Source organism: Lethenteron reissneri, chromosome 29 (assembly GCF_015708825.2).
Source record: "Lethenteron reissneri isolate LAM-NWPU_2019-01 chromosome 29, ASM1570882v1, whole genome shotgun sequence".
Taxonomy (NCBI): domain Eukaryota; kingdom Metazoa; phylum Chordata; class Hyperoartia; order Petromyzontiformes; family Petromyzontidae; genus Lethenteron; species Lethenteron reissneri.
This window is the reverse complement of record NC_083807.1, coordinates 1899964-1972052: the sequence shown is the minus strand read 5'-3', so window position 1 is coordinate 1972052 and position 72089 is coordinate 1899964. Positions and strand designations below refer to the sequence as shown.

The following is a 72089-nucleotide window of genomic DNA, read 5'->3' as shown; positions in this document are numbered from 1 at the left end:
GAGCCTGCAGTATTTTTCAGATCAGAGCCGGTGCCTTGGCAGGTTGAGCTGCTGGGGCTCAGTGCTATCTTAAGTCGATCAACCATCGCCACTGCTCTCATTTAGAAAGGTCAGGAATCCCTCCCCTCTCCCGTCCCCTGCTCTCCTTTCTTCTACCCACCCCCTACCTCTCTCTCTCTCTCTCTCGCTTCTCTTAGTCCAGGAGCCCAGGCCAGAAATCTCACTCGTGCAGATCCCGGTGATAAAACATTCGCGGTTTCAATGTCTCGATGTGGACAATGATTGTAATAATAACAACAACAACGGTACATTTATGGGAGAAGCACTCGAAGTTCGTGGGGTTATTGAGTAATCCACTCTCACTGGCCATGTCAATAAATCTGTACGGATAAAGTTTAGCTACCTTACGTGGTAGCGATTTCTGCTCTGACCCATGGACTATCATTACCATCTCACTCTACTCTCCTCCACACATATTCCTACCTATCCCCACTCTCTCTCTGCACTATCTCTCTCGCCCTTCTCTCGCCTTCCTCTCTATTCCATCTATTCTCTATCCCCCCCCCCCCCCCGTCTCTCTCTCTGGGTTCAGAAGATTCCTTTGAGGGAGAAGGTGGGACAGACCCCAAAGTTGCAATTTCACAGTGAAATTCCCTGCAACGATGAGCTTCACGGCCGTGCGAACATCTGCCCAGTAACAATCTGCAGCGAAGCATGATGATGATGATAGTAAACACGGTAAACACGGAGCAACGTCGCATATCCGCTCTGACCAGTTAACCGCCCTCACCACCCAGTGTTGGAATCAGTGCCTGGCATGGCGTGCCTCTCTCTGCAGAAGTACACTCAACCCTCCTCCTCTATGCGAGCAGCGATGCCATCTCGGGCACATTCGTTTGCTCTTCCAGGTGTGGGAACCTTTGTTCTGCCAAGGGCCAATTGGATATTTATAACATCATTCGCGGGCCATACAAAATTACCAACTTAAAAATTTGCCTGTTTATATTTGCTCAAACATTTAATTAACTCACCCGTAATGTGATGGCTGGAACTGCTTCTCTTTGGTGTAGCGTGTAATGCTAGCTGGTATTGATGATGTTGCTACTCGCAACTGCTTTTCCAGGTTTGCTCCGAGATTTATTGAATTTCGAGTCCCGCCTGTGGTTGCCTTGGCAGGGCCAGAGACAAAATGATTTCGCGAGGCCTCACACGGCCCGCGGGCCGGACATTCCCCACCCCTGTCCTATACCATGAACGTGCGCGTGCGAAGGTGGGGGAGCGGTGGCACGGTGGTTAGCGCGCCAAGCCGCCAACCCGGCGACTCCAGTTCGATGACGGCTCACGACCAAAAATATGACGTTGACAGCGGATATCCGAACCCGGTCCTGGGCCTCCGCTAGGTCGACTCAGCCTCAAATGTGTTACTTGGGTGCGGCGCGGTGGTTGTAAAGCATCAGCCGGGCGTGGTGCCGGTCACCCGAACCTCTCGTGTGCCGTGCCCGCTAACACCACTTGCCCCAGCAGCCTGCTAAAGGGGGGGGGGGAGAAACGTTGTCTCACGTGATCCACCAACCCCCGTTTTTGCCCCCCTATCGGCCCCTTGCCCCCCCCCCCCCCCAATGCTCCCACTACCCCACCCCACCCCGCACCCCCCCTCCCAACGTAGTTAAAGATAATAAGGCGGCGTTATTAATCGAGCACGGGGTCGGGGTGGCAGACGCGACGGTCGAAGGATCATTTCCTGGTAGCGGCGCTGTGGCTGTCGCCAGGACAATAGCGGAGGACAGGAAGGCGCGCGCGTGGGGGGGGGCGAGTGGGGGGGGCGAGAGGGGGGGGCGAGAGGGGGGGGCGAGAGGGGGGGCGAGAGGGGGGGCGAGGGGGGGGGCGAGAGGGGGGGGCGAGTGGGGGGCATGGGGGGGGCGAGGGGGGGGGCGCCCGTGTCTCCGTGCGATGGGGCGGGTGGGAATGGGTGGGGGCGAGGATCGGGGGGGGGGATCCTGGGGGGGGGGGAGGAGGAGACGTCTCGACTCTCTGTCCCTGCGCCCTTCAGAGCCATGAGCGAGATCACTCGGCACCAATAACAGCTGAGAAGGCAGCGACTTCAGTAGTAGTAGCACGGATGTAGTCGTGGTAGCACTCTCCTACCTCTCATCTCACTCTACTCCCCTCCACGCCCTCTCCTACATCTCCCCTCTCATCTCACTCTACTCCCCTCCACGCACTCTCCTACCTCTCCCCTTTCAACTCACTCTACTCCCATCCACGCACTCTCCTACCTCTCAACTCACTCTACTCCCCTCCACACACTCTCCTACCTCTCCCCTCTCATCTCACTCTACTCCCCTCCACACACTCTCCTACCTCTCCCCTCTCATCTCACTCTACTCCCCTCCACATACTCTCCTACCTCTCCCCTCCCATCTCACTCTACTCCCCTCCACACACTCTCCTACCTCTCCCCTCTCATCTCACTCTACTCCTCTCCACGCACTCTCCTACCTCTCCCCTCTCATTTCACTCTACTCCCCTCCACACACTCTCCTACCTCTCCCCTCTCAACTCACTCTACTCCCATCCACGCACTCTCCTACCTCTCAACTCACTCTACTCCCCTCCACACACTCTCCTACCTCTCCCCTCTCATCTCACTCTACTCCCCTCCACACACTCTCCTACCTCTCCCCTCTCATCTCACTCTACTCCCCTCCACGCACTCTCCTACCTCTCCCATCTCAACTCACTCTACTCCCATCCACTCACTCTCCTACCTATCCCCTCTCATCTCACTCCACTCCCCTCCACGCACTCTCCTACCTCTCCCCTTTCATCTCACTCTACTCCCCTCCACGCACTCTCCTACCTCTCTCCTTTCATCTCACTCTACTCCCCTCCACACACTCTCCTACCTCTCCCCTCTCATCTCACACCACTCCCCTCCACGCACTCTCCTACCTCTCCCCTCTCAACTCACTCTACTCCCCTCCACGCACTCTCCTGTTTCTCCCCTCTCATCTCACTCTACTCCCCTCCACGCACTCTCCTGTTTCGCCCCTCTCATCTCACTCTACTCCCCTCCACGCGATGTGTCTATTGCCCATGCATTGTTACGTCTCCATTATATGGGAACCTCATGTGAGACTAGGCTGTGGACCAATCAACTTCAAGGACAGTGCACATTATCAGAATTATGTCTTTTGTTTGTATTATGACTGCAGGTATTGCGGTCTATGCAAACATGACTCCTTGTAAAAAGGTGTCAGTTTTGTTGCCAGATAGAAGGGTAAAAAAACAATTATCATATGTCTCCATTGTTCAGTCTCGTGCGTTCCATGCAGCCCAAGTGTAACCGCGCGATTCGTCCCCAGCACAGGGGACGCAGAATGTGACTGAGCAGAGTGCAGTGCCCCCTGACTTCGTTCAGAAGCTGGGCTCGGAACCGTGTCCATATGAATGAACATTAAACCCCCCACGCATTTGCCACCAACACGATGTGTGGTACTTAAAATAAATAAACAAAAATAGCCGACGTTTCGGGGAAACGGCGTGTCTTCGTAGCAACAGCATACGCTCGCGACAATTACCTACCCAGACGATATCTCCACGCAAATTAACATTCAGATGAAATCGACATGTAAAACAAAGAATGAAAGTCCGTTCTTATTGTGCACATCGCGTCGGCTCCGCGTCCTTCGGAGAGAGCATCGCCGGTGCAGAGCTGTGCTTGCGTTGCACCAACGCTGTTGTCAATTGTGATGCTCTCCCAGAAGGCCGTGCGGCTGCTTGTACGTGTAACACACGATTGTCTGAGTTTGTGTGGAGGCGCATGTCCTTGCATTGGGAAGCGGAGCAACGGATCAAGCCCGTGTTGGAAAACGTCCCGCGGAAGCGGATATGACAGAGCTACCTCTGGTACTCCTCCACGTGACACCCCAGTAGGGGGCAGCACTTTCCCACCCGCCCAGCTGCAGGTGAGTAATGTTCATCGCATGGCAATTAAAGCGGCATTGTTAATTCTTACTCCTGCAAATAGCACACATATATAGTTTGTGCAATCATTGGTGAACGAATTGGTTTGTGCATTCATTACCATCAACTCACTGCGATTGAGAACCCGGTGTCATCACAACTCAGACCACGTGAGTTTATAGTTCTCTGTGTAAGTATATGGGTCTCTATGCATTACTATGAGTCTATTAATATATGGGATTATTTATTCATTCATGGGTCTCTGTGCATGAGCCACTCGTGATCGGGCTGAGACCATCAACTTATACTATACTTTTTGTATTTGACCAGGTAAGGCTCACTGAGCTTTATAGCTCTTTTTCAGAAGCGACCTGGCCACAAATGATAGCTCAAGGAAGTGGCATGTCACTTGGAAATTTATAGCAGCAAAATACTTGAAACGCGTGATGTTGATTCTAAACGCGGAGGGAAAACCCTGAGAACCCGGATACAAATCCAATCTACCACGGGTAGAGAGACACGCAAACTCCAAATACAAAAGCATCAGGTCGTGATCGAACCCATGACCTCCTGTATACCAGGCGAGGTAGTTAACATCTCGCCACAGCGGCCAACCCACGACGTTTGCGAACCCGGTTTCATGACAACTCACTCTCGATGCGAGTGTGTAGGTCTCATGAACTCCGCCACGGCAAACGACAAAAAAACGAGACGGCTCTTAGAACGACGTCCTTAAAATCCCCCTTGAAAGAACAACAACAAAAAAACCGAATCCAACATTGACACCCAGACACGGGAAGGGAGCCGTGGTCTGAAGACCTGGCCACTGGCTGGAGGAGTCGGTGTTGCGCTCTCCGAGTCTCTCCGGCGAGGCGAGCACGAGGAAGCCAAACGCCACGTGGATTATCACGGAGCGAGCTGCAGCTCTTCCAGGGCCCTAGCCCGCTCGGCTCGCACAGCCGTGCCACCTGTGCGTCTTGCGTTGGGCTTTTCGGTCACCTTAGAAAAACACGGAACCATCGTGGAAGCAACTGCATCCATGGCCATGCGAGATACTACCTGAAGAAGAAGAGGGAGGGTGGGTGAGTGGGTAGATGGGTGTTTGAGTGCGTGGGTGGGTAGGTGGGTGAGTGGGTAGATGGGTGAGTGGGTAGATGGGTGTTTGAGTGCGTGGGTGGGTATGTGGGTGAGTGGGTGAGCAGGTGAGTGGGTGGGTGAGTGAGTAAGTGAGTGGATGAGCGATAGGAAGGAGCTGTCACTCAACCGGCCCTCACGCACTCGCCCCGCCAGGAACACCACCAGCCCCACCAACGGTGTTCTGTCGCTTTCAAATTGGGCTTTTCGGTCAACTTACAAGACACGGGACCATAGTGGGAGCACTGCATCACTGACCCACGAGGGACTACGAAGGCGAAGATGGGTCGCGATGAAGGGTCTGTGCATCCCTGTGTATGTCTATCCCTCTCTATGTATGATTATGGACAACTCGCTAGAGAACTCGGATCGCTTCGCTAGAGAACTACTCGACATCTGTGGGAAAAATAGCTTCATAGCTCATCGGATTCCTCCAGTATTAGTAAATATTCTGATTCTGATCGGCTTAATCGCTGCGGTTCGGCGGCTGGGACCCGGAGTCGAACCCAGGCACGGCCTGGTTGCCGGCTCGGCCCTGTAACCTCTGAGCCACCGGGCTGGCCTCTCTATCTTAATTTGAGTTCGAGTGCTCCATTGGGGTGGGGCCAGGGGGGAGGAGGAGAAGGGGGGTTAGATGGTGCGCGCGCAAAGGGGTTTGACACAGGAGGACCCCCTTAAGGGACCCCCCACACACGCGGTGTAAATCACGGTAATGGGACGTGAGTTAGGGGCACATTGCCACGTGAAGAATTCTGCGTTGCCTTCTCTCTCCACCCCCCCCCCCCCCCCACTTGGACCCCCATATCTACATCCACCTTCTCCCTCCCTCCCTCCACTCCCCCCCCCCCCCACCCGCCCACTGGGACTCCCATATCCCCATCCACCCTTCTCCCTCCACTCACCCCACTGGGACTCCCATATCCCCATCCACCTTCTCCCCCCACTCACCCCACTGGGACTCCCATATCCCCATCCACGCTTCTCCCTCCACTCACCCCACTGGGACTCCCATATCCCCATCCACCTTCTCCCCCCACTCACCCCACTGGGACTCCCATATCCCCATCCACCTTCTCCCTCCACTCACCCCACTGGGACTCCCATATCCCCATCCACGCTTCTCCCTCCCTCCCTGTACCCCCCGCCCCCACCCACCACCCCATCAGCCAAGTAGTCCTATTAGAGAAAATTATATTTTGCCTTTAAGAAGCTTCATTTGTTCCTCGGATTCCTCCAGTATAAATACATATTTTGATTCTGAAAACGTCTCATAGACCACCAATATCTCCTTCACATGTCTCACTCTACGCGTTAAAACATAATGATGTTGTATCATTAATTGTTTACACATCCAATCGTAATTTCAGCAGCATTGATTCAGTACAATAAAAAAAAAGTCCGGACCGGTTTCGATATTCAGTGTCTCATCAGCAGTACACTCAAGCTTGTGTGAACCATTGGTTCGATACGAACGAATCTCTGGACTGGTTTTGAACTCATAGTTGCTGCTCGTTAACACCACTTGCTCCAACAGCCTATTAAAAGACGATACAGGGCATCTGTGTCTTTGTGTACCTATGTGCGTGCGTGCATATGTCTGTGAATGCGCATTTTTAGGCTGAGGCGACCTAGGAGAGGCCCATGTTTGGTGCTGATATCGCTCGCTACGAATATTACCCATGGCCGGGAATCGAACTCAGGATGCACTAACCCACTGCTACGTCGCTCCCACTCCATGAAAACAAAGACAAAGATCCCCCATGCGGTATAGCCTTCAGAGTTTGTTGGGACAAGTGCTGTTAACGGGCATGGTACGGGTGGCCAGCAGCACGCTCGACCGCCTTGATCCTCCCGGTGCTAATGCTTTCACACAACACCACGTACTCATTTAAGGCTGAGTCAACCTAGGTGGGGGGGGGAGTACCCGTCAACGATGTTGCCGCACACAGACAAACACCCGCCGTTGTACGAGGCACTAAACAGCACCGAGACCTCGTAAGATTTATGATGGGGTAGTAAACAAACCTACACACAGACAAACACGCACATACACAAGCACACTAAAAAAAAGACAAACATCCCCCGTATAGCCTGTAACAGACTGTTGGGGCAAGTGCTGTTAGCGAGTAGCACCTGTGAAGGCACACGATGGGGTGGGTGGCCAGCACCACGCCCGGCCGCTATTGTCTCCCTAGTGGTGATGTTTACACATCGCACCAGGTACTCATTTGAGGCTGAGTCAACCTAGGGGAGGGCCCAAGATCCGATTCAGATAATCGTGTTGGCCGTGAGCGGGAATCGAACTCGGAGTCGCCAGGTTCGTAACGCAGTGCACTAACCACTATACCACCACTCCACACCATGCACACAACATCACGCCCTGTTACTGATGACTATCTTTTAAATAAATGTTTATGAAAATGCTATGGTGGCCGTTATCGTTATTAAATGTAAGAGTTATGATTCCTATTGCGGACAATTACAACAGTCCATTGCCATCATACAGCTCATTATGTGTCGAGTGGTGGCGCAGCGGTTAGCACACCGCAGCAGGAGAAGGAGGGAAGACGACCACGACACGAACTCTCTCTCTCTGCTGAAGCCCTCTCGTCGTGCCAGCAGCAGCAGCAAGACCTCGACACCGGCATCGACATCCTCAACAAGATCGCAGCTGCTGCTGCCATCACGAGCAGGAATTGTGTGCTTATCAACGTTGTCATTGCGCTACCAATATTCCCCAAGTATTAAACGAGACTGCCAACGCAGCCTCTCTCACCGAATGTATTTGTTTGATTTGCAGGCGAGGCGGGAGTTGTTGCGGGGTGGATGGGTAAATTGTTCCACCCCAGGTAATCACCTGCACGCAGCTTGCCCAAGACACAATCGGTCACCTATTCACCGCGGCGCTCCGCACCACCGTTTGCAGACTGCGCTTAAGCGGATAAAGCCGCAGTCACTGCGTCTTGCTGCGTGCACGTCTCGGATGTTAAAGTCTCACCCCCCCCCCATCTCTCCCTCCCCCTCTCTCTCTACCCGCTGTCTCCCTCCCCCTCTTCCCTCCCTCCCTCCCTCCCCCCTATTCCCATCTCCCTCCCGAGACCCAGCACGCAACTTTAGTAAATTTATTTAATTTAATAAATGTAATAACTTTAATGATAATTGTTGGCTATGTTCAGTCCCTGTATGAGGCTGTGTGTCTCTGCATGGGTTTGTGGGTCTCTGTATGAGTACATGGGTTTATGTGTGGGTCTGTAGGTTTCTGTGTGAGTTTGTGTGCCTCTGTGTAGGCCTGTGGGTGTATATGTATGGATTTGGGTCTCTGTGTGGGGCTGTAGGTTTCTGTGTGGGTCTATGGGTTTTTGTGTGCATATGTGGGTCTCTGAGTCCGTTGGACTGTGTGCGTGAGCTGATGACGATGCCAATGATAATGTTACTGATGGAAAATAAAGGAACATTGTTAGATATATATCACGACCCAGATGATGATGATGTGTATGTCAAATTCCGTAAGTAACGAGAAATTCCCATCATCACAACAGAATGATCGTGCAGGCCGGGAAACCATCAGCAGTTCCGACAGAACTGCATTGTGCAGTTCCGGTAGAACTGCATTGTGGTCCCCTTGTGTTAGGTCACCACGTGACAACCGCATCAAGTGATGCAGCGACAGACAAAGTGCGAACTGGTTTCACCCTCATTGGGTGTCATCAGCACAGTGATGGTCACCAAGCCTAGCGACGGAAACTGAGGACCAGGCCGCGTTCTGAAAACGATTGAGACTTTCCCGAGTGGTTCGGTCCCGAGTGCTGAGGCTAAACAATGAGTTGAAACATTGCAACGAAGTTGAGAATGGCCGAATGTGTCGGCGTGTTGCGGGAGATCGATCCAATATGAAGAAACTAAAAAGACTAAGCAAAGACAAAAAAAACATCACCCCTCAACGGATTCGTCAATAACACTGGGTGGCTTTACGAGGGAAAAAAACATGATGGGCGATGTTTCAGGCAATGGTCCTTGTTCAGTAGCGCATAAGGAGAGAGAGAGGCCAGTAGAAAGATAGAGTGGATGATAAGAGTTGGACACTGCACTCTTTGACATAATGGGGCCCTGATCAGAATCATTTTAAAAACAAAGTTTTCTGATGAATAGTTATGACAATGGCGTGAACAATGGTTAAAATAACAAAGCAAACTAGACGCGTGCTTGCACATAGCCGGCCCTCCACATTCGCATGTGAAGAATTCAAGTTAACTTTTTTGCATTTCCCGTCAACCACCCAGGCTTCTGCGAGATGACAAATACAGCAGCGTCGGTTCAACACGGAGAAGAAGAAAAAAAACCCCGCGGATCCGTTTCGACACTCAGTGACTCACCGGCAGCAGAATCAACGTGTTTGCTCGAACAATGCAGCTGAACTCTTGAAGATACTAGTTCAACGCAGATTTGTGGAAAGTACACAACTCAGGAGGGTACCCCTGAGCGTGATTGTGGAGATTGTAGCCGTGAGCAGCTACAACTCGAGATACAGTGGGGAACGGTAGTGTAGTGGTGTTGGGGGCAGGTGTTGTCAGCGAGCAGCACCTATGAAGGCCGGCAAGGCACACGAGGGGGTGGGTGGCTAGTACCACGCCCGACCGCCTTTGTCTCCCCAGTGGCGATGTTTACAAACCGCACCAGCTACTCATTTGAGGCTGCGTCGACCTAGGGGAGACCCAGGGCCGGTTCAGTTAATCGTCCTGGTGGTGTTGGTGGCCGTGAGCGGGAATCGAACCTGGGTCGCCGGGTTCGTAGCGCAGCGTAGCGCTAACCACTACACCACCGCTCCCCACACACTCAGGCGCATGAAATAAAAATACCCCGTATAGCCTGTAACGGGCTGCTGGGGCAAGTGCTGTTAGCGAGCACCTATGAAAGCGGGCACGGCACACAAGAGGGTGGGGTGGTCAACACCACCACCACTCCCGGCCGCTTTTGTCTCCCTAATGGAAATGTTTACACATCGCACCAGATATTTAGTTGAGGCTGAGTCGACCGAGGGGAGGCCCAGGACCGGTTTAGATAATTGTCACTGGGTGTTGGCCGTGAGCGGGAATCGAACCTGGGTCGCCGGGTTCATAGCGCTAACCGCTGCACCACCGCTCCCGTCTCCCTCCTACAACCCACCACACCGTCTGTGTGGTGGTGGTAGTGGTAGTTGTGGTGTAGCTGTTACAGTCGGAATGAGCTCAACCCGACTCGTGGCGACACGGGAAGTCCGTGTTTATTCAGAGGGAAAGCATTCATTCCCTCCTCCACGTCCTCCTCGTCTGCCCACTGAGCAATTCCACCCTGCAGACCCACAAGCCCGGCCACTTCACGAGAGAATCATCATCATCATCAGCAGCGTCGTCGTCATCACTATCACGATACGTGCGGCCCAAATACGTATGGGATTATCGGCGGGTCTGAAGTTGTTTCTACGTAAGTTGACGTTTTATTTTTTCTTGAAACATTCACCGCGTACACAAATGTTCTTATTTCATGTGCTCACACACGCGCGCGTGCGCTTGCCGTGTGTTCACAAGGCGGCCGGCCGGCCGTGGTGCTGGCCACACCACCCAACCTCGTGTGCCCTGCTACTCGCTAACAGCACTTGCCCCCACGGTCTGTGAAAGGCTGCGAGCGGGGGGGGGGTATCTTTGTTTAATGAGAGAGTGCGGAGCGCTCGCGTAGTGAGTGGCTAACGCGTTGCGTTACGAAGCGTGCAGAGCACCCGAGAGTTCTATTCCGGCTCACGGTCAACATCGGTGGCGAAAGTCTGAACCGGTCCTGAGCCTCCGCTGTGCCAACGCAGCCTCAAATGAGTGCCTGGTGCGGTGTGTGAACATCGGCATTGGGAAGACAAAGGCGGCCGGGTGTGGTGTCGGCCAACAATCCTCTCGTGTGCCGTGCCCGCCTTCATATGTGCCGCGACTCGCTAACAGCACTTTCCCCAACACTCTGTTAAGGCAACACGGGGGATCTTTGCTTTTGTGTCTCCGTGTGTGCGTGTTAAGTATTAAAACGATTATATCACCCACCACCTCGATGTAAAACCTCCATCAGCATCGACCACACAGCGAGGAAGATATTTCTTAGTTCGCTTTGCTACTCGCTTCAAAGGGCTTCAGACATCCCGCGTGTTCTCGCGGTGAACTCAGACAAAGAGAGACAAAGACGGAGGTGGGCAGGTAACACGCGGTGAGACAAGCGACTGTTTCTCGGCACGGCTCTGCACACAGCAGCCTCCACACTGTCGGCTTTGCTCCGGAGTCGACAACCTCCATTTCTGGAGCCCCATGCTGCACTTCAAGGACCGCTTCGAGACGTAATTGATGTCTTGTATCTTCATAATACGGGGGGGGGGGCGTTGGAGTTAGATCGCGTAAATAAATATATATATAAATGTGTCGATTTAAAGCTTTCGTAACTGCAGGGATTCATATTCTTGGTTCTTTCGGTAAAGTCACGTAGAAGAGAATAAAATAATATTAATATAAAACAATAAAAATGCTCACGACGTTTCGACTGCAACACAAGCAATCATCATCAGGTGTGACATCCACAGAAATCTATGTCGATTTCACACCTGACGTCGTGAGAATTTTTATTGTTTTACTATTTATGTTATTTTGTTATTTCCCTTCTACGTGACTTTACCGAAATAACCAAGAATATATAAATGTGTCGTTAAACCCGCCACCACCCGACACACAGTCAATTAGTAAGGGTTGTCACGTAAACAGAACGTGACCAATTCGTCACTAGTACAGCACTAACCGGTGTGTTGGAGAGCCAAGCCACACCATTCACAATGTGAGTACGACGTTTCGCCAGTAATTACAACTAGCTTCACCAGGCGACAGCTAGATTTGCTGTACTCAGATTGCAAATGTTGTGGCTTGGCTCTCCGACACACCGGTGTGCTGTACTAGTGATGAATTGGCCACGTTCTGTTTACGTGACAACCCTTACTAGTTGGCTGTGTCGGGTGGTGGCGGGTTTAACGACACAACATTTATATATTTACGCGATCTAACCCCCAAAAAAACCTGTATTATGGATGATATTGGTCGCGAAAGCCGACTGCGTGTTAAACTGTGTGTATGTTATCGCAAGGACATTGGGGTTCCTGAAATCTTGATAACTTTTTTTTTACCGAATTCTACAAAATGTCTCTTATTGATATTTCGGTTGGCTACCCTGGGCTAGATAAAACATGCGACGGGCGTCCAAACAGTCTGTGTCGGTTACACGAGAGGGCTTTGTCTGTGTAGAGGCTATGACAACCCCATGCTCCGTTCACGATGTGTGCGTGCCCGTTACATAATACATTCAATCTAGGTGTGAAGTTTTCGTGACTGCAGGGATCCATACTCTTTGGTTCTTTCGGTAAAGTCACGGAGGTATAAAATAAAATTAAAATAAATTCACGACGTTTAGATTCATATTCTTAGGTTTTTTCGGTAAAGTCACGTAGGTAAAACATTAAAATTAATAAAAATAAAAAATAAAAATCACGACGTTTCGGAGGCAACACAAGCTTCCGTCTTCAGGTGAAAAAACCTAAGAAAAAATAAAAATCACGACGTTTCGGAGGCAACACAAGCTGCCGTCTTCAGGTGAAGACGGAAGCTTGTGTTGCCTCCGAAACGTTGTGATTTTTTTATTTATTAATTTTAATGTTTTACCTACGTGACTTTACCGAAAAAACCTAAGAATATGAATCCTTGCAGTTACGAAAGCTTCAAATCTAGACGTTTAGATTGCAACACAAGTAATCATCATCGGGTGGAAAACGACAGCGAGAACATTTTCTCTCTCCCACTTCAGTAAAAAAGATATTTGCTGTGGTTTACCCGCCTGATGATGCCTGTGTTGCAATCGAAACGTCGTCATTTAATTTTATTTATTTTATACCTACGTGAGTTTACCGAAAGAACCAAAGAGTATGCATAATACATTGTTAATCGTCATTGTTGTTGTTATTATTTCGCTAAATGTTGCGTTAATTTTTACATGCGTTGACTGGAGAATGAAATTACGCTTAATGTTGACGTGTAGATGCGAAAATTAAAGTTATCATTGTTTATTAATTTCGTCAACACTTTTGTCTGCAACACTGTGGCAATGAAAGAAAAACAACAATGTAAACCTAAAGATATATAATAGACAACGTTTCGGTCAACAGTCCTCAGGACCGTCCATAGGGGGGTGCGGGCCCCCCAATCGCCTTCAAACTAACCAAGAGGTACTTCATCTGACAACGCAAATTCGAAGCGCGCCCCCTCCCCCCCAAAAAAAATTGCGGGGCCCGGGGCGGTCCTCCCGATTCGCCGAACTCGAGGGGACGCCTCTGATGGTCCTCCTCGTTGTTGTGAGCGTCGCTCCTCCGCCCGCCACTATTGCGCTTGTGCCAGGCTAGGTGCACATTGAGGCCACGTGAAGTGTCGCGGGCTGGCTGCTGACAAGAGGTCACGTGACAGACTCAGGTGTCATGGGTTGACTGCCGTGCCAGACTAGGTGCAGGAGGTCACGGAACAGACCCAGGTGCTATGCGTTGACGACTTAGATGTACTGGAACATGCATCACCTGTGCTCCCCACTGTGCCAACTCGCTGCGTTTCATGCACCCGGCGCTCCGCTCGTTGTTGTGAGCGCCACTCCTCCGCCCTCCGCTGCTGCTGGAGGGCGACTGCCTCCGTCTGCCCCAGTAGCAGCGTACTTCACGAGCCTCCTCCTCCACAGAGGCCGATCTTGACACCGCTGTTACCGGTCATCGGCACGTCCACTCAGCCGCACACGCGGCCAGGTGTTCTCAGCGGTAGAGCAAGCGGATCGCAAATCGGAAAGTTGCCAGTTCAAATCCCGGTTGGGGGGGGGGGGTTGCCTGCAGCGTGACTCAGCCCATCATCCCCCTCTGCGGGGTCGATAAACGAAGTACTATTTAGTGGGGTAAGTCAACAGTGGTTGTTCTTTAGTTCGACTCGTCCCCACCATGGGAATGTGGAATTTCCATAACTGGCTCTGGTCTGTAAACTGAAGATGCTAATTTGAGGAATGCATCAGAAGTCACCTTTAGGAATGCAGCTGCCCACCCGCACAGCCCAGGTGTGTTGCCTTGCTCGTTAATAATCAGCAGGCAAGGACAGGTACCACGCGTATCACGTGGCGTCTTGCACAGTTGAGAGCTGGAGCCAGTCGCCGTTACTCCAAGAAAACAATTACGATGCTAATTACTGCACAGGTGTGCATGTCAATTTGCATAATCTCACTGCTGGATCTATGTATGTGAAACCCCTTTCGCACCGTACGTAGCCAACCGTGCTAATCGGAGGTGCGCTGGAAGGAAAACAAACTAAACACAAATATCAGTTGGAAAGAAATGAGTTTGTCAATCAAGATGATGATTTAAAAGTGCACGGGTCCAGTGGCTTCGTAATATCGGAAGGACGAGAGCGTTCCAGACGGCCGCATCAGCGCATCCGAAAGAGCCGCGCGATGCGTTTACCAGCCGCCTGTGTTCGATTGCTGAGTCCAAAATCCGTGCGGGTCGTGGTTGGGGGTTGTTTGACCATACTTCACCACGCTAGGTGAAGACGTGAGAGCACAGCAGTATTGTACAACAACGGAGGAGGGAAAGGCAACATTCTACACAAGCTCTCTCTCCTGAAGCCCTTTCGTCGAGATGGAAACCACAGCAGTATTGTACAACAACGGAGGAGAGAAAGGCAGCACTCTACACAAGCTCTCTTTCTCTCTTCTGAAGCCCTTTCGTCGAGATGGAAACAGATGGCGATCCGTGACACTTGCTAGCCGAGGCAGGGGGTAAGGCACCTCCTCCTCGACCACCATCTGTGCGGTGATCCACCAGCCCTCGCTGCTTGCCTCAGTTCGATTGCCGCTCACGGACAACATCGGGGACGATTATCTGAACCGGTCGTGGGCCTCCCCTAGGTCGACTCAGCCTTAAACGAGTCCCTCACGTGGCGTGTCAAGAACGCCACTGGGGAGACAAAGGCGGCAGAGTATGGATGGTGTTTGACACCCAGCCCTTCGTGTGCCGTGCCGGCCTTCGCAGGTGCTACTCGCTAACAGCACTTGCCCCAAAAGCATGTTAAGGCTACACGGGGCATCTTTGTCTTTTGTTGTACGTGCCCGTATCGTGGAGCTGCGGTGTAGTGGTTGGCGCACTGCGCAACGAAGACCGGCCACCCGAGTTCGATTCACGCTCACTGACTGGATGTGGCGCGTGTAAGCTTCGGCACTGGGGAGACAAAGGCGGCCGGGTGTGGGGTGCCGTGCCACCCACCACCGCCTTGTGTACCGTGGCGGCCTTCACAGGTGCTCGTCTTGTGCTTCGTTTGGCGTCCTATCCGATTAAAGGCTGTACGGGGGATCCTTCGTATCTTCATAGGTGCTCGCAAAACAGCACTTGCCCCGGTAGCCAGTGCAGGCTATACTGGGGGTGGCGAGGGTCGGGGTCTTTGTCTTTGTGTGGCGAGCGGTCGGTGCAATAACAAGCGGGGCGCTCACGCTGCAGTCAAAGGGGGGGGGGGGGGGGAGCCCTTTGACGCCAACTCAAACAGCACCACGCCTGCGGTGCCACGGCGCTGCCACACGATTCATAACAAACACGACGACCAATACACAATAACAATAATAACGTGAGGTTCTTTGATTCATCCACTGCTGGATGAAACGCCTCAACTCTCCCCCCCCGCCACGCTCCGCGACCACCGCCGCCATGCTGTGTGGGATCATTGTTTTGACCATACTTCACCAGTCTGGCCAGTGAGCCTTGGTCATCAGATGGAATGAGGGAGGGCAATAATCGGCCCAGATAATGAAATGACCGGATTGGGATCACCCGCGACAGCAGCAGCAGGAGGCAGCGTCGCCCGCTGCCGGTAAGAGTCATGCTCGCTCTAGTGCGGCACAGTGGGCAGCTGCCACTGGGGGTGCCCCTTGAAAGGTGGCGAGATGACGAGACGCTCCGAGACACCTCGGGCATATTGGAGGGCGGATTGATCAAAACACAAATCATTCCCACCATCACTCGCCACTGATGTTAGCCGTGGCCGGGCTGGGTTCGTAGAGGCACACGAGGGGGTGGATGGGCAGCACCACGCCCGGCCGTCTTTGTCTCCCCGGTGGCGACGTTTTTATACACTGCACCAGGTACTCATTTGAGGCTGAGTCGACCTAGGGGAGGCCCAGGATCGGTTCAGATAATCGTTGCTGGTCGTAACCGCGCGCACACACACAGACACAGAGACATGCGCAGACACAGAGACACCCACACAGACACAGAGACACGCACAGACACAGAGACATACACACAGACACAGAGACACGCACAGACACAGAGACACGCACAGACACAGAGACACGCACAGACACAGAGACACACACAGACACAGAGACACACGCACAGACACAGAGACACACACACAAACACAGAGACACGCACAGACACATAGACATACACACAGACACAGAGACACGCGCACAGACAAAGACACGCGCACAGACAGAGACACGCACAGACACAGAGACACTCACAGACACAGAGACACACACAGACACAGAGACACAGAGACACAGAGCCACACACACAGACACAGAGACATACACAGACAGAGACACAGAGCCACACACACAGACACAGAGACACACACAGACAGAGACACAGAGCCACACGCACAGACACAGAGACGCACACAGAGACACAGACACACGCACACAGACACAGAGACACGCACAGACACAGAGACACGCACAGACACAGAGACACACACAGACACAGAGACACACGCACAGACACAGAGACACACACACAGACACAGAGACACGCACAGACACATAGACATACACACAAACACAGAGACACGCGCACAGACAAAGACACGCGCACAGACAGAGACACGCACAGACACAGAGACACTCACAGACACAGAGACACACACAGACACAGAGACACAGAGACACAGAGACACACACACAGACACAGAGACACAGAGCCACACACACAGACACAGAGACACACACAGACAGAGACACAGAGCCACACGCACAGACACAGAGACGCACACAGAGACACAGACACACGCACACAGACACAGAGACACGCACATACACAGAGATGCGCACAGACACAGGGACACGCGCAGACACAGAGACACACACAGACACAGAGATACGCACACAGACACAGAGACACACACAGACACAGAGACACGCACACAGACACAAAGACACGCACAGACAGAGGCACGCGCACAGACACAGAGACACACACACAGACACAGAGATACGCACACATACACAGAGACACGCACAGACACAGAGACACGCACAAAGACACAGAGACACGCACACAGACACAGAGACACGCACAAAGACACAGAGACACGCACACAGACACAGAGACACGCAACACAGACACAGAGACACACACAGACACAGAGACACACACACAGACACAGAGACACACACAGACACAGAGACACGCGCACAGACACACAGACACGCACAGATACAGAGACACAGAGCCAACCACACAGACACAGAGACACACACAGACACAGAGACACACACAGACACAGAGACACACACAGACACAGAGACACACACAGACACAGAGACACGCACACAGACATACAGACACAGAGACACAGAGTCACGCACAGACACAGAGACACAGACACACACACGCACAGACACAGAGACACACACAGACACAGAGACACAGAGCCACACACACAGACACAGACACACGCACACAGAGACACACACAGACACAGACACACAGACACACACACGCACAGACACAGAGACACACACAGACACAAAGACACACAGAGACACACACACACGCACAGACACATAGACACGCACAGACACAGAGACACACACAGACACGCACACAGAGACACGCACAGACACAGAGATACACACAGACACAGAGACACGCACAGAGAGACACACACAGACACAGACACACAGACGCACACAGACACAGAGACACACAGAGACACACCCACACGCACAGACACAGAGATACGCACAGACACAGAGACACGCGCGCGCGCACCTCGACGACACGGGGAGTCTCGGCGAGTTCATTAGCAGGCCGCGTGCGCGTGGATGATTGTTGTGCTAATTAGGCGCTCAGACAAAACAGGACGCTGCGACGAGGAGTTGGGGGCTGTGAGGGGGCGGGGTGGGGGGGGTTACTTCGGGGGGGGGAGGGACAATAATGAAACCGTGGGGGAGGGCAGTGGGGTTCGTAGAGGAAGCGGCGCTCTCAGCGACGCGGGCCAAATAGTCCGCGAGACGGGACGTGGCGCGTTTCCTCTCCGCTTCGCCTCCAGCGCGTGGTGCCTGCCCCGTGTGCCTGGCCCTATGAAGGGCGCCACGGTGCCCAGGAGATGTTGACTACCTCGCCTTGTGCACAGGTGGTCGTGGGTTCGATCCCGACCCTGACGCCTGCTGTGTATTTGGAGTTTGCGTGTCTCTCTCTCATCATAATCAGAGCAGCTAGCAGATGTTGATTACCTCGCCTGGTGCACAGGTGGTCGTGGGTTCGATCCCGACCCTGACGCCTGCTGTGTATTTGGAGTTGGCGTGTCTCTCTCTCTCCCCGTTGTCGCGTGTAATTTTCTCCAGGCCCTCCGGTTTTACCCTCCACATTTAGAGTATCTGGCTGTGATAGATTCCCACGTGACAAGCCACTCTTCGTTGAGCTGTTTGTTGTGGCCAGGTCGCTTCTGAAAAAAAGCTGCATAGCTGAGTGGACCTTACCTGGTAAAATAAAAAGTTTAGTTTAATAGTTTAGTCGATTGAGTTCTACGAGATCTGACCAGTTTTGGTGAAGTGTGGTCAGTCCAATCAACATCAATGTTCCTCCTTACACGGCATAGCGGAGCAAGACATTTTTCCTGTAATTATAATTAGGATTTTTTTTATTACATCCGGCAAAGCCTCGCTTGAGTCTCAATATAACAAAAATGCTCGTGTGTAACCAGGAGTGTCACACCGAGTCGTTTGACTCTTTTCTCAAGGAGGGGGGCTTGCTAGTGCTCCGTTGGGTTTGTCGTCGTTCTAAACACGTTTTCAGACAATTAATGATGCATCTTTATACTTATTATCACACGTGTGGGAGGAAATCGGAGCATCCGGATGAAAAAACAAACCACGCCTCGCGCGAGGGAGCAACACGCTACCCCTTACCCCCGTACAGATGGAGACAGATGGCGATTGATCCACTTGCTGTACTGCCTTCTCCTCGTCTCCTCGACGCCCAGTAGTTGGGTTGACAGAAGTGGCTGCTCTACCCGTGATTATATTCTGTACGCCACGTATGTATCGATGGTGTGTAGCTGGATATATATATCCGGGAGCGGTGGCGCAGTGGTTAGCGCACTACCGCGATGAACCCGGTGAACTCAACTCAATGACGAATGCCTGAACGCTTCCTTGGTTCTACCTCCTAGGTCGTCTCAGCCTTAAATGAGTACCTAAGGTGCGTTGTGTCAAAATTAAAAAGCAGCCATCAGCGTAGGGAAGACAAAGGCGACTGAGCGGCGTGGTTACAGTGCCACGTGGTTACAGGGCCACGCCACTCTCCCTCGTGACGCCGTAACCGTCGACCCTTAACAACAACGCCTGCCCCCCCCCCTCGCGAGCTACACGGGGGACCTTTGTCTTTGTGTGCGTGTGGGGAGGGTGCGCGTGTGTGTGGCAAGACTCACGGAGCCCGGCGGCGCCTCGCAGTCTGCCCGCGCCTGATGATGTATGCCGAATCGGGCTGGGCAGGGTTGGTGGAAGGAGGAGGAGGTTGGGGTGTTGGGGGTCAAGGGGGAGGAGGAGGTGGTGGGTGGGAAAGCGTGGGGAAGGGGGGGCAGGAGATCGGAGGTGGGTAGCCGTGACGTGTTGGTTGGTTGGTGGTGGTCAAAATGATTGCTAAGGAGCGGTGGCGGAGCGGTGAGCGCGCTGCGCTACGAACTCCATCTAGCCGGGTTCGATTCCCGCTCACGACCAACAACACTCGTGACGGTTATGTGAGCTGTACCTGGTGCGGTGTGTAACATCGCCCCTGGGGAGACAAAGGCGGTCGGGCGTGGTGCTGGCCACCCACCCCCTCGTGTGCCGTGCCGGCCTTCATAGGTGCTCACTAACAGCACTTGCCCCAACAGTTTGCTACAGGCTACACGGGGGATCTTTGTATTTGTTTGTGGTGATACGGTGAAAGTGATGGTGGTGGCGGTGCTATTGGTGGTCGTGTGGTGGTGGTAAATACGTTGTTTTAATAAGCATGGTGTAATTAGTAATTTGTTATCAATATGACATTATTACCGCATCAATTAACGATGAAATCAGCTCGCGTGCAACAAGCAGCATGGCCGCGAGCGATGGGGACGACACGGGAAGGCCTTCATCCAGCAGTGGATAGGGCACGGCTGATGTTGGTGATGACGCAATGTACCCCACCCACGCACGGAAGCCAATGTAATTAACCACGCCACCCCTGTAGGAGCTGTATTTGCCCGTGAGCTAAGCCGGCAGAGTCGTGTACACACAGAGTCGTGTACACACAGAGTCGTGTACACACAGAGTCGCGGACACACAGAGTCGTGTGCACACAGGCATTAGCCCGCCGATTAAACATGCCACGCGATAATCATTAGCGTCGTTCGGAGGAATATTAGCCACGGGATAAACAGACAGACAGCTCGTCTGCCCTTCGTTAAAATCTGTCCTCGATACGAGCACGCGTTTCCCTCGATGTACGCCGGTTCGGTTTGTGCGATTTCTCGAAGTATGTGCCGCTAACCCAAAATTCGTTATATGCGGTTTGAATGCGTGGGACATCACCGTCTACTCGACAGGGAGCTGTCTCCTCGTGCTGTCCACGCTTCGCGGTGTCTCTCTGTGTGCCCTTTATTTGGAACGCATCAACGACCGCATAAAGCGAGGGAAACATCATTTTATTTGACGCGTCCCATCAGCTAATGTGGTTCTCTGGGAGCGCACCATTTTTCAGCAGCGTTGTGTTGAGCAAAGCCAAAACTCTGGACCGGTTTCGACATATCGCGTCTCATCAGCAAACATCTGACTATGCCTGCTTGCCTGAAACAATAGTTGGTTTTGATTCTGAAAACGTCTCATAGATCACAAATGTCTCCTTCACATGTCTAACTCCCCCCCCCCCCGTAATTTTTTTCATCATTATTGCTATTTTTTCACACATCCCATCAGCCACACGACCTTCTGGAAGCGCCTAATTTCAGCAGCATTGATTCAGTGCAAGCTAAACACTCTGCACCGGGTTCGACATTAAGTGTCTCATCAGCAGAATCAGACTTTGCTTGCTTGCCTGAACCAATGATGGTGAGCTGACAGGTCCGTCTCGATAGATACGGGTGATTAATCATGATGACAAATAGGCTGATGTTAATGGTAATGATGATGATGGTAATGATGATGGCGATGATGATAATAGGCTGATGTTAATGGTAATGAGGGTAATGATGATGGTGATGATGATAAATAGGCTGATGTTAATTGTAATGATGATGGTAATGATAGTGATGGTGATGATAAATAGGCTGCTGATGATGATGGTAATGATGATGATAAATAGGCTGATGATGATGGTAATGGTGATGATGAAAGTGTCCGTGCCATCATCACACTCCCCCTACCCTGGCGACTCTCGCTAGATCGCCTCCCCGTGTGTGTTCTCCAGTCTCGTTTTTGCTGTTCTTCTCACACCCCTCCACCCCCCGCCGAAAAAACAATAAGCTCAATGTCTAATTAGCATTATCATAAACGTATAAATTGCATGCATCGTTAAAAGATGTAAGCTTGCACTCAGCGGAGCCTGCGTGCAAACATCGTGAGCGTTCAGGTTGGATCGATATTTCGTCGATAAATCGAAATGATGTTGGCGAGCGCTGCTGCGTTGGCAGGGGCTGCACAAGCAGCGTGAACAATCGACAACGAAAGACCTCAGGCCCGTCGGCCCGTAACGTCGCCCATTATGTATTAAATTAGGGGGCGGATCATTCGGCGGGTCGGCAGACAAGATAAGTAGCCTGAGACAGTGGAAAACAGGTAGGCAGGTGTGTGGATATATGGTATGCAAGTATGCAGATAGGCATTCGAGGTTTCAGGGATACAGCTAGTTAGGTATATTAAGTGGTAGGCATGCAGATCATTAGGTATGCGAGAGGGAGGGAATTCAGATAGTTAAATATGATAAGTGGTGGGTATGCAGATGGTTAGGCATGCGAGGTAGTATGTAGAGGGGTGTCAGAGGGGGGGCGAGTCGCCCGCGCGAGGCGCAGCCGCCACGCTGCCGCGGTCCAAAGGGCGAACTTCACTCCGCCGATGATTGTTCAATTCCCTCCAGCGATAGCTACCCCCGAACGACAAAGATCCCCCGTATAGCCTTTGACAGACTGCTGGGGCAAGTGCTGTATGAAGGCCGACACGGCGCACGAGGGGGTGGTCAGCGCCACGACCGCCCGCCTTTGTCTCCGCAGTGGCGATGTTTACGCATAATCATTTAAAGCTGAGTCAACCTAGAGGAGGGCCCAGGTATCGGTTCAAGTATTCGCCACTGTTGTTGGCCGCGAGCGGCAAGCGAAACTCTGGCCGCTGTGTTTCGTAGCGCAGTGCGCTAACCACCAACACAAACCCACGTGCAGACCCCAGTCCCAACTCAGGTACCAGCTCTCCTCTCTAGGACATGCCACAAAACCAATAATCCGCTGCGGTCGTTGTGATTACTGTGCAGGTATGAGACGAGATGCTCTGACAGTGTCTCCCCTGTTAACGCCCTCCACCCACCTCGCCCCTCCACCCCTTTACCGGCCGTCCCCTACAGCCCTGTCATGATTCTCAAGCGCCCCTCGATCACAGTTGTCACTCATCCTTGATTCCCTGTAGCAACGACGACGTCGTTCCGTTCCGTGTCACCGTTGTCGCAAGCTCTGGTCAAGTGCCTTAAGCGAAGCTCTGGTCAAGTGCCTTAAGCGAAGTAGGACGATATAAATATTCATGAAATTGGATTATATATTTCGATTTAAAGCTTTCGTGACTGCAGGGATTCATCTTCTTGGTTCTTTCGGTAAAGTCACGTAGAAGGGAAATAATAAAATAATAAAAATAAAACATAATCAAATACAATTCTCACGACGTTTCGGCCACAACGCAAGCAGCCGTCCTCAGGTGAAGAACAGGGCTGTTGATATGCAAATTCCTTTGTCAAGGCGCTCTTCCTCCTTTAACCCAGCTTAAATATACGCTGCCAAGCTTGGTGGTGTTTCATTCAGACGCTGTCTTTCCGACAGACCTGTTCTTCACCTGAGGACGGCTGCTTGAGTTGTGGCGGAAACGTCGTGAGAATTGTATTTTATTATGTTTTATTTTAATTATTTTATTATTTACCTTCTACGTGACTTTACCGAAAGAACCTAGAGATGGGTTATATATTTTTTATTTATCTTAGCACTGCAATTTGAAGCATTTTAATTGGTTATTCTTGAAGTTAACGTTTTATTTATTATCATTATATACATTTATAAATCTTACCTCCGATCCGTCGTTGAGATAATTTGACGACGAACCCTGCATGAACGGAGATGAAAGACAATTGACGAATGTTCGAAGGTGACACCTGGTAATCTTGCTAACAAAGAGTCCTACATTGATTTCAAAAGAAAATTCGTGCAGGCACTAATGTTAATAATGGCAGTGAGTTTAAACATTTGTTTAATATATATGTCAAACAACAGCATGTGTTTCGTTAAAATGAATACAATAACCATAGGTATCCTGACTTTTGGGCAACCCTCTGCATTGCCCTCCGCATGAAGAAAAACAACAACGCACAATTGCACACATCCCATCAGCCGCGCGGCCGTCTGGGAAGTCAATTAATTCAGCAAGGTCTGCAACATTTCAGCAATAGTTCAAGCAGGCCTGGCTCAGCAGTTCTATGTGGGGTGCGCTTGCCAATAACATCCGTTAATCCAGCAGCGGTTGTTCTCACACGCCCGACTCTGCTGCTGCTGATGATGAAACGCTGCTTCGATGACGTTCTCGATATTCAATCAGCTTTTGGGAATGGTGCGAGGCTCCACAGCCCCTCCCTCCCCCCTCCAGTGGGGGTGCCCCTCCCCATCACCCCCACCCACCGTTTGGGACCCTAAACAACAACAAAAAATAAGTAATATATTTTTAAACTTTTTTAAAAACACGCTTTAATGAAATGACTCCAGGAATTGGCCCCGACTTTTGCCATAACGTCAGTTGAGCGTGGACAATTAGACCCAAGCCGAAACATAACATATAAAAAATAATGTTTGAAAAATATATATTTTAAATTTGTAATGATATAATATAGTATTGTCATCAGTATGACATAAGTATACCAAGTTTGCAGTCGATACCACATTGGGAAGTGGGTTAAAATTGAGTTACAAGATTTGAGGATACAACAACGACAACAACAACAACAGAGCGAGTTAAATAAAAGCGTGTAATAGCAACTGTGTGCGTCACGTGACGCCAAAATATGAAATTCTGCACAAGATGCAAAGCTTAATAACAAGACAGCCGTGTTCGGGAACTAAGTTTATCGACTAATTGCAATTAAATGCGACACGAGTTCGATTCCCGTTCACGGCCAACACCAGTGAACCGCTCCCGGTGGCTCCTCTAGGTTGACTCAGCCTAAAATGAGTACTGTAGCTAGTAAGATGTGTATATGTCGCCACTGGGAAGACAAAGGCGGCCGGGCGTGGTGTTGGCCACCTGACCCATCGTGTGCCGTGCCAGCCTTCATAGGTGCTCGCAAACAGCACTTGCTCCAACAATCTGTTAAGGCTATACGGTGATCTTTGTATTTGTAGTAGTATTAGAATCATTATACATAAGGATATGAAATCGATCTGAATTTTTGTGTACCCCGAGTGATGCAGGGTGCCTCTTGAGCTATTTGGGGCGCTGGGCTTTTGCTTTGCTTTGCTGGCGCCTTGCGGCACAACCTCTGCCCTGAGTGGGCAACCGTGTGCCCACCACTCCTCCTCAATGCCGCGCTCACGCCGAGAACGATACAGGGAGCAGAGACCCCCCCCCCCCCCTCTCGTCCACCACCCTCTCACCCGCGACTCCCGAGTATTCACGGCAAGCTGGGGGGGGGGGCGGGGGGGGGGGGGGTCGGCGAAACCCCATCCGATTAGGGGGCTCACGTTTCATCCCGTTATCCGCGATTATTCGCGACTTTATCACTACGGTACAAGCCAATGCAGACCGAAGTGGCGTCCGAAAACTGCTGGCTGATATTGCGGGGATGTCGAGCGGCAAGAATCGTCACATTGTCAACGCCGGTTATAACCGGCGTTGCTTTCAATGTGCACGTGATGCTAAGCTACCTCGTTGAGCTATCGCTCGTGATAGCCAGCTCGCTCGTGAATTATCTGCGATTGGTTAACCCGCGGATTACAGGATGAACGGGCAGATCGATGTCACAAGTGCCAACGCGGACTCGAGGAGTTCTCGTGTCTTCCTCCAGCGGAATCCCCTCGATCTGCGAGACTTATCTGCCTTCACACAGTTCCTGTGGTGGGTTACCAATATTCTACGCGTATGCTAAAATATATAAACACATTCCTGCGGAGGGAGCTGGTAGGAACGTTGGGTTGCTCGGTCAATGGCCAGGGTCAACGGCGGCGTGGTGTTTTCCGCAAATATGCCCGAGTGTGAGGGCGGGCACAAGCCGGCGTGAGTAGGTTAAACGTTGAGTTTTATAAGGGCACCACGGGGTGACCAGCCCCTTTCCTACCCAGCCCCACCCCTCCCACTCCCCACCCAGCCCCTCCGCACCCTCCCCTTCCCACCAGCCCCTCCCTCCCTCCCTCCCCACCCAACCCGTTTCATCCCTGCACGACGGACGGACGGACGGACACAATAATTCCCTGTGGGCTGGTGTAACCAGGAGGTTCCTACCAGTAATATACAGCTTACACGTGGGTTGTGGGGTGGCGGAGGTGGTAGTGAAGCAGTTAGAGCACTGCGCTACGAACCCGGCCAACCGAGATCGATTATCGGTCCTGGGCCTCCCCTAGGTCGACTCAGCCTCGAATGGGTACCTGGTGCGGTGTGTAGATGTCGCCACTGGGGAGACAAAGGCGGCCCGGCGTGGTGTTGGCCACCCACCCACCCACTCGTGGGCCGTGCAGGCCTTCATAGGTGCTACTCTCTAACAGCACTTGCCCCAACAGTCTGTTGAGGCTATACGGGGGGTCTTTGCCTTGGGGGGCGGGGTGGGGGTGGTGGGGAGATGGGGGCACGTTGTCGACAGAGGGCAGGGAAGCTAAATCCGCACTGTTGGACTGTACGGTACTCCTCTATGCTCCCGTGTCCACACCACCTGGCGTTCCCGCGTCCTTCACGAAGCAACACGCGCTGGCCACGGTGCTGAAGTTTGGTCAACGAACCCCCAAAATGAACCCCCACAACGAACCCCCACAATTTAACCCCCACAATGAACCACCGCAACTAAACACCCACAATTGAACCCTCCCAATTGAACCCCCACGATTGCGGGGATTCATTGGAATAGGCCATGGGTCAGAAACCAAAATAACAAGCGGAGGCATTTTGTCGTCAAATTCAGTATTAACAACAACAACGTCAACAACAAAACCTCCCTCAATATTTCAGACGGCGGTCCTTACTAAATAACGGTGCCACGACGCAGGCTTGCCGACCCCTGGCTGAGGGTTGTGGTGTTGACTGTGCTGCCGGGTTCACTATCTGGGCTCTTCGCTGGTGGTCTCTGGCTGTGCCGCGTGTTGTTCAGCGTATCGTGTCCGACGTTTCGCTCCACGGGAAATTTCGTCTTCGGTCCCCGACGATTCTTCAGCCCGAGGCTACCATGGCTGATATTTACTGAGCGGAGGGTAAGGGGATCTCTGTGCTGTGAAGAAGGGACATTGCCCGAAACGTCGCCTAAATATATACATGGTTTATTTTTCTCTCCTTTCAAGGCCACACACGGTGTTATTCGTGAACATGTTGGGGTTGTATTGTGTGTACCTTGTGCCCTACTACGAAAGCAAAATAAGTAGGCACCACCCCGTGTCCCTTATACACTCAGCCGTCTCTCCACAGGAGCACACACAACCCATCAGTCAATCACGCGGCTTTACTGGGCAGTGCGCAACGTCAGTAGGGACGGTTCAGCAAAGGTAAAACCTCTGGGCCGGTTTCGACATGCAGTGTCCATCGGCAGTCAGGCTTGCTCGCATCAATGATGGTGAGCTGCCACGGTTCGATAGATCGGCACGGTTAGGGGCCGTCCATAAATGACGTCACGCACCTAGGGGGGGGGGCGGGATCAGACATTTGTGACGATGTGTGAAGAGGGGGGGGGGGGGTTGAGAAATGTGACGTCACATCAAAATGCGCAACTTTAAATAAATATAGACAACACGTTCTACTTAATTAATGCTAAATGTTTTCTCCTACAACATCAGAGTGCAGCGCCACATTAAATACGCACTACAATGACGATAGGTTAAAGCGATTTGAAGCATGCTGTTTTACGTCATATTTGAGGGGAAGTCTGACTTTTTGTGACGCTGTGTGACGGGGAGGGGAGGTCAAAATCGTCAAAAATGGCGTGACGTCATTTATGGACGGCCCCTTATAGAGTGCGCGTGGAATTTTCGCCGGGTCCTCCGGTTTTCCCCTCCACGTTTAGAATCATCATCACGCGTTCAGAGTGCTTGGCTGCTTTCAATGTCCACATGATGCTCCGCCAATTTGTTGAGCCATCGCTTATGATAACCATGTCGCTTGTGAAAGACAAAAAAAGCGCCACTTAGCCCCGGTAGGGCCTTTACCCGGTTGTACAGCATTGCTTGAAGGCGGGCGGATTCTTTGAGCCGGTTTGGGACCAGGGATCTTTAAAAGTCCGCGTGTGAGGCAGGAGGGCGCGCGTTGATGAGTTACGTGCACAGTGCAGAGCAGTTGGGAGGAGATGGAGGAGGAGGAGGAGGAGGGGGTCGCGTGGTGGGACGGCTTCAAAGTTCGCACGTGCTAATGACCTCTCGAGCAATGGCTCAATCAACAGGTGGGAACAATGGCTATTGTTTAGTTAAGCCCGAAAGGATGACAATAACTGTGAGAGAGGCAGGATTAATGCGGAGGTGAGGGGGGGTGTGGATTTTTTTGTATTGTTACTTGTTGTTTAATTAGCGATGTGTATACACGCGCACAGAGGTGGGTGGGCGTGGGAATTGTGGGTGTCAACCTCAAATGAGTACGCGGTGTGTGTGTGTATGTTGAACTTCTTTCGCACCGTGCGTGGTCAACCGTGTTAATGGGAGGTGCGGGGGGGGAAGGACAACAAACTAAACACAAAAAACATCGCGACTGGGGAGACAAAGGCGGTCGGGCGTGGTGCTGGCCACCCTACCCCGTCGTAAACCGCTCCGGCCTTCACAGGTGCTCGCTCACGCTTGCCCCAAGAGTCTGTGGAGGCTACACGGGTGGTCTTTGTGTTTACACGTGGAGTGAGTCTCTCTCCCGGCTCGCATCGCCCCTTAGCCCTGACCTCAAGGCCGCCGAGTCAACACAAACACGGAGCCAGAACGAAACGCGCCTCGCGAACATCACGGCTACAGACGCTGATGCTGATGATCTCCAATAAGAAGGAGCCGCGTACTACTGCGCTCGTTTTGAGTCTCGAGATTTGTCTACAGGAGGGTCCTGCCAAGTTTTTGGGCGCCACGGTGGCGAGATGTTAACTCCATTTCATGCTATACAGTGGGCGTAGATTCGATCCCCACCCTGACGTCTGCTGCTGTATATTTGGAGTCTGCGTGTCTCTCTCACCCCGTGGTCGCGTGGATTTTTCTCTGGGTCCTCCGGTTTTTCCCTCCACATTTAGTCTCAACATGCGTTAAGAGCATTTGGGTGATATTTAATTTCCACGCGATAAGCCACTTACTCGTTGAGCTATCATTCGTGATAGTCAGGTCGCTTTTGCAAAGAGCTACGTGGCTCAGTGGGCCTTACCTGGTAAAGTAAAGTTAGTTTAGTTTAAAATTAACGTTTAGTTTATCGCACGAATGAGCGATGTTGTAGTTTCCGTTGCTGTGTGTCATCCCAATTAAGTACTGTAATTTTCAGGTGACTTTTTCAGCATTGGGATGCGCTCTATGGACACTACCCATCCATGCCAGTTCCGCGGTGTGTGTGGGTTTAGCTATGGGGAGAACCCGGAGAAAACCAGAACATACAAACTCCATGCGCTCACGCACACATAATCACTCGCGGCTCTGCGCACAGACAGGCGCCCTGAATCCGGTTTCGAACTCAGAGGCTTATTGCTGTGAGGCGCGGGTGTTACCACTGCGTCACGCTGTGCTTGGCAAGATCACTCCAACCAAACTATGGGAGAGTTGGGAGGGGGGGGACATTGTTCGATAATGAGATGAGTTTGGCCAAACAATGAGACGAGTTTTGTCAAAGCCATGAATTTGACCCCATGCGAGGCGTTTGCAGACAAAAGAGCTCTGGGGATTTGTGACTCAGAGAGTGAATTTGCTCGTAGAGTGAACGACACGTGTAGTGAATTACACGAGGGGTGAATGACACGTTGAATGACACGTGGAATTATTGGCACGTGGAGTGAATGACACGTGGAATGAATGACACGTGGAATGAATGACACGCGGTGCCTCACATCAAGAGCCACTGCTATCACTAGCGACGATATTGAATTAGATGGCAATCGTTATCAATGTCAGATTATGCTGCTGCTACTGCTGCGTTGGCAGTGGTGCACAAGCACAGACAACGATAACAACAACAAACTCAACACGTTCTGTGTCAATAACAGCTTGCGCCAGGCGATGTGGGTCAGGATCTCGATGCCAGCGACGAGGCCTTGCTGCTACTGCTGTTGCCACTTCGAGAGGGCTTGGCAGAGAGAGAGAGATAGTTAGCAGTGCAACGTATGGGCAAGCTAAGTAAGTGTGACTATAAATACACGGATTATACAAGCACAGCTTGCAAAACGACGTCAATTCCTGCCGATGTTTCAACGCTAAATTCAAGCCTGGGCAAGTCATCAAAACAACAACAAAAACTGCAACAACAACAACCGCAACAACAACAGTCCCAGACCACAGCAAGACAGCACGCAGTAGCCCCGCAATAACGTAGCACAATGAATGTGAACTATCCACGAACGAAATAAGAAGAATTACGTTGCGACTAATAGCGTCATCTTGGCGACACGGACGTCGTGAAAACGGCCACCGCTCCCCTCCCTCACGATGAACAAATTACAAACTCTGCAGTAGTAGTAGTGGTGGTGCGACTGTGGTCATCCTGGACAGACCGCGGTACAACGTGTAATGACGAATGGGAAGAGGCAGACATCAACAGCTATTGTCTGGGCTTGACCGCCTTGAATGTGAAATAGTCGTCGTTGGTTTAACACGCAGTAGCTTTTCGCGACCAATATCATCCATAATACCGGTTTTTTTGTTGTGGGTTAAATCGCGAAAATATGAATGTGTCGATGCACGTGGAGCGACATCGCGAGACGGAGTGCGTGATCCGGGCAGATGGGGGGGGGGGCAAAAAGTTTTTTTTTAAATCGCTTCATCATTATGACAAAGTTTAGGTTAGATAAGAAAGGGCCCCCTTTTGTAAATATTTAAGTTGTACATTAGCCTAATTCACCCCCTCGCCAACATTTCTGAAGGAGTATTTACACAGACGACGTTGGATGGCGTCTGCCGTGGCTCGCGTATCAAACGCCGCCTGCGATCTCGCGGGATCCACTTCCCTCGCCGCGCTCCGTGTCTGAAGTTTTGGGGGTCCTTATCGCGAAATTAGTTCGCTCTGTCAAAGCATGCGCGGACGTAGTTGCAACAAGACGGACACAGATCGCCCGTGTAAGCCTTCACAGGCTGTTGGCGGGCAAGTGCTCTTAGCGAGTAGCGCCTATGAAGGCCGGAACGATTTTTACACATCGTGCACGAGGTACTCATTTGAGGCTCAGTCGACCTAGGGGAAGCCCAGGACCGGTTCAAATAGTCGTCACTGGTGTTGACCCTGAGCGGGAATCGAACTCGGGTCGCCGGGTTTGTAGCGCAACGCGCTGACCGCTACACCACCGCTCCCCACAACGTAGTACACACACACACGGGCGTGTGTGGGGGTAGAGGCATTCTTATATCCTCTTCTGCATATGTATGGTTCTCTCTCTCTCTCTCTGTGTTTGTGCGAAAGTAGTGGGTAGCTGCACCACGAACCCGCAACCCGAATTCGATTCCGCGCTCACGGGCCAACATGGATGACGATTGTCTGAACCGGTCATGGGCCTCCCATAGTTCGACTCAGTCTCAAATGAGTCTCCTGGTGCGATGTCTAATTAGAACAACAAACAATAGCCGGGCGTGCTGCTGGCCACCCACCCCCACGTGTGCCGTAGTATTACATACAATTGCATATATACATAAAGTCAAAAATGTATGTAACTTTTTGATCTATCCAGGAAAGCCTCACTGAGTCTCAAAACTGTTTGGTTTGGAGGGTCCTGCCGCCTGGATTGTTTGGCCAATTCCTCATCGTCGTAATCAACACCAGAATAGTTATCTATGTATCTTGGAAAGCCACACTGAGACTGGTGACTCGTTTTCAAGAGCGTTGGGTTTGTTTGGCCAACACCAATGGCATTGATTGTAACAATCGTCATCAGTAACATCATCCGTATCATCATCAGTATCATCATCAGTATTATCATCAGACGGTGACATCTATGATGGTGGATTTGGCAACACGGTATCAGCGTTTGTAGAAATCCTGACTCGACTGATGAGACCCGATGAGGTAAAAACCGGTCCAGAGGTGGAGGAGCGCACGGATCGTGTTTGCCTGCGCGAGACGCCGCTCCCTACTCGGGCTTGGAGTTTGCGCCGCCAGCGACTGGGTGAATGATTTGCTCCATTGTTGGTTTATGGTGACGAGGAGGGAGGAGACAAATAGGTGACGGTGATGATGGCGATGACGACGATGACGATGGTGAATATAATGATGATGATGAAGATGGTAACAATGATGCAGATGGTAACAGTGATGATGAAGATGGTAACAGTGATGATGATAACGATGATTCGTAAGGAATATTATATATGCTTGCCGTCACAACGATGAATAATAACGCCGATGAAAGTGTATTATTAATATGATGATGGTGGTGGTGGTGACGTGTATTACGATGTTTACAGCAACACTTTGTTTTATTATTATTTTATTATTTTATTATTTCCCTTCTACGTGACTTTACCGATAGAACCAAGAAGATGAATCCCTGCAGTCACGGAAGCTTTAAATCGAAAAATAAAAGCAACCCAAAAACAAAGCGCGCCGTCAGGTTTCGCCCTTCGGGGTCTCATCAGCAGATTCGGGGCTGTTTAAAACTAAACCTGCCGCGTTGCCAGATGCTCTCTTGGCAAGAGCACCCCGTCTACTCTGCGGCAAACTCCTCCGTGTGTCTCTTCGTATTTGTTGTGCTGTACTTCCATGGTCCCCATCGCGAGCCATGATCTATCAGCTGCTAGAGGAAAGTCACACCATGATCATCATGAGCCATGACTATCCACTGCTCGATCATTCCCCCTATCCTCATCATGATTAGCCATGACTATCCACTGCTGGATGACCCCCCCTATCCTCATCATCATGAGCCTTGACCTCTCCACTGATGGACACCCCCCCCCACCATCCTCATCATCATGAGCCGTGACCTCTCCACTGCTGGATGAAGGCCTCCCCGTGCCGTCGCCATCTCTCGCGGTGTCGCGACACAACGATCCATCCTGCCTGTTGCACACGAGCTGATTTCATCGTTCCGTCTCCGCAATGGATGTGCCCCCCCCCCCCCCCTCATTTACGCCGTCACCATCCCCCACGAGGATCCGTCTCGCTCCCCGCGCACGAACCGATCCCATCGCTCCGTCTCCCCGCGGCGGCGATGGAGTCAATCTTCTCTCTCTCTCCGGCCCGGCACCCCCCTCTACCCCTTGCCCCCACCCCCTTTGTCTCTCCGTACACTATTTAGCGCCGGACCAATTTTTTTGCGTTGCACTCATGAGCGTGTTTATCTAATTGCTCATTTGTTTAGGGATTTAATTAAACTCACACCGGCGCCTATGGAGCGCCCCCCCACCACCACCACCACCAGCAGCCTCCCTCGCCAGGGGTGGCATTGTCTTGACGCGAATCTGTCTCCATCCCTAACTCCTAATCTCTTCTCTCCACCTCCACCACTACCCCCTCCCCCGCGACGCCCACATCAAACAGAGGTGGGGGGTGGTGGGTGGGTGTGGAGGGGGGGGGGGCAGTGAGGGGTCATCAATCTCCCTCACTTCTCTCCGCCCGTGCACTTTCCCCTCTCTCGGTGGACCTGTGACATCTCACGGCTCGCGGACGAGCGCTCTGCAGCACCCTGCACGCTTTACATCCACCAAAGGCAAAGGTCGCCCCTCTGCCACGTATAGCCTCGACAGACTGTCGGGGCAAGTGCTGTTAGAGTAGCTAGCAGCTCACGAAGGCCGGCACGGTTACACGATGGGGGTGGGTGGCCAGTGACCACGCCCGACCGCCTTTGTTTCCCCCAGTGGAGATGTTTACTCACCGCACCAGGTACTCATTCGAGGCTGAGGCGACCTAGGGAAGGCCGAGGGCCGATTCAGATCTTCGTCACTGTCATCATCATCACTACTCCCACTAGCACCATCAGCACTATCATCATCATCATCATCACGCCTCCCACTAGCACTATCAGCACGATCATCATCATCATCATAGCTACCGCCGCCTCCCTCCATGAACTAAAACGTATATATTTTGTATTTTACCAGGTAAGATCCACTGAGCTATGTAGCTCTTTGTCAAAAGCGACCTGGCCGTCACAAATGATAGCTCACGTGTGGAAATGTACAGCGGCCAAACACTCTAAACGCGTGATGTTCATTGTGAATGTGGAGGGGAAAACCGGAGGACCCGGAAAAAAATCCACGCGACCACGGGGAAAGAAACACGCAAACTCCAAATATGCAACAGGCTTCAGGGTTGGGATCGAACCCACGACCTCCTGGATACCAGGCGAGGTAGTTAACATCTCCTAGCCACCGTGGCGCCCTGACGATGCGTATTGAGCTATAAATCTGTCTTTCGCCAATACGGCCGCGCGGACGGCAGCGGTGGTGGTGGCGGTGGTGGCGGTGGTGGTGGTAGTGGTGGTGGCGGTGGTGGTGGTGGTGGTGGCAGTGGTGGTGGTGGTGGTGACGGCGGTGGTGGTGGCGGTGGTGGTGGTGGCTACGCCCGGTGCGAAAGAAGTTCAACATACATACTACATTCCCTGTTTCCACACTCTCCCTACATCTCACCTATTTCTCTCTGTCTCTGAATCTATTTCTCTCAAAACGGCGCTGACCCTGTGGATGAAACACTGTGGATGAAACACTCAATAACGGAACCGGCCTCTGTCACTCCTCTCTCTCTTTGCATCTCTCGTTCTTCCGATCTCACTCTCTTTCTCGTCCCTCTCTTCACACTCACACTCCCTCTTCACTCTCTGCCCCCCACTCTCTCTCTCCTCCCTCTCTTCACACACACACTCCCTTCACTCTCTGCCCCCCACTCTCTCGTTCTCTCTCCCCGCGTGCACGTCACCTCGTCGCCGCGCTGGTGACGGGACGCAGAGGCTCCACTCTCGCCTCCACCCCCCCCGCTCCCTCCCTGCCGCTCCCCTCTCGCTCTCATCCATCACGCAGTGGCAGCGGCCAGCGAGACGCGCGGGTGCCAATAACATTCTCCAGATTAACGAGGTTCGCGACAACGAGCGCTCTTCCCACCTCCCCCTGTCTCTACCACTCTCCCAACCCGCCCCCCTCTCCTCGCATTCTACCCCTCTCTCTCTCTCTGACGCTCTCTCTCTGTCCATCTGTCTCTACACACACACAATAATAATGTGTGGTACAACATGTTCGTGAAACGTGACAGTTCATATCCCATATTACGCTCCACTATCTCGCTCTTTCCCTCTCTCCTCCATCCCCACCCCCATCTCCCCCCCCCCATCTTCCCCCATCTCCCCTCCATCTCCCCTCCATCTCTAAATGCGTTCGCTCTCTACAAAGACAAAGATCCCCCGTATAGCCCGAACAGACTGTTGGGACAAGTGTTGCTAGCGAGCACCTATGAAGGCCAGCACGACACACGAGTGGGTGGGTGGCCAACATCACGCCCGACCGCCTTTGTATCACCAGTGGCGATGTTTACACACGGCACCAGGTACTCATTTGAGGATGAGTCGACCTAGGGGAGGCCCAGGACCGGTTCAAATAATGGTCACCGGTGTTGGCCGTTGAGCAGGAATCGAATACGGGTCGGCAGGTTCGTAGCGTAGCGCGCTAACCGCTACACCACCGCTCCCCACTACACACACATACATCTGTATATATGTAACGTAGAAAATGTCCGTGAAAATTCACCGTTCAAATCTCTTCTCTTGCTCTCTCCCATTCCCCCACTCTCTCGTTATCTCTACCCCGTTCCCTCCCCCTCTCGCGCTCTCCTTCATTCGCTCTCCCCCCCTCTCTAGCGCTCTCTGTCTCTCTGCAACACACACACATATATGCAAACGATCACGTGCGTGAAACGTAACGGTTGAAATCCCTCAACATCTCCGCATCTCTCTCCGCCTCCACGCACGCACGAATATGCCGTGGTGATTCTTCGCGGAAATGTGACGGATCCGATATCCTGGCGCCCCCACACTCGCAGAGCCAACTAGGATGATGGAAAGTCGTCGCCTCGACGCGTGCTGTTCACACGACAACGCGTGTTCGCTACAACGCGGTTATTCCATCAGGGAAACAGCTTTCGCACAACGAAGAACGCGCATCCCATTATAATGCGGAACGCGCCCGTTATAACGCGGAACGCACATCCCGTTATAACGCAATTTCTGAGCAGTCGACGACGAACTACTTTCTTGCGCTGTGCGGCTGAGCGGTGCAGTGATACAGTACGTGGAGTGATAATGTAACGCGACGGGGTATCCTCAGTTATTTGCCCCGCCACCTCACCGCGTGTGCGTCGTGGTAGTCCATCGAATCTCGACAAACTTCACCGCCATCGCATTGTTTATGGGGAAATTGCTTCAGCTGAACGCGTTTTTCCCGTAACGCGGCACTTTTCAGGAACGCATCTACCGTGTTAAACGAGGACTCGCTGTTCCTCTCTCCTCTGCTGCTGAATATGCAACAAAACCGCACCATCATCATGTAAGTACTAACACATATTGTGTCTCTCCACTTACAAATCTTAAATAGATGTATTAATTTGTACCCATCCCATCAGCCACGAGGTCTCCTGGGTAATGTATCGTTTCAGCAGCATGGGGCGACCTTTCAAACATCGATCCTTGAAGTTCGCCAGCATTTTCTTGGTTCTTTCGATAAAGTCACGTAGAATGGAAATAATAAACTAATAGAAATAAAACATAATAAACATAATAAAATAAAACGTGATAATGATTTTATTATGTTTAATTTTATTTTATTTTATTATTTCCATTCTACGTGACTTTACCGAAAGAACCAAGAAGATGAATCCCTGCAGTCACGAAAGCTTTAAATCGAAATTCGCGAGCATTTCATTTTGCTTCATCCTTACTCTAAAACTAAACTATTTTATTTTACCAGGTAAGGCCCACTGAGCTATACAGTATCGATATTTTGTCAGAAGCTACCTGGCCACCCATTACAGCTCAACGAAGTGGCTCATCGTGTAGAAATTGAAATCAGCCAAATGCTCTAAATGGCCTGGCCCTGCGGATAAGACACTCAATACCAAAACCGGCCCCGGAGATTTGCTTGCGTTGAACAAATTCTGCTGAGTTGATGCACTCCCACAAGGCCGTGATGCTGATAGGTTTTGTAAAAAAAGTTTACGCATATTTATTTTAATGGAGAGACATATATGTACAAGGAGGAGATGATTTGTCAGCTTATTTATTTAATTTTATAATTTTATTTTATACTTTTTGCCAAAATTAGTGGTGGGAATAAGCTTTGAGACGTAATGTATGTGAATGTACATATGTATGTGTATGTATGTGTGTTTATGTATGTGTGTATGTATGTTATGTGTATGTATGTATTTTGTGTGTATGTATATCTGTATGTATGTTTGTATGTATGTATGTATTTTGTGTGTATGTATGTACATCTGCAAGTATGTTTGTATGTATGTGTGTATGTTTGTGTGTATGTATTTGTATATTAATGTGTGTATTTTGTGTGTATGTGTGTGTATGTATATGTGTGTATGATATGTGTGTATGTATGTATATGTGTGTATGTGTGTGTATGTATAAATAAGTGTGTATGTGTGTGTATGTATATATATGTGTATGTATTTATATGTGTATGGATATGTGTATGTGTGTGTATGTGTATGTATGTATATGTGTGGATGTATATGTGTGTATGTATATGTGTGTATGTGTGTATGTATATGTCTGTATATGTGTGGATGTATGTATACGTGTGTATGTATATATGTGTGTATGAATATGTGCATATGCGGGGAGCAGTAGTGAACTGGTTCGCGAGCTGCACTCCAAACCCAGCAGCGACCCGAGTTCGATTCTCGCTCACGAACAATAATAGTGGCGAACATTTGAACCGGTCTTGGGCTTCCCCTAGGTCGACTCAGCCTCAAATGAGTACCTGGTGCGATGTGTAAAACATCGCCACGAGAGAGACAAAGGCGGTCGGGCGTGGTGCTGGCCACCTACCCCCTTCACCATGTTATGTATATATACATAACATTTGTGAAGTTAAATATACGTAATGTGTATATAAATACCGCTTGTGTAAGAAGTTAACCGGGCGTGCTGCTGGCCACCCACCCCCTCGTGTGGCGTTTCGGCCTTCACTGGCTACCAACAGCACTTGCCCCAACAGTCTGCCCAAGGCTACACGGGGGACCTTTGTCTTTATTATTAGATGCGAATAACAATTTGTAGCGAGTTCCTGTGGGATGCTGCGTCGCGAGTGACGCACGAAGCAATAATAACGTAACTCTCAAGAAGGGTAATAACTCGAAACGTCGCCTACTGTATATTTGTATGTTTTACCCTTTGAGACTACAATGCTATTGATAAACGTGTTGGATTTATTTATTTTTGTAAACATTTGTGAAATGTTTCATGCGGGTAAAAATTAATGGTAAATAATTAGTAATACATGTACGTATACACATATAATATCTAAATAAAGGTAAATTAAATCGTCTACGTTTCAAGAGATTGTATTCTTATTTTCGGAACTATCATCACAATTCATTTACATGGGTACAATATGACAATACTCTTTACAGCTGCATTATTATCGTCATCATCATCAACAGCAGCAGCATCAGGAACACAATCAGCATCATTGCCCCGCGGTTAACACACAGCACAATCATCCACACTCAGCAAACACGCTTAACGTCTAAATATCATGGTCAGAATCATCATCATCATCGCACGATTAACACACAGCACAATCATCCACACTCAGCAAAACGCTTACTCTAGATCGGAATATCATCAGCAGTATCATCAGCAGGATCATCATCAGCAGCAGCAACAGGATCATCATCAGCGGTATAATCATCATCATGAGCGGCATCATCATCAACAGCAGCAGCATCATCAGCAGCATCATTATCATCATCATGGGCAGCATCATCATCAGCAGCAGCATCATCAACATTATCATCATCATCATCATAAGCAGCATCATCAGCAGCAGCATCATCAGCAGCATCATTATCATCATCATAAGCAGCAGCATCATCATCATCAGCATACATCTGGCGCCGGCCACAATCTTTACACGGCAGCCATCCTGGGAGAGAGGGCCAACTTTGAGCTAATCCTGGAGGCTGACAACGGCAGTTGCGGCTCTAACACGGTGGGGGCTCGCTCGGGGGTGTGGAGTGGGGGGGGGGGTCCTATGTATGGGGAGGAGGAGGGGGGGTACGGGATTGGTGCGACAAGGCGGTTAATCATTTCCCTGATCTGTTGTGGCGCGTATGCCCACACCTCGCCACTCAGTTTGTCGAACTTCTTTCGCACCTTACGCAGGTAGCCGGCCGTGCGAATTCGGGGGTGTGAAATAATTAAGAAATAGATAAGTAGGCAGGCTAGATGCCTCGCTTTACAATAGTTGTCTCTTCACGATTTAAAAGTATACGGGGTTTTTTGTTTGTTTGTAAACACATTCCATCAGCAGTCACGCAGCCTTCTGTCAGTGCATCTTTTAGGAATAGAAAATGATGAGTTGAGATCTTCTCAGCGGCATTGGTACAACAGGGAGCAGAAGCGTCTGGGCCGGTTTCGACATGCGCGTCTGTACAGGTATCTTGAACTTCTTTCGCACCGTACGTAGCCAACCGTACGAATCGGAGGTGCTGGGAAGGACAACAACACTAAACACAAAAAGCAGTTCTAGAGAAATTAGTTCATCGATTTGGATTTAAAAGTTCACGGTTCCAGTGGCTTCCTAATATAGGAAGGGATTTTCTCCCGGTCCTCCAGTTTATCCCTCCACATGTAGAATCAAGGTGCGTTTAGAGTGTTTGGCTGATGTAAATGTCCACGTGAAAAGCCACTTCGTTGAGCTATCGTTGTGTGCTTGACAGGGTCGCTTCTGAAAAAAGATAGCAACAAAGCTCAGTTGGGCTTTAACCTGGTCAAAATTTAAAGAAATAGTTTCGTTTTAGTTTCAGCCCGCGATGCAGTGACTCATCTCTCCGTTCGAGTGTCATTGTCTACACTAAACACACACACACAACAACAAAAACTCATTCGGTGTTTCATCAGCAGTGTCGGGTTGCCTGACTGCCCGAAGAAATGTTGGTGAAACTGGCCGAGTAGTTCGTAGTCCAAGGGGCCCTCTTGCTCTGGTAGATACCGGGAAGGTTCTTCGCTTGACGCAAACTTCTCCCGAGCAGTCAAACAGCGACGTCGTGGACAATATAAGTAGGCACAGCAATTCAGCGGACGAATTCTCTGCCGAGGTATACGCTGTTAGATATACGCTCCTAAATGTTGCGTTAGTTGAGTGTGTGTTATCTTCGTGGTCATATTCTAGGTGTGTGTGTGGGTGCACAATTATATTATAATATATATAACCATCATATGTAACAATAAACATAACCATAGGTTATTTTTTTAATAATTTGCGGCTCTATCATCCACGCCGTGCCGGCCATCATGGGATAATAGAGTGGGAGAGCTGTTTGACCATACTTCCCCAGTCTGGTTAGTACGGGGAAAAGGGGGAGGTTCTCTCTGCCTACGATGTGGAGCGTCTTGAGAATGATGTCGCATTTTTTCCAAGATGTAAGATGCGTGGTATTAGCGCCGTGTAGTGATTACATCGGTGGAGGGAGCGAGAGAAAAGAAGACTCAGGTACAAATTTAAGGCTGAGTCGACCTAGGTGAATCCCGGGACAGCTTCAGATTATCACTCGCCGCTGTTGGTAGCCGTCGCCGGAGATGGAGCCCGGCACGCTACCACTGCCTCTCACTGTAATAAGTGTACACTGAGTTTAGGGTTTTGCTAACGTATGAAGTTTGATGTTACGAGGTTGTTTTGGCTAAGAATGTTATCATATGAATGATGTATATCTGGTGAAAAGCAATGCTCAATATTAGTTTTGGATTTCAGAACTTACGATTGAAATACATAAACACACACGCACACAAACATATAAATACACACACACACGCCTCCGTGTTAAACACAAATAGGCCGGCATTGGGCACATAACGGCGTAGATGGGTGAAAAACACCACGCCGGCCCGCCTTTGTCTCTCGTTTACACACCGCACCAGGTACTCGTTTAAGGCTGAGTCGACCTAGGGGAGGCCCAACACTGGTTCAGATCGCGGGTCGCCCGGGTTTGTAGCTGAGTGCGCTAACCACAGCGCCACCGCTCCCCGACAAACGCAGCCCACGTTCGGCGCACACTCACAGACGACACAAATACAAAGGTGCCCTGTATAGCCTTTAACATAACTTTTAGGGCAAGTGCTGTTAGCGAGCACCTATTACCACGTGCACACACGCAACACGAACAACAGCCGCAGCAGCAGCCCGACCATCTCCATTATGCGGTGGCGACGTCACCGCTGTGCTTCGAGCCAGGCTAGGTACATGAACACAAATGCACGTATCTTGCTGCTCTTTCCATAGGTAGAGCATGTTATGTTCGTGCATGGTGATGATGATGATGACGATGATCGTCATGGTGATGGAGAAAGGATGGCGGTGGTGGTGGTTGATGGATGATGATGGTGCAGGCTTGTTGGTGGAGCTGAGGAGGAGGAGGAGATCTGATGAGGAGACGACGAGAGGAATAGGAGAAGGTGGTGGGGTAGGAGGGTGCAGGAGGAGGAGGGAGGAAGGGGAGGTTTGAGGAGGTGGCGGTGAAGGATCAGACACGAGGAGGAGACGTGATGAGGTGGTGGTGCCGTAGGAAAACGCGAGGAGATGCAGGAGGAGGAGGAGTAAGGAGTAGGAGGAGGAGGAGACGCGAGTGCATGGCCGAGCAGGAGGAGGAGGAGGAGCGGCTGAGGATGGAGGAGAGGGCGGGCTGTCACGTGATTGTATCCAGACCCAAAGTTCACCCAAAAACGCGGGGCGGTGGTGCAACTGAACTCACTCTCGCCTCGGGACCGCAGGGATTCCTCCCACCCGTGTCTCGCCTCTCCCCTCCCCTCCCCGGCCTCTCACCTCTCCTCTCTCTCCTCGTTCTCTCTCCCCGTCTTGTCTCTCTGCTCGACCCAGCGTGGACCACAGCAGCGCAAGGTAAGGGACGAGCTCATGCTGCCTCGTCCGTGTGGCTGCTGCTGCTGGTGACGGCGCCGGCGATTTAGCGCTGCGCTACGAAGCTGGCGAGCCGAGTTCGAATCCCGCTCATGGCCAGCAGCAGTGTGACGATTATTTGAACCGGTCCTGGGCCCTCCCCTAGGTCGACTCGGCCTCAAATGAGTACCTGGTGCGGTGTGTAAACATCGTCGCTGGGGAGACAAAGGTGGTCCGGACGTGGTGCCGGCCACCCACTCGTGTGCCGTTCCCGGCTTGATGGGTGCTCGCTAACTGCACTTTACCCAACAGTCTGCTAAGGCTATACGGGGGATATTTGTATTTGTTGTGTATTTCCATGTGGTTATATGTATACATGTGTTTATATGTCTACTTGTATGTTTGTGTATATGTCTTCGTAATGTTGTGTGTGTTACCAATATAGATAGATGTGGTTGTGTATGTACGTTCGTGAGCTGGACTGTGTGTGTGTGTACTGCATCAGTGTAATTGTGTGTGTAGGCGTGATGCATGTGTACGTGTGTACATGTGTGTCTTCACACATCGATGTGTCTACTTGTATATATGTATATTGTAGTTGTTTCCGCCCCTGGTATTTGTATGTGTGCGTGTGCTTTTGTGTGTGTTGCTACGTGCGTGTGTGTCTTTGTAATGTGTGTGCAGTAGTGTATAAGAGTGTGTGTTTGTGTACGCGTGTGTGTGTTTTTGCATGTGTGTGTGTACGCGTGTATTCTTGTGTCTGCCGCGTGAGACGTATACCTATGTCTATATTTGCGTGTTTGTACATTTAACATTACGCATCTTATACATTACAGATCTTATACTCGATAGGCCATTGCGCGAAACGTCGACTATTACATATTTATACGAAATAAGTAGGCAATGCAAATGAGTGTACAATACGCTTGCCGATATGATGCGTGTATCGCCGAATAAGATGACCGGCTATCAGCGAGCACCTACTCAGTCGCATTTGTCTCCCCCGCGAGTGCTTCTGTTCACACACCCTGCCGAGTACTCACTGAAGGCCGAGTCGATCTAGGGGGAAGTATTGCCATGCTCGGATATCGTTATATCCGTGACCAGGTAATGGAACTCAGGTAGCCGCGTGTCAGACCCCCGTGAAGTCTTAACAGACTGTTGGGGCAAGCGCTGTTCGTGAGCTCCTATGAAGGCCGGGACGGCACACGAGGGGGTGGGAGGCCAGCACCACGTTGGAACACAAAGACAAAGATCCCCCGTACAGCCTTAACAGACTGTTGGGGCAAGCGCTGTTAGTGAGCTCCTATGAAGGCCGGCACGGCACACGAGGGGGTGGGTGGCCAGCACCACGTTGGTACACCAAGACAAAGATCCCCCATACAGCCTTAACATAATGTTGGGGCAAGTTCTGTTAGTGAGCTCCTATGAAGGCCGGCACGGCACACGAGGGAGGTGGGTGGCCAGCAATTGAGCCCGGCCGTTTTTGTCTTCCTCGTGGTGATGTTTACACATTTGCTGTTGATTCGGCCTAGGGGAGGCCCAGGACCGGTTAAGATAATCGTCGCTGTTATTATATTGTTCGTGTGCGCGAATCCAAGTTCGCTTCACCGGGTTTGTAGCGCAGTGCGCTAAGCACCGTGCCACCGCTCCCCAGATCACACACGCACGTACACACACAGAAGCACACATCCATCACCCCCATGAATACCTGTATAGGTAAGTGCTCGCTAACAGCCCTTGCCCCGCCACAGTCTAGAAGGCCACGCGGGGGGAGCTTTGCATTTGTTTGGATGACAGCTGGTGCGTGGTACGTAGCCTACATACATATGCGCTGCCGTAAGACTTTGGAATCTGCAATAAAACAACCACGGCGTTCACTCTCTGCTGAATAGAATTACTCACAACGCCGCCGCCCCCGCCCCCCCCCCCCGTTACCCTTAGGAGCGCCGAAGCTAAGAAAGGGTTGAGCCTGGATAGTGGTTACTGCATGGAGCCCCGCACGGCTGACCGAGCGTGGTGCTGGCCACACCAAAGACAAAGAAGCCCCCCCGTGTAGCCTGTAACAGACTGTTGGGGCAAGAGCTGTTCGCGAGCAGCAACTATGAAGGCCGGCACGGCGTACGAGACGGTGACTGGCCAGCCACCACGCCCGGCCGCCTTTGTCTCCCCTGGTGGCGATGTTTACACACGGAACCAGGTGCTCATTCGAGGCCGAGTCGACCTAGGGGGAACGATGCGCGGAAAATCGTGTGTGCGTATGCGTTAGTTGTTGATTGGGTGTGTGAGGCGTGCAGGTGTGTGAGACTGTGTGGGAGACTGTGTGAGACTGTGCGTGCGTTAGGCGTGTGTGTGTGTTAGGTGTGTGTGTGTTAGGCGTGTGTGTGTGTTAGGTGTGTGTGTTCGGTGTGTGTGTGTTAGGTGTGCGTGGGTTAGGTGTGTGTGTTAGGTGTGTGTGTGTTAGGTGTGTGTGTGTTAGGTGTGTGTGTTAGGTGTGTGTGTTAGGTGCGTGTGTGTTAGGTGTGTGTGTGTTAGGTGTGTGTGTGTGTTAGGTGTGTGTGTGTTAGGTGTGTGTGTGTTAGGTGTGTGTGTGTTAGGTGTGTGTGTGTTAGGTGGGTGTGTGTTAGGTGTGTGTGTGTTAGGTGTGTGTGTGTTAGGTGTGTGTGTGTTAGGTGTGTGTGTTAGGTGTGTGTGTGTTAGGTGTGTGTGTGTGTTAGGTATGTGTGTGTTAGGTGTGTGTGTGTTAGGTGTGTGTGTGTGTTAGGTGTGTGTGTGTTAGGTGTGTGTGTGTTAGGTGGGTGTGTGTTAGGTGTGTGTGTGTTAGGTGTGTGTGTGTTAGGGTGTGTGGGTTAGGTGTGTGCGTGTTAGGTGTGTGTGTTAGGTGTGTGTGTGTGTAAGGTGTGTGTGGGTTAGTTGTGTGTGTGTGTGTTAGGTGTGTGTGTTAGGTGTGTGTGTGTTAGGTGTGCGTGGGTTAGGTGTGCTGGACTGTGTGCGTGAGTGTTTCGAAGTCAATCTACTTATTTGCATAAATAATTACCAGTTGATTCGATTATAAGTTGCTTTTGGAAAATCAATTAGACAAATATAGATGTACACCCTAGATCCAAACACGTGCTCGCCCCGTATAAATTGTCGCGGCTCTAATGTGTTTATGAATTATACACTGCGTTCAACCACCACTACCACACTGCACGTCACAACAACCAACTCACCCACCCACTCACCACATAGCAGGTCACAACAACAACACTGTTCCCCCTATAGAGTAACCAATATATTCGGCGACGTTTCGGGCAATGCCCCTTTTTCACAGCGTATAGATTGAAGGTGGAAATCTACCTGTGACCGGTTGCATCCAAACAGACATCTGCTGTAGAAACCGCGCATTAATCACGGGCCCACGACACCACGAGTAGCCGCTACAGATAAACAATTCGGGGTTGGAAAACCGGCAGAACATTTTCTCAACCAGTGAATCAAATCTAGGTGATTTTGATTCGAAAATAGTTTTGGGTTTTTTTTTACGATAGGCGATGGCGCGTTTTATTATATAGCAGAAGGGGTTATTGCCCTGAAACGTCGACTGTTGTATGGACTGTGTGCTGAGTTGTTTTTTTATTGACTGTAGTTGTGTACCACTGGCCAACGCGGCAGCAACAGCATCGCCAAAATAATGAATTTACCGTCATCCCTACAATCTGTCAATAACAACAACAACAACGATACAAAATCCTGCGTGCAATACATTTTGTGAATGCTGCAAAATCGCGCGATATCGAATGTGGAACCGTGCAGCTCTGTGGACTGTTGGGGCAAGTTCCGCTCGCAATCACCCATTAATGACGAGTACCAACTCACATTCATATTCGCGTGCAACAACAAAGGTCCCCCGTGTAGTCTCCAACAGACTGTTGGGGCAAGTGCTGTTAGCGAGTAGCACCTGGGAAGGTCGGCACTGATGCACGAGGGGGTGGGGGGCCAACACCACGCCCGGCCGCTTCTGTCTCCCTCGTGGCGATGTTTTAAACATCGCACCAGGTACTCATTTGAGGCTGAGTCGACCTAGGAGAGGCCCAGGACTGCTCCAGATAATCGTCACCGATGTTGGCCGCGAGCGGGAATAGGAACTCAGGTCGCCGGGTTTATAGCGCAGCGCTAACCGCTAAACTACCGCTCCCCATACATTTCATATAACGCGTACGCACTCATAGCGTAAGGAAGCCTTCATCCAGCTGCACTCACCAAGGGCTGTATATTATTCATTTAATTAATTCGCTTTATATTTGCTTATTTAAAATCCCTGTGGATATATTCGAGGTGCAGTGAAATTAGATGTATACGTATATTCATTATTTCATTTCGCAAGTATAATTTGTCCAATGTATAATTGGCAAATATTTGCGGAGGTTTCCTTTTTTTGTTTCGTTAAAATATTGTACCTGCAAGTCTGGTGGGACGTTATACAATTATAATAATAACAACATTAATGATAATACTGTGTTAGTTTCATAATGAAATTGTGTGACCATTCCTGTGGCCCCTACACATCTCCACCCACCCGCTCAAGTTTTATATTTCACTGTGCATACTTCGACCTGCTCATTCTGGTCTAAACTTCACGATCATCATCATGATGATCATAATGATGATCATAATGATGATGATGATGAGTCCATAGAGGCCAGACTTTGTTCGATGAGAGACGGAGGCGTTTTGCAGCCAGGCTTCGTGATGGTGGAGTTATCTTCCTCAATTCATCACGGAATCTCAGTCTGTTGCACGTTTTACTATCCTGTACAATTTGTGTTATTTTACAAGGTAAGCCCCACTCTGAGCAATGCAGCTCTTTGTCAGAAGCTGGGCACAACTGATAGCTCAACGGAGTGGCTTATCACGTGAACATTTACAGCAGCCAAATACTCGAAACGCGTGTTGATTCTAAATGTGGAGGGGAAAACCGGAGGAACCGGCGAAGAATCCACACGACCACGTGGAGAGAGACACGCAAACTCCAAATACAGCAGGCGTCAGGGTCGGGATCGAACCGACGACCTCCTGTATACCAGACGAGGTAGTTAACATCTTATAGCCACCGTGTCGTAAAACTCACTTGCTTCTACAGCAGGGCTTCCTCCGTAACTCAATATTTCATGTAAAGCGCGTTGATGCCTCGTGCAAATAGCGCTACGTTTAGAATACGGAGTTCTTATACATCGCTATGTAGGCACGTTGAAACTTCTTTCGCACCGTTCGTAGCCAATCGTGCTAATCGGAGGTGCGGGGGAAGAAAAACAACAAACACTGAACACAAAAATCAGCTTTGAGTAAATTCGTTTTCAATCGAGATTTACAAGTGGATAGCTCCAGTGACGTCCTCATATCGGAGGGCAGAAAAGGAAGGGATTGGAACCAGCGGCCTCGCCCTTCATCCGAATTGCATCTCTCGCGATGGCCGAGGGAAGGAAGCACACGCGGGCGATGATGAGCGGGCGCTACCAACAATTCTCCAAGCTCCGCGGTCCTCTATCTATATATGTGAAGGTGTTGTCGGCCAGTTTACGAGTGCTTGGTCACATACCTTTACGTGTTATTGAGCAGGACAACAGATATGCGACGGAGGAATAACACGTGTATTTTTTATTGTGTGTGTGTATATATACTACACATGATTGTTGTGGATTGTTGTTTCGGTATATATATTGAAAAATGTACAAACCATTAATATCTGTACGATCATCGCGGTGCATAACCACAATGTTACGTTTTACACTTTGATTCTGCAATTAAAGTTCGTGCCAACTCAAATTAAAAGTCGCGAATTACAAAGCCGAGAGAAGTGACGGCAACCCTTGCCGGTGCGAACCCAGCTTGCGAACTTTAATTGTGCTTATTGTTACAACCGTGATTACGATTACATGTATACTCGTACGGCGTAAAAAGTCTAATATTCGTGATTACTAATATTACCATCGTACGATTACGACTATTGAGGATAATAATACGATCGTTATTACGATTATTAATAAGACTAATTTACATGTATTTGTGAGATGCCTTCCACTAATGTCTTCAAGGCCAAGAGAGACAGAGAAACTAAACAGAATAAACGGGCTTCAGAAGATGATGGTTTTAAGACAAAACTTTAAAGCATCCGCATTGTCGGATGAACGCATTTCCAACCATATGCTCATACAGCCACATCATATTATACTTACGATTACAATTCTAATCGTACAATCATAATCGCAACCATGAAAAGTAGACTTCGTACGACTATAAACAGCGTGGGTGATTGCGAATTAAAGCTTCAGGTCCACGCATTATTAGATCCGTGAGTTAACTCCTCGGAAATGCCCGTTTCAGCTGACAGATCAAGTCGTCTCCGGATTCGCTGCTGGATGAAAGCAAAATTTTCCAACACTGTAGCTCTCGCAGGGGAGGGGGGGTGGTTGTTTGACCATACTTCACCACGTTTTGCCCAATGCGGGTAGAGTGATTGTGTCCAGCATCCCGTTACAGCTGTTCTGAGCTCGCTACCAGCGTTAGCCGTGGACAGGAATCGAACTCGGTTTAACTTGGTAGGGGCACACAGTTCAGCAAATGCCACCCGCTCCCCAAATTAAAATAATTACCAGTTTTATGTATTCACGTACTGTCAATCAGAGTAAAGATGGTTATTGACGTTCTGGTCGACTGGCCTTAGTTAGGAAAGGTCAAACATGCGTGTATGTGTGTATATACATATATGTGTGTGTGTGTGCGTGTGTTTGTGTGTGTGCGTGGAACGGTAGTGTAGCGGTTAGCGCGCTGCGTTACGAACCGGGCGACCCGAGTTCGATTCCCGCTCACGGCCAACGATTATTTTAACCGTTCCTGAGCCTTCCTGAGGTCGATTCGCTTGAACCCATGGTTCAACGGTAGCAAAACCGTCACTCATTAGCAGGTGAGCTGCCGATGTTACAGTCAATGGTCCCTCCTGTCTGTACGCTATGGGGGTCGACACAAAATACACAACGTAAATAACAATTTTAACTTCACAATAAAGAGGGAACGCGTGGGTGTGGCGCGTGCTCATGAGAATACGGTCATAAAATAAATGGACTGGAAATATTTGTCCGTGGTCGTAAGTAGGATAGTATATGTTTAAAGGAAGGGGGTATATTAATCCCAACCGTTGTATACATATTTCGAACATTATCGGAAGCAAATAGCGTAAAGAGGTCTGTTCATTTACTCACTCTTAATGTGATTATATCTATCAGGGTAGTGCATGATATTCCGATTGTTCTGATTCAACACACACTCGAGTGTAAAATATTTAACGTTTAAATAGTATGTAAGCGCAAACACAAAGGTCTCCCATATAGCCTTTTATAGACCGCTGGGGCAAGTGCTGTTATCTATGAAGGACCGAGCGCTACGCCTTTGTCTCCCCATTGCCGATAATTGCACATCGCACAAGGTACTAATTTAAGGCTGAGTAGATCTAGGGGAGGCCCAGGACTGCTTTGGCTATATCACTCGCCACTGCTTTTAGCCGTTGCCAGGAATACAACTCACACGGTCCGGAGTTTGTAATATAATAACATGGGGTTAAACATTAAACGTTTCGGCCGAGTGGCCTTCGTCAACAAGAACATCACTGATTTCACGACCAGCAATCTGGATTCGGGATGGAGCGGTGGCGCAGTGCTTAGCGCATCGCGCCGGCGAAGCACCAAAGTCGATGGGACCCCGGTTCGATTCCCGGCCACGGGCAACATCAGCGGTGAGCGAGCGATATCTGAAACCGACCCGGGTACTGCCACCTTCACCAGGCTGGACGGGGACACCGGCGTGGTGAAGTATGTCGAAAACCACCCTCACCCCTTACCCTATGAGTCCCAAGGACTCCTTTCAGGAGGGTCCTGCCGTAACATGCATTGGTGTTTTAACTCGAAGGATATTTGCGGCCAATTAATGATGAGTTGTGTTTGTCATCATTATTGCCATTGTTATACCACGTGGAAGAAAACCGGAAAGCCCCACGCCTTGCGTGAGAGGGGACAACACTTGATCCCGTAAAGATGGAGACAGATGGCGATTAGTCCTCTATTATGGATAAACCAAAAACATCTATTATGGATTAGTCCACACTTTTCTGCACCGCCTTCACCTGGCGAACCAGGGGATACGGCACCTCCTCGACACCCACACGTGACCACGCAACATATTGAGCGGTGATCCAACAACCCTCGCTGCTGCCGCCACACGTCGCGGAATCACAACAGGCAAGCCACGTGCAGCGTAGCTACCGGAAGGGCCTCCACTACAGGGAGATAGAGAGGGTATTTGTATTTGGCCTACTCTTCCATGCTCAATCACCCCCCCCCCCCCCCAGCTGTTTCCTGAGTGACCCACCAGTCATCAGTCGCCTCCTCCTCTCTACCTTCTTGCAGCGCTGAGATCTCAACACTTGGGGCGAGATTCACAGAGTGTTGGTGGAACGGACAATCGTCCGGTGGGCGATGCATTCACATCTCACCGGTGAGCCACGAATCTCCGGGTGGAGACATCGGGTGGCTTTTTCCAGCGGAGAGGAAAAAAAACGATTTGGGCCGGACGACCCAAGTACCATTTACTACGAATTGACTATTTTTATTTCACCAGGTAAGGCCCCATCCTCGCTCTTTTTCGGAAGCGACCTAGGCCATCGCAAATGATAGCCAAGCAAAGTGGCTCATCATCACGCGGGGACTTATAACAGCAGACAAAATACTCTCAACGCATTTCCATTCTGAATGTGGAGGAGGGGGGGGACACCCGAGGAGCCGGAGAAAAATCCACGCGACCACGGGGAGAGCGAGGGAGACTTTGACTTTTAAACAACTTTTATTGCCGCCAGCAGCAACAGCACTGGAGGCGATTTCGACATAAAATACACAAAGTCGCCAGCAAACAAATGAAAGTAAACGCTAAAAATCCACGCGCTGTGGCGCTAAAAGCACCGCGCACAACACGAAAGAAAAGACACGTGGTGGTGGTGGTCATCGCGCACGCCGCGGTGACGAGCGAGAGAGACGCGCAAACTACAAGCGCCTATCTGCGTGAGATCCACCGACCCTCCCATCGTTCGCGAACACCGCGTAATCCCGACTCGAGAGTTCGTGAGCTCCCATTGTTTGTTTGTTTTTGTTGTAGCCGAGATAATGGTGTCGCCTCGTGTAAGATTAGGGGCGCGGGTGGTGGTGGTGGGAGACGGTGGGGGGCGTGAGACAGCGAGACAGGGACTCAGAGGCGTCGTTCACTCTGCCGAGCAAAGCAAATGTTTATTCATTATATCCGTTCATTATTTACTTATTTACCTGTGTGTGTGTTGCGTGTGTGTGGGAGCGAGTGATGGGGAGCGGTAGCGTGTAGCGTTTACCGCGCTGCGCGAACCGGGTTCGATTCCGGCTCACGGCCAACACCAGCGACGATTATTTGTACCGGTCCTGCGCCTCTCCTAGGTCGACTCAGCCTCAAATGAGTACTTGGTGCAGTGCATAAAAAAACATTGTCACACGGGAGACAAAGGCGGCCGGGCGTTGTGTTGACCACCCAACCCCTCGTGTGCCGTAACGGCCCTGGTAAGGTGCTCGCTAATAGCACTTGCCCCAATAGTCTATTACAGGCTACACGGGGAATCTTTGTCTTTGTGGCTCATGTGGGGAGCGGTGGCGCAGTTGTTCGCGCGCCGCGCTGAACCCCTCCCCCGGGGCTTCTCCTAGGTCGACTCAGCCTCAAATGAGTGCGAAAGTGTAAACATCCCCACGAGGGAGACAAAGGCGTGCGGGCGTGCTGCGCCGCGTTGCATTGTGGGTATGCGCCGTTGCGTTGGGCGATCGTCGGCGCGATCTGTGTGCCGAGACCGCTGATCGAGCCTCGCAAGGTCGAAACCCGGTCCAGAGTTTCTATTTGCTCATCGCAATCGCCGTCCCGTGGTGCTCTTGGCGCCGCGAGGCGAAGCGAGACGGAGGCTCACGGAATGGGAGCGAGCCGCTTTTCTTTATCGTTTTCTAATGAACGCTGCTGATGAACGCCGCTGATGAACGCCGCTGATGAACGCTGCTGATGAACGCTGCTGATGAACGCTGCGCGAAATCTAAACGCGAGTTGCGATCAATGTTACCGTTGCGGTGACGCTCCACGCATCGCGCCCGAGGTGAGCACAGCGGCAGCGGCGAATATTTGAAACGATCCCGAGACCTTCCCCCTCTAGGTCGACTCAGCCTTAAGTGAGTACCTGGCACGCTCTGGCAGCGTCGGTCATTAGGGGAGACAAAGGCGGACGGGCGCGGCACTCGTCACACTACCATCTCGTTTGTCGTATCGGCCCTTAATAGGCGCTCGCTAATTTGACAATCACGTGCTGCTTAAATACATAGGCACACACACAGTGTCGGTAGAGTGGTGGCGCAGTGGTTAGCGCACTGCGCTACGAACCCGGCGACCCGAGTTGGATCAGCGGTCAACATCCCAGGCAGTCGTGGGGACAATCACTTGACCACGGCTGCAGTGACCAGCGTGGTGAAGTATGGACGGACTAGCAAGTAGCTTTGTTCATGTCATTATCACAGTGTGCATATATGACACATACACATATAGATGCGGGGTGGATAGCCAGATGTACTCGTTTGATGGTGAATACTTTCCATTTGTGCTTGCAGATAATTGCTGTCATCAAGTCGAGGTGACATCAGAGAGTTTCAAAAGGAAGGCGGAATTGTTACAGAAGTGACCGGAGACACAGACACACACAGACACACACACACAGACACACACACACACATAGACACACACACAGACACACACACACACATAGACAAAGACACAGAGAAATATCACCACGTAAAGCCTTCACAGACTTTGGGGGCAAGTGCTGCGCAAAGAACACATCCATGTGCGTTGAACCACAACAACAGCAAGCAGCCGTTGGCGGTGACGTCACCACGGCGCTGGTGCCAGGCTAGGTGGACTTCATGACACCCACGCGTACTTAAAAAAAACCGCACGAAGGCAAAGATCCCCCGTATAGCCTACACAGGCTTGCCGGGGCAAAGTGCTCCTAGCGAGTAGCTTCGCTTACGACGCCGTCACACCCCCGACCGTCTCCCCGCACGAAACGCCAATCCTCTCGAGCTCCCCGCGACCATGTATCAGAGCCTCTCAATGTCCCCCAGCAACGGCTCGCAGGGCTACGCTCATCACGACTCGCACCACCACCACCACGCCAGCCCCTTCATGCACGGCACTGCGGCCGCGGCCGCCGCGGCTGCTGCGGCCGCTGCGGCCGCGGCGGCGACGGCGACACCGCAGGGCCCCGTGTTCGTGCCGACGAGCCGAGTGACGCAGATGTTGCCGTCGCTGCCGTACCTCCACCCGCCATCGCAACCGCAACACGGCGGAGGTGGCGGAGGTGGCGGTGGCGGCGGCGGACATTCCGCCTGGAGCCCTTCGTCGTCCGTGTCCGGCGGGACTGGCGGAGCTCCTGAAAGCGACAGCGGTGGCGGTCTGTCCGGCGTCTCGTACTCGACCGTGCCGATGCACCAGAGTCTGGCGCCTCGCTTCTCCTACGCGGCGGCCTCCGGCAGCGCCGTGGGAACTCGAGAGCCGTTCGTGGGCAGCCCCCTGGCCGCGTCGGCCGCCGGCAGAGACCACCACCACCCCCACCAGCACCACCACCACCACCAGCATCAGCACCAGCAGCAGCAGCAGCAGTACACGTGCGGCTCGCTGGGCATCTCGCTGAACGGGGCGTACAACGGCGTCTACTCGCCGTACGTGAGCCACGAGGTGGCGGCGGCGGCGGCGTGGTCCTCGCCGGGGCCGTTCGAGGGCGGCTCGCTCCTCCACCACGGCCTCCACGCGGGCCGCCCGCCGCACCTGCAGGCCCGCAGGCCCGACTACGGTGAGTGGACGCTCGAGATACCTCGACGGCGGCGACGGCCTCGCGGTCCGGGGGAAGGGCCGCGGCGTGCCTTCGAACGCCGTGGCCAACTCCGCGCGGTCCGCTTCGGTCTGTCCGTCGCTCCAGGCAGCCTGGCAGCCAGCCAGCAAAACTTTGTTCGAATAGAGTGTGGCTGGGAAAGGCTGTGCCCGTGCAGTCCCTTTGATAGTGTAGAGTGGTAGTAGTAGGTTTTAACCCTTTAAACTGGTACAAAACTGACACCTTTATACAAGGCATCATGTTTGCAATAACCACAACACAAGCAGTAAAAATGCAAACAAAAATAAACAGCTCTGATAATGATAATGTGCACTGTCCTTGAAGTTGATTGGTCCACACCCGAGACAGCTTTCCTTAGAGCCTAGTCTCCATTGGTGTTGGACCAGATGACACCAAAAGTGTTGTAGGGTTTTCTCCGGGTCCTCCAGTTTTATTTCCACATGCGCGGAACGTTCAGTGTTATAACACGTGACACAGTCCGCGTTATAAAAGGCGCATTCCATATTATAACGAGTGACACGTTCTGCTTATAACTGGTGGTGCGTGTCGCGTTATACCGGGCAGCACTTGTTCCCTAACAGAAGAACCGCGTTGTCGCGTTAAAGTGTGAACACCGCGCGTTAAGCGAGGACTCACTGTGCAATACAAAGGAGCCAGAACCAACGAGACGGGCAGACCGTATAGAACTGACGACGCGGATAACGCAACGCAAGTTATAGCGGCCGCACGCTGCTGATCAGGCCCAATGGAGTGGAAACCTCGTGCAGAGGGCCGACACGCCGATGGCCGTGTCTTTGTGTGTATCGTATGTACGTATACTGCGGTGCTCGCTAACAGCACTTGCCCCAGTGATATGTTAAGGCGATGGGGGGGGGGGGGTCTTTGTGTATTTGTAGAGAGCGGTGGCGCAATGATTAGCGCACTGTACGAAGAACCCGGCGATCCGAGTTCAATTCCCGTTGACGGCCAACAAACAAAGACGAATATCTGAACCGGTTCTGGGCCTCACCGAGGTCGACTCAGCCTCAAATGAGAACGTGATGCCGTGTGTAAACATCAGCATTGGGGAGACAAAGGCGGTCGGGGGTGGTGTTGGCCACCTAACGCCCATCGTGCGCCGTACCGACCTTCCCAGGCGCTCGCTAATAGCACGTGCACCAACAGTCCCTTCAAAGCTATAGGGGAGGGGGGCATGTGTGCCGTGTGTTAATCACGCACAAATCACACACAATGCAACCCTCGGGTTATCTTCCAATGCCGGGCTATATTGCCGTTATCGCTACATTTAAATTCCTGAAGTGACTTCGTCTATAATAAATCTGCGTGTGTTTATATCGCCCTTCCATTCTTGCGTACGGCAATATGTTTCGGAGCGAAATACATCTCCACCGGTCTCTATGGGTTTCTATGGATCTCTATAGGTTTCTATGGATCTCTATGGGTTTCTATGGATGATGGAGCGTATAATCTCAGCGGCTTCTTTTTTTTCTAAACGGTGCATAGTTTGATAAGTCACGAATCCTCTGACGCGTCTACCGTAATATATCACTCATTCATACGTTCGCGTTATCGCGATATCCAACCCGATAATAATAATAATAAAACGGACCACGAGTGAAATCCCCTCGTGAAGAGCTCGTCAGGAGAAGGCAGTTACACCAGGCGTGAACTAATGGCCACTTGTCTCCACCCGTACGGGGATAGAGAGTTGCCGCCTCTCACGTGCATGGGTTGTCCCGGCGTTTCGCACCATGGTACAACTCAGAAACGCATCGGAGAGCTCCACTTACAACAACAATAACAAAAACGCTCGGTAATAATGAAATTGGCCAAACGTATACCAGTGGAGAAGCATCATCGTTAGGGCAATGTTTTTGTTCTTTTTACTGCAATCTGCCAAGACCGGCCAGTCAATCTGTCTGCACTCTCTTCGTCTTCGTCCGAAACAGGTTCATTGCCTGAAACGTCGATTTTATATTTCGTACGTTGCAAGCACAGCAGTGTTGGTGATTAAAGTAGTGAGTTCAATTTTGTTTTATCTGTGAGGAATAGAATACATCATCCCGATTGTAATGAAAGTAAATAGTTAATGAGAAGTGTAAAACTTCTTTGCGTAATAACTGTGTTGTGAACCGTGCCGGGCCTCGTAGGTGCTGCTACTTGCTAAGAACACTTGCCCCAACAGTCTGTTAAGGCTATATAGGGGATATTTGCCTTTGCTACGCGTGTGTGTGTGTGTATATGGGTGTGTGCTATGCGTGTGTGGGAGCGGTTGTGGTGTTCGCACATCGCACTACGAACCCGGCGTCGCCGAGTTTGAATTCCGCTCACGGCCAACACCAGTGACGATTACCCGAACCGGTCCTGGGGCCTCCCCCTAGGTCGACTCAGCCTCAAATGAGTACCTGGTGCGGTGCGTAACACATCGCCACCGGGAAAGACAAAGGCGGTCGGGCGTGGTGCTATCCACGCGACCCCCCTCGTGTGCCTTGCCGGCCTTCGTAGTTGCTACTCGCTGTCAACAGCACTTACCACCGACAGTCCGCGAAGGCTACACGGGGGATCTTTGCCCCTGCTGCAGTAATAGTAATACATTGTATCCGCACCGGGTCGCTCGGCTTCAATTGCGAGAGTCAACAGCGAGAGGGAGGGAGGCAGCATCCCTCCTCAAACACAACGTTAACCTTTGGATGCTGCTCAGTTAGCACAGGGTTGTACGGCCTCTCTCCCCTCCTCCCTCCCATGCAATGCTCACAATCACTCACCACCACTCACCACCAGCATCCTCACCCATCCTCCCTCCGATGCGATGCTCACCACCACGCAGTTAAATCACAATTTAATTGCTTTGTCATTCATGAAGTTGTTCTCCTCGTGGGTAAGAAGACGATTTAGATCAATTTAAATAAATACATTTGCCGATGGTATGCCGACACTCCAGACTCACGCAGAAATCAATAGATCAGCACAGAGACCCAGCGACTAACATAGAAGCTCACATGTTAACATAGACACTCATATACTCACATAGACACCCATAGACCCGCATAGACCCATAGACTCACAGAGACCCATAGACCCACTCATAGACCCACATAGACTCACAGAGACCCATAGACTCACAGAGACCCATAGACCCACATATAAACTCACATAGACTCACATAGACCCATCAACTGACACATAGACTCACAGAGACCCAGAGACTCACAGAGACCCATATACCCACATATAGACTCACATAGACTCAGAGACTCACAGAGACCCATAGACTCACATAGACTCACAGTGACCCAGAGACTCACAGAGACCCATAGACCCACATAGACTCACAGAGACCCATAGACTCACAGAGACCCATCCCCTCACATCGACTTACAGAGACTCCTCCACTATTTTACCTAGATCGTCTTGGGGTTCGGTCGCATTCAGAAGCTCCGTCGATCCACCTCCCGTTGTACTTTCATTGCATCATTTGCGTTGATTACATGTTAATTACATGTTGACTACATGTTGATTACATGTTTTTTTATTCTCGGTGGTCGTGTAGATATAATTTGGAACGCATTTTTTCCCCATCGTAAAACTCATCGGACTAATTAGACGTTTTAATGGCTAAGAGAGTTTAGTTTACCACCTCGACTACGCTGTTAAATTAATGTTCGTAACAATGAGCTCCCACGTGGATTTATACAGCCCGTGTGTACGTGTGTGTGTGTGGATGGGTGTGGGGAGCGGTGGTGTAGCGGTTAGCGCGCTGCGCTATGAACCCAGCCACCCGAGTTCGATTCCCGCTCACGGCCAACACCAGTGATGATTATTAGAACCGGTCCTGGGCCTCCCCTAGGTCGACTCAGCCTCAAATGAGTACCTGGTGCGGTGTGTAAACATCACCACTAGTGAGACAAAGGCGGTCGGGCGTGGTGCTGGCCACCCACCCCCTCGTGTACCGTTGCGGCCTTCATAGGTGCTCGCTAACAGCACTTGCCCCTCCAGTTTGTTAAGGCTATATGGGGGTCTTTGTCTTTTATGTGTGGGGGTGTGCGCGTGTGTGTGTGTACGTGTGTGTGTGGGTGTACGTGTGTGGGTGTACGTATGTGCGTATATGCGTGTGTGTGTACGTGTATGTGTACACATGGGGAGCGGTGGCGCAGCGGTTCGCACGCCGCGCTACGTCGACTCAGCCTTACTTAAATGAGTACCTGATACGACACGTGTGTGTATGTGTGTACGTGTGTGTATGTGTGTATGTGTATATTAACATCAGCACTGGGGGAAGACAAAAGCGGCCGGGCGTGGTGCTGACCAGATAGAACCACTCCGCCGGCCTGCGTACGTGCTCGCTGACCGCACTTGCCCCAACAGCCTATGTGGGCCTACACGGGGGATCTTTGCCTTGTGTATGTACGTGTTTCCACACTGTATTTATGTATTTACGTATGTAAACTTTCCAAACGGTAAAGAGACTACCTTTAACCTCATAAGCAGAGTAAACTAATGGCTATGACTGCCTTTAACTGCAGCGGGGCAGTCAATGGCCACGCATTGTCTTCAGTGAGGGCCATTAAACACGAAGACAAACAGTGTTTTAACCCAGTCATCCCCCCATCCACTTCCTACAAATATACAGCGTGCTTCAAAAACATGTGAACACTTCCGAGAATTTGCAACAATATCACGAGAAATGTGCATCCGCGCTCTGGAAACCACCTGGAGAAGATCCCAGGCACGCGTTGACAATGCTGGCGAACAAGTGGAGACTTTCACTTTTTGAAGCTATTAACATTACATTTGTTATCATGTTTACAGCGTATTATTATCAGTATAAGTTTCGATTTAAAGCTTCCGTGACTGCATTCAGGGATTCATCTTCTTGGTTCTTTCGGTAAAGTCACGTAGAAGGGAAATAATAAAATAATAAAAATAAAACAATAAAATTCTCACGACGTTTCGGCCACAACACAAGCAGCCGTCCTCAGCTAAAGAAACAGAGATGTCATTAAGATGCTGTTTATCCGACAGCTCTGTTTCTTCACCTGAGGACGGCTGCTTGTGTTGGGGCCGAAACGTCGTGAGAATTTGATTTTATTATGTTTTATTTTTATTATTTTATTATTTCCCTTCTCCGTGATTTTACCGAAAGAACCAAGAAGATCTGTATAAGTGTTAACATTTTTTTGAAGCAGCCTTGCATCGCAAACAAGTGCCTGTAGGCGCAGCTGCAACGGCAACAGCAGCAGCAGTGGCCCGGTACAGATGAGAGAGATGGGTGCAATGATGTGTGTGGTAGTGGTCGTGAAATAGGACGTGAATAAATCACACATTACGGCGTGTCAAATCGTGGAATGCGACGATGATGATGATGATGTTGATGCACAACAAGCATCCATATTTTTTATGAAGTTTGGCTGGCTGGCTGGCATGGACGGATGGTTCAAATGACGTGCATGTTACTTGTCGTATTAATAAAAATAATACAAATAAACTCGAAACATTCCTTCATAGGATGAACAATATATGGTCTGTGACGTTTCGACCAATGGCCCTACTTCGTAGCACTTAATTCAGACTACTTGTTTACATAATCAAGCCTGATGAAAAAAACATTTTAATGTTTCCTGTGACCATTTAATTGGTAAATTATGAAATGAAAATAGGTTGCATGAAAATGTATTTTCTTTATGTTTTCTGTCAATATTTAATTGGTAAATTATAAAATGATAATAGGGTTGCATGTAGGTGAATTGCTCCTGTGAGCAGACGTTCCCCTGAGATGCGGAGTGAGGAATTATAGAGGAAGTCTCCACGTGACCCCAACCTGATCTCAATTTGATGCAGAAATCATTGAGAAATAAATACAACGAATTACATCGTGATATCGTAAAACAAGAGGCATTAAATCGTGAAGAATGCCACTAATTAAATCGTAAATTAAGACTTGTTGAATCGTGAAGTTTACCACTCATTATATCGTATATTACGCCTTATTCAATTGTGATATCTGACTTATTAAATCGTTAAATAAGAGGTATTAAATCGTGAAATATACGACACATGAAATCATAAAATACCACTTAATAAATTGTGAGATACAACGGTTCAGTTGTGATGTATGCCTTGTTACATTGTAAAATGCAACGTGTTACATTGTAAACAGACAAACTAGAAGACAACACGTGCCTTCTTCACATGTCTGTCTCTGCACATACACCGAGGCACGTAGACGTATGGGTCTGTATGTGAGTGTGTGTGAGTCGATGGCTCTGTACGTGAACGTATGGGTCTGTATGTGAGTGTGTGTGAGTCGATGGCTCTGTACGTGAACGTATGGGTCTGTATGTGAGTGTGTGTGAGTCGATGGCTCTGTACGTGAGCGTATGGGTCTGTATGTGAGTGTGTGTGAGTCGATGGCTCTGTACGTGAACGTATGGGTCTGTATGTGAGTGTGTGTGAGTCGATGGCTCTGTACGTGAACGTATGGGTCTGTATGTGAGTGTGTGTGAGTCGATGGCTCTGTACGTGAACGTATGGGTCTGTATGTGAGTGTGTGTGAGTCGATGGCTCTGTACGTGAACGTATGGGTCTGTATGTGAGTGTGTGTGAGTCGATGGCTCTGTACGTGAGCGTATGGGTCTATATCTGTGTGTGAGTCTATGGCTCTGTACGTGAACGTATGGGTCTGTATGTGAGTGTGAGTCTATGGATCTGTATGTGAGCGTATGGGTCTATATGTGAGTGTGAGTCGATGGATCTGTACGTGAGCGTATGGGTCTGTATGTGAGTGTGTGTGAGTCGATGGATCTGTACGTGAGCGTATGGGTCTGTATGTGAGTGTGTGTGAGTCGATGGCTCTGTACGTGAACGTATGGGTCTGTATGTGAGTGTGTGTGAGTCGATGGCTCTGTACGTGAACGTATGGGTCTGTATGTGAGTGTGTGTGAGTCGATGGCTCTGTACGTGAGCGTATGGGTCTGTATGTGAGTGTGTGTGAGTCGATGGCTCTGTACGTGAACGTATGGGTCTGTATGTGAGTGTGTGTGAGTCGATGGCTCTGTACGTGAACGTATGGGTCTGTATGTGAGTGTGTGTGAGTCGATGGATCTGTACGTGAGCGTATGGGTCTGTATGTGAGTGTGTGTGAGTCGATGGATCTGTACGTGAGCGTATGGGTCTTTATGTGAGTGTGTGTGAGTCTATGGATCTGTATGTGAGCGTATGGCTCTATATGTGAGTGTGAGTCGATGGATCTGTACGTGAGCGTATGGATCTGTATGTGAGTGTGTGTGAGTCTATGGATCTGTACGTGAGCGTATGGGTCTATATGTGAGTGTGTGTGAGTCTATGGATCTCTATGTAGACGTATGGGTCTATATGTGAGTGTGTGTGAGTCTATGGATCTCTATGTAGACGTATGGGTCTATATGTGAGTGTGTGTGAGTCTATGGATCTGTATTAAACGTATGGGTCTATATGTATCTGTCAATGTATCTGTTTGTAAGCGTAGGAGTATATATGCCAGCGTGAATCTATTGGTCTCTTTATAAGTATATGTGAGTCTATATGTATCTGTGTAAGCATTTGGGTCTTTACGTAAGTGTATATGCATCTATTGGTTTGTATTTAAACCTATGGATCTCTATGTAAGTGTACAGTATATGCGTTCATGGCTCTGTATGATGGTGGGACTTCTGGCTAAGTAGAATGGGAAATTATTCTGTCATTACCAACCTGCTCTATGAATGACAAATCTCTTCCCTCTCTCCTGCACCATCTTCCCAATCACCACCACCCCATCGCCAAACCACTACCACCATCACACCATTACCATAACATCACGACCACCACCAACACACCGCCACCTCTACCCCATCTCAAAACTACCAACACCGCCACTCCACGAACTCCACCACACCCTAACATCACCACAACCACACCACCACCATACCACCACAACCTCCATCTCTAAACTACCACCAACGTTCCACAACCACCACTAAAACCATACCGACACCTCCACCCCATCTCAAAACTACCAACACCTCCACTCCACAACCACCACCACACCCTAACATCACCACCACCACGACCACACCACCACCATACCACCACAACCACCTCCACCCCATCTCAAAACTACCACCACCACCGTTCCACAACCACCACCACCACCACCGCCACCCCGCAGAGCTGATGGATGACTTCATGGAGGGCCGCGAGTGTGTGAACTGCGGCGCCATGTCCACCCCGCTGTGGCGGCGTGACGGCACGGGGCACTACCTGTGCAACGCGTGCGGCCTCTACCACAAGATGAACGGCATCAACCGGCCCCTCATCAAGCCGCCACGACGCATGGTGACCCGCACAGTCACTACCGCTACCACCGCTATCACCGCTACCACCACTACCACCGCTACCACCACTATCACCGCTACCACCACTATCACCGCTACCACCACTATTACCACTACCACCACTACCACCGCTACCGCTACCACCACTATCACCACTACCACCACTATCACCGCTACCGCCATTGCTACCACCATCGCTACCAAAGACAAAGATCACCCGTATAGCCTTATCAGACTGTTGGGGCAAGTGCAGTAAGCAAGCAACTATGAAGGCCGGCACGGCACACGAGGGGGTGGGTGGCCAGTGGCGATGTTTGCACATCGCACCGGGTACTCATTTGAGGCTGAGTCGACCTAGGGGAGGCCCAGGACCCGTTCAGATAATCGTCCCTGGTGTTGGCTGAGAGTGGTAAATTTGACCCGGGTCGCCGGGTGCACAGCTCAGCGCGCTAACCGCTACGCCACCGCTCCCCACCATCACCACCATCACCGGCGCTACCACCGCCACACCACCACCACCACCCCCCCCCCCGCCGCAGCTCTCGCTCGGCCATACGGTGCGGAACGTCGGACATGGTGCCGAGCAAAGCCAAGAGGCGCGACGTCTGTAACGCACCGGGGTGCTGTGCGAATGCTCGCGGTTTGGCAGTCGCCATCAGTTACAGCGCACGGCTTGCGAGGGGTGGGAGTCAGGGGGGGGGGCGGTGATGGTGGGGGTAGGGAAGTGGGGGGTAGAGGGGGGCTTAGATCGCCCACTCCCCAAAACACCCCCACATATCCCGGACAGGGTGGCGAAGGGGTGGGAGAGATGGGGGGGTAGGGGGGGTGAGAGTGGGGGTGAGGAGGGGGGGCAGGAGTTGGCTCGGGGTTTGGCGATGGCACATGGGGCGGCCCCGTCCCATCTATAAAGCCGCTATTTATTTCTCTTCGTCCGGGGCCTCCAGTTAAGTAGTTCTTTGTGGAATGTGAAGTGTTTTAACACATTCATAAGGCTCAAGATCAACACCCGTAATTCAGGGCCGGCCCCGAGGCGAGAGAGAGAGAGACCCGCGGCGCTATTCACACGACGCCCCACGAATACACACACACACACATATATATATTCTCCACCGCTTAAACAGAATAATAATAAAATCGCCGTGTTTTATGTTGCGCAAGACGGCGGGGCGGACAGATGGATGATGGAGGCTGCGTTGCGATATTTTTGACGGTTATTATTATTATTATGAGAATGTTTTTTTTTTATTGAACTATCACGCTCGCCAGCATTGAGATAGAGACAAGGGGGAGGGGAGGTGCTTGTGATGGATTCCCAGGACTGGGTAAAAAAAAGCGCAGCCCTGCAATTCCTCGCAATCACGCCGCTGGCTGGAGAGAGAGAGAGAGGGAGAGGGAGGGAGACATCCCGTCTTATTAGACTCGCGCGTTTGGCCTACTCTTCCAAGATGTTACTTAACCAAGCTGGCCAAATGGGCATCATCTCTCGGAAGAGACGTACGAAGTTACCCGCACTTTACCCCACCGCGTGCGCGGACCGCTGACGACAACTCACCGCCACGACCCCATCTTACCCAGCTGCTGGGTGGACGCATGCGGTTTGTGGCGGGCTGCGAATCGAAATGTGTTGAGAGTATTTTGGCTGCTGCTATAAGTCCCCACGTGATGATGAGCCACTTTGCTTGGCTGCCATTTGCGATGGCCCAGGTCGCTTCCGAAAAAAGAGCTGCACATCTCAGCGATGCCTTACCTGGTGAATAAAAAATAGTCGATCGTAGTTACTGGTACTTGCGTTGTCTGGCCCAAATGGTATTTTTTCATTTTTTTTCTCTCCGCTGGCAAAATCCTGGCCGATAATCGCCATCTGTCTCCATCTGTACGGGGATAGAGTGTTGCCCCTCTCGCGCAATGCGTGGGGTTTTCTCCACGTGGTTTCATAATAATAAGAGTAAACGTTCATCATTAATTGTGTTTCCGTGTCTCTGTGTCCCTGTGTCTCCATGTGCCCCCCGGCATGTCCCCCTCGTGACCCCCCCGCATGTCCCCCATGTCCCCCTGGTGTCCCCCCTCCCCCCGCATGTCCCCCATGTCCCCCTGGTGTCCCCCCTCCTCCCGCATGCCCCCCATGTCTCCCGAATTGTCCCCCTGAGCAGCAGTCCGGCTCGCGCCGCGTCGGCCTCTCGTGCTCCAACTGCCAGACGAGCACCACGACGCTGTGGAGGAGGAATACGGACGGGGACCCCGTGTGCAACGCCTGCGGCCTCTACAGCAAACTCCACGGCGTGAGTGGCGCACACGCACACACGGACACACACACACGCACACACACACACGGTCGCTTTGCGGCTGAAACCCGGACTTGAACCCAGGCTCTCAGCAGTGGCGGCTCATCCCCTCTGACCTCTCAAGCCAAGCCAGCCACTCCGATTATTTACTTATTGTGTTCAGGAGAGTTTCGCATCTCCACCGCGTTGGAGATCGTCAGCGAGCCTCCGGCACTGGACACTCCTGGACATCTGTGATGAAGGGCTTCAGAGCTCATCGGATTCCTCCCGTATCAAACATTCTGATTACCGCTGTGTCCCGTCGTGACCCCAGGTCCCGAGGCCTCTCGCCATGAAGAAGGAGGGAATCCAGACGCGTAAACGCAAACCCAAGAACCCCAACAAGTGCAAGCCCCATCCGGGTGAGATCCCGTACGGTGCGAAAGAAGTTCAACACACATACCTACATACAATCCACCGCACAGATGCTGTATCGTCACTGTCATCATCATCGTCATCGTCAACGTCATAATTTTCGCTATCATCACTGCCATCACCACCATCAGCCTCTCTGCATGCGGACGCAATAAACGGCTGTCGGTCAGGCTCTATCCACTGCTGGACGAAGGCACCGCTGCCGTCCGTCACGGCCGCGTGAAGCCCACGGTCTCGTCTGGAGGTTCACGTGTCACCCTGACATCGTTTCCCAGGGCCGGATCAGGCGGGGGAGCTGGGAGTGGGCACGGGGAAGGGAGCGACCCCCACGGAGCCAATCGCCCTCATCAAGATGGACCCAGGCCTGGGCACGTCCGGGTACAGCTCGCCCAACGCCACACAGGTACGCACAGCGTCCACCACCAAAGACAAAGATCCCCCCCCCCCCCCCCCCCCCCCCGCGTAGCCTTCACAGACTGTAAGGGCAAGTGCCGTTAGCGAGCACCTATGAAGGCCGGCACGGCACACGACGGGGTGGGTGGCCAGCGCCACGCCCGGCAGCCTTTGTCTCCCTAGTGGCGATGTTTACACACCGCACCGGGTACTCATTTGAGGCTGAGTCGACCTAAGGGAGGCTCAGGACTGGTTGAGATTATCACCGGTGTTAACCACGAGCGGGAATCAAACTCGGGTCGCCGGGTTCGTAGAACGGCGCGCTAACCGCTACGATTACCGCTCCTCACGCCAACGATAAAACACAGGCACACCCACACGCACGCACGCACGTGTATACCTTCCTGCAAAACAAAACAAATCCCACCCCGGCCATCGTCGTTATTCCACCGTCATCTCCGTGGCCGTCCAATGGGTCCCCACGCCGACTGTCGCTGTGTCGGTGTCTCCCGGCAGGGTTCATCGCCGGCCTCCCCCGTGGCCGGCGTCCAGAGCCCGCGCTCGGGCGCGCTGGCCATGCACGCGGTGCAGCGGAGGAACCTGTCGCCGTCGGCGCCGACCCATCACCAACCGCATCAGCCCCACCACCACCACCAGCATCACCAGCAGCAGCAGCATCAGCCCCACCACCACCAGCACCACCAGCAGCTCCAGCAGCACCAGCAGGTTTCGTCGGAGCAGCACGACGCGGGGTCGGAGGGCGCGCGACACGGGTTCTGGTGCGCGATGACCCTGGTGTAGTCGCCACTGTCTCTCTGCGGCGGGAGCCGAAGTTTCTTGATTCGTGACGTTCCGGCGGCGGCGCATCACCCCCCCCCCCCCTCATCCTGCGGAGCGCGACTCACCTTCATCGGCAGCCGCAGCGCTTCCTGCCGGACGTCCGTGAAGAAGAGCTTCATGGCTCACCGGATTCGTCCGCGATCAGCGATGATTGGGACACGAGCGAGAGCTGCGGGGACGGTGTCGACGTCCGTTGTCTCGTCAGCGGTGGCCGCGCCACGACCCGGAAGGAGAAGCTGTCGTCCGTCTGGAAACGTCGGTCGTCACCGGAGGTTTCGCTTCAGCGCTGGTCCGGTCCGTCCGGACCGCCGACCCTGGAAAAATATTTCCGCACCCGGCACACCACGTCCAGGGTCGCCCGAACCACCCGCGGGAAAATAGCGACGTGAAGAACCGTGCGGTCATCCCCACACGGTCACTTGGCGAAGCAAGCGCCGGGCAATGACGCCGGATTCGGACGCTCGCTGCTTCACGGGGACTCGAGAGAGACGCGGTTGTACGGTGTCCTAAGCCAGAGACGGTTCTGATAATATTATTATTTTTATTAATAATATGAATAACAATATTAGACGTAAAATATACCGCGTATGTACAGGGTGGCCCAAAACGTCGGGACACAGAGGGTAATTATATTTATTTTGACAATTCATATCGGGGCTGCTTTTAACGTCTCCTTTGCAATTGTTCAAACTGACTTCCATGCACGGATGCACGAGTTCTCTTCGAAATTATTTTTTCTATTCGAAAATATTACGGCTGCCTTCTTTAGCAAACACACACACACGCACATATACAAACTGAATTGAACTCGCTCATCTTTAGTTAATTTTCTTTGAATTTTTAAATGCCATCAGAAGGAGTTGGAGGGAGAAGAGGAAAAATAAATATTAATAGTGATAACAAATTACATATTAACTTACGGAATAAATTCGATGTTTTCATGAAATAACCCTGTGGGTTCTGAACTCTTTGGGCCATCCTATATATATGTGTGAGTGTGTGGGGGAGCGGTGGTGCAGCGGTTAGCGCCTTGCGACACGAACCTGGCGACCCGGGTTCGATTCCTGCTCACGGCCAACACCGGTGACGATTATCTGAACCGGTCCTGGGCCTCGCCTAGGTTGACTCAGCCTCAAATGAGTACCTGGTGCGGTGTGTAAACATCGCCACTGGGGAGACAAAGGCGGTCGGGCGTGGTGCTGGCCACCCACCCCCTTCGTGTGCCGTTCCGGCCTTCATAGGTGCTCGCTAACAGCACTTGCCCCAACAGTTTGTTAAGGCCTACACGGTGGGGTCTTTGCATTTCTTTTTTACATGCACACACAAAGTGAGATTGAAATGTAGAAAGCAATGAGAGAATGAACGCGGAGAGATATAACAGAGAGCCATTCCTTGGAACGGAAAAGACAAAACTCAAAAGCACGAGCAGCGGCCGCATCAGAAGCATCTTTCGCAACTTCTTTCCGTCCTCTTTGTTTGGTGAGATTTGCCAAAGAATACTTGTTTTGTTCGCGCGAACTCCGCGTGACGCTCGTGCGGCACACACGCGTCACACCGCTTCTTGTGTCAACAGGGTGGTGGTGGTAGTTGTGGTTGTTACGGGCCACGCTTCTGGTCCCGTCGCGATCCGGGGATGCGGAATCTGACCGGAGGATCGGGCTGCGTGCTTTGTTCCGTCCATTAGATTACTGCAGAGTAACACTCCTGATCTAAACACCCTACTCAACAACACCCCACTCAACCACACCTTTCTGAACAACACCCATACCACCAGCAGTGGCAGCAACGGCAGCATCACCGCATGCGAAGCGCTCCATCTGTGTGGCAGCTCCATGATTTCACCGGGACACGATTTTGAGAATCCCCATCCGTCGCTGTTGTATTATTGCCGTGCCTACTTTGTTTCGTGTAGCGTCGTCACGAACCTACGAAGGAACTTACGGACATACAGTTGCGATTTGAAATTTACACAGCGTCTGCATGAAAACCGCGTCTCAATTACCAAGTGATGATGATGATGGTGGTGACATCATCATCATCATCATACTCTCTACCCTACTCCTCCTCACACAGAGAGACTCACAGACTCACGCAGAGACCCATAGACTCACACAGGGACCCACAGACTCACGTAGGGACCTATAGACTCACGCAGGGACCCATAGACTCACACATAGACCCATAGATTCACACAGAGACCCACAGACTCGCACAGACACATATAGACCCACACAGAAACCCATAGACTCACGTAAATAGACGCACAAACCCACATAGAGACACATACATCTCCCCAGACAGTTTATCCCTCCCAACCCACTCTGCCCTTCTAGTCTTAGGTCTTCTCTTCGCTCCCAACGCGCATCCCAGCAGAGAGAAAGAGAGGCACTGGTATCACGCCTCAAGATGCAGGAACAATAAGTAATATTTAAAAAAACTTTTTTTTAAACACGCTTTAATTAAATGTACCCTACTAGTAATGGAAGAACTCCACGACTCCAGGAAGTGGCCCCGAAGCTTGCCACAACGTAAGGGGCCATGGTGATGTACAGCCAACGTCAGTTGAGCGTGGACAATTAGACCCAAGGCGAAACATAACATATAAAAACATATTTTTAGAAATATTTTTATTATTTGTTATGATAGAATATAGTATTGTCATCAGTATGACATAAGTATACCGAGTTTGCAGTCGATACCACATTGGGAAGTGGGTTAAAATTGAGGATACAACGACAACAACAACAGAGGGAGTTAATAGAAAGCGTGTAAAAATAAAACATAGAAGATGCAGGAACAAAAACAACCCAGCACCCTCCAAGCGGATGGTCCGAGGGAGGCACGCGAACGCAATGCGATTTCACGCGCGCGTGCCGTGGTAAAGGCGCGGCCCTGCAATGTCCCACTCACGCCGCCACTGGCAGACGGACATCCACTGAGAGGGAGCGTCAAGACAGCGCCTCCGGTGGATGGAATTTGGCCTACTCTTCCATGCTGACCGCACGTGTTGCAAGCGGTGGAAGCACCCACCCACCCACACGACCCCAACGCAGGTGGACCTGAAGAGGTCCACTAACACGTGTGAGTCGATTGATTCCCTGTTGCTGGCTGCGTGGATTGGTGGGTGTTGTTTAGGAACTCGCCCCATTGTTTCGACTGCCTAGCCAGGAGATGGAATCGAACCTGCGAACTCTGCGTTGCGAGTCTCGTGTGCCGCTGCTGCTACTGCTGCTGACCGTCACCCCACACTGTGGCAGCTCCCCTTGTAATCGATAATCAATAACCAATATTAATCGATGATAATCGAACGTTCATCGACGACTCGAGCGGCAAGAAATGCTGCTACCCGCCCGACCAGCACACGTTTGCGTGTTTTCGTTTATAAATATATATATATATAGCTATGTTGTACACGTGTATGTCATTGTTTAGATGTTCTTAATCAAATCAAAGTGCAATTTGCTATTTGTTTTTTTTGTACCAATCAGTGTTAACGACGAATGAGGCGGTGGTCGAAGCCGAGACGGAAATGTTGATGCGCGCGCAGTGTGGCGCCTCGCCTAGACGCTCCACACTCGCCGCTTGGGCACAGGTGAGCGGGCAGCGGTGGCGCAGCGGGTAGCGAGCGGCACAGGTGAGCGGGCAGCGGTGGCGCAGCGGGTAGCGAGCGGCACAGGTGAGCGGGCAGCGGTGGCGCAGCGGGTAGCGAGCGGCACCGGTGAGGGCCGAGTCGGTGGCCAGCACCACGCACGGCCACCTTTGTCTCCCCAGTGGCGATGTTTACGCACGACTGCACCCGGTACTCATTTGAGGCTGAGTCGACCCTCGCGGAGGTCGAGGACCGGTTCGGATAATCGTCACCGGGGTTGGAGGCGGTGAGCGGGAATCGAACTTGGGTAGCTGCTGGGATCGTAGCTCAGCGTAGCGCTAACCACTGCACCACCGCTCCCTAGATCACCTATAACCTAACACAAAGACAAAGATCCCCCCCCCCGTATAGGCTGTAACAGACTGTAGGGGCAAGTGCTGTTAGCGAGCACCTCTGAAGGCCTGGCACAGCACGCGAGGGGGTGGGTGGCCAGCAACCACGCCCGGCCGCCTTTGTCTCCCCAGTGGCGATGTTTACATATCGCACCAGGTACTCATTTGACGCTGAGTCGACCTAGGGGAAGCCCAGGACCCATTCGATTAATCGTCACTGGTGTTTTGCCTTGAGCGGGAATCGAAACCCGGGTCGCCGGGTTCAAAGCGCAGCGCGCTAACCACTACACCACCACTCCCCACCACACAACACACAGCGCGCTAACCACTACGCCACCGCTCCCCACCACACAACACACGCGGGCGCGATGTCCGTCCAGTGTTTGCAAGATGCGATGTCAATAATGACACGACCAAAGAAGTCTACGATCGTTTGATTGTTTTGTATTTAGGAAAATAAACACTTGCTCAGAATTTACTATTATTATTATTCATATTTTATCAAGAGTAAACTAAAAAATATTCGCTCCCAGTTTGTTTAGGTTTAGGGTGTTTTACGTTCAAGTCGGCAAAGCAAGTGGCTATTCTGAGCCAGTTGAATTGAAACAGAATGGGTCACCTCCCCGCATGGCACGTGTAGATATTGCGACTTGATGGTGATGATGATCGTGGTGGCGTACGCATGCACGCACACGCAACGCCTATACGATGTGTGCGTGTGTGTGTGCGTCGGTCAAGCTGTAATTTTGTGATGTTTAATGTTTTTTTTTTAAAGACCTGCAGATTCATAAAGAATTACCACTTATATTGAATTTCACAAACGATTTCTTGTGGTGATTTTCGTTCGCGCAGTACTCCCATCTGTTCCCGCCACACCCACCCGCCCGGAAGAATCATCGCCACGTGCAGCGCTGTAGAGAGTGGCCCGTGTCAGCAGATGCCGCAGAGCCTCTTCCGACGGGCTTGATCCACACTCACGCGATTCGCTCGCGTGCAAGTGACCCCCACGACCCCCCCGGCCCCCCGTGGTAGAGTGACCTTCATCCAACAGTTGATTGAAAACGCGCTTGTAAATTATAGGTAGAAAAATAAATGAAAGCAATCACTGATTTTCTTTTTAACCAAGAGAGGCACACAGAGTCGCATGATTCGTTTTCTGGAGGGTTCCTGCTGCCACATTGGGGGGCGCTGTGGTGGCTGGGAGATGTTAACTCCCTCGCCGAGTACGCACGAGGTCCTGGGTTCGATCCCGACCCTGACGCCTGTTGCTGCTGTATATTTGGAGTTCACGTGTCCCACTCTCCCCGTGGTCGCATGGATTTTCTCTCCGGGCCCTCCGGCTTTCCCCCTCCACATTTAGAACCAACGTCGCGCGTTTAGACTATTTGGCTGCTGCTGCTGTGAATGTCCACGTGGTGACCATCATCTTCGTTGAGCTGTCGTTCGTGGACAGGTCGCTTCGAAAAATAAGGAGCTACATAGCTCAGTGTGGACCTCACCTGGTAAAATAAAAAAACTGTTTAAATTTGTTTTCAGCCAATTAATTAACGAGTTGTTTATGTTACACGTGGGAGGAAATCGGAGCACCCGGAGAAAATCCCACGGCTTTCACGAGGTGGGGTGACAACCCTACCCCCACCCCCGTACAGATGGAACCAGATGGCGATTCGTCACACTTTGCTGTGCCGCCTTCTCCTGGAGATCTGCTTGAGTGTGTTTAGTTTGTTGTCCTTCCCCCGCACCTCCGATTATCACGTTTGTGCTAAGT

General features: G+C 51.1%; 1 protein-coding gene across 3 annotated transcripts; it reads left to right on the top strand.

Annotated features, from left to right (window-relative positions):
* Nucleotides 1–41960: 41960 nt before the first annotated feature.
* On the top strand, nt 41961–71096 carry LOC133349132 (transcription factor GATA-4-like). 3 transcript variants are annotated; one of them, XM_061562344.1, is made up of 7 exons: nt 41961–42095; nt 52781–54021; nt 62246–62412; nt 64562–64690; nt 65007–65094; nt 65383–65510; nt 66017–71096. In XM_061562344.1, exons 2-7 carry the CDS (start codon nt 53265–53267, stop codon nt 66299–66301), a joined length of 1554 nt encoding a protein of 517 aa, XP_061418328.1. In that variant the 5' UTR covers nt 41961–42095; nt 52781–53264; the 3' UTR covers nt 66302–71096. The 3 variants fall into 3 exon arrangements, with proteins under 3 accessions (XP_061418328.1, XP_061418331.1, XP_061418329.1); XM_061562347.1 differs by lacking the exon at nt 41961–42095 and adding an exon at nt 44256–44292; XM_061562345.1 differs by lacking the exon at nt 41961–42095 and adding an exon at nt 49677–49860.
* The last annotated feature ends 993 nt before the right edge of the window (nt 71097–72089 follow it).

Coding starts and splice junctions, on each gene's coding strand:
- LOC133349132 (XM_061562344.1), top strand. CDS start 53,265: ATGTATCAGAGCCTCTCAATGTCCCCCAGCAACGGCTCGCAGGGCTAC. Junction 65,095..65,382: donor CAAGTGCAAGCCCCATCCGG/GTGAGATCCCGT, acceptor ATCGTTTCCCAG/GGCCGGATCAGGCGGGGGAG. Junction 65,511..66,016: donor GCTCGCCCAACGCCACACAG/GTACGCACAGCG, acceptor GTCTCCCGGCAG/GGTTCATCGCCGGCCTCCCC.